This window comes from Bos indicus, chromosome 6 (assembly GCF_029378745.1).
Source record: "Bos indicus isolate NIAB-ARS_2022 breed Sahiwal x Tharparkar chromosome 6, NIAB-ARS_B.indTharparkar_mat_pri_1.0, whole genome shotgun sequence".
Lineage (NCBI taxonomy): Eukaryota > Metazoa > Chordata > Mammalia > Artiodactyla > Bovidae > Bos > Bos indicus.
Window position 1 is genome coordinate 94769981 of NC_091765.1, and position 72089 is coordinate 94842069.

General features: G+C 39.2%; 2 protein-coding genes and 1 long non-coding RNA gene across 3 annotated transcripts; 1 reads left to right on the forward strand and 2 right to left on the reverse strand.

The window, feature by feature from the left end:
- Positions 1-7393: 7393 nt before the first annotated feature.
- On the reverse strand, positions 7394-9458 carry GK2 (glycerol kinase 2). The gene has a single exon (XM_019962167.2). The coding sequence runs from the start codon at positions 9414-9416 to the stop codon at positions 7752-7754; it is 1665 nt and encodes a 554-aa protein (XP_019817726.1). The 5' UTR covers positions 9417-9458; the 3' UTR covers positions 7394-7751.
- Positions 9459-9524: 66 nt separating this feature from the next.
- LOC139183658 (uncharacterized) lies at positions 9525-39680 on the forward strand. The gene is made up of 3 exons (XR_011567250.1): positions 9525-9668; positions 14760-14956; positions 39364-39680. It is a non-coding gene; the product is annotated as an uncharacterized lncRNA (long non-coding RNA).
- Positions 33182-33858, reverse strand: LOC139183657 (dynein light chain 1, cytoplasmic). Its single transcript, XM_070791647.1, has one exon. The coding sequence runs from the start codon at positions 33739-33741 to the stop codon at positions 33472-33474; it is 270 nt and encodes an 89-aa protein (XP_070647748.1). The 5' UTR covers positions 33742-33858; the 3' UTR covers positions 33182-33471.
- Positions 39681-72089: the final 32409 nt, after the last annotated feature.

Here is a 72089-nt window from a genome sequence, read left to right on the forward strand (position 1 = left end):
GAAATTTCTTAGGGATCCTTTTTAAATTTAAAGGTTTTAGTCTCTGTATGCATGCCAAGTTGCTTCAGTTGTGTCTGACTCTTTGCGATCCCATGGACTGTAGCCTGTCAGACTCCTCTGTCCATGGGATTCCCCTGAAAAGAATACTGGAGTGGGTTGCTGTGCCCTCCCTCAAGGCATCTTCCCCATCCAGGGATGGAACCCATGTCTCTTATGTCTGTCTTCTGCTTTGGCAGGCAGGTTCTTTACCACTAGCATCATGTGGGAAACCCTTTTCTCTGTAAGCCTTAGGTTATCTTCTTATAGCCATCTCTAACATCCGGAAAATGCAGAGTAAATGTTTCCATTCTCTAATGACATGACAAAATGAAACCTGAGGAAATGCTGTAGAAACTTTTGTAAAGGTTTATACCCTTTTTGTCCATGTTCTTTTTATTTGTAGGCATTGTATAGTTCATATATATGTATGTATGTATACATACACACACACATTGGGGCTAGTATGAGAAGGTAAAACTGTAGTGAACTTATAGTGGCAAATGGAAGAGGAACAGACATATAAACTGGCAAAGAATGTATTGACAGCAATAGAGCTGAAGTGTAGCTGAAGTGTAGAAGCTGTGAGGGGACGAATGAAAGAAAAATGATGTTCCAAGTACTCATCCAGGCAAACATTTGGTGCATGATTTGTTTTTGATACAGTTGTAATGAAATTCCATTCTTCTCTATGGAACAACAGGCCAGATCTTTAGCGCATTGCTGCCTGGTGCCCAGTGGGCAGCGAGTGCCTGATTGCCAGTACCACTTTTTAGCGCATGTTCATCTGCAGGATATTAAACAGATTGCCGTCCTTTTGATGTTTGTGAATATGAGTAGTAAATACCATATTGATATGACTCAATGGATTTGTTTCAGGAAAAAGAAAAAGACAAAGAGGAGGGCGAAGAAAGGAAGAAGGAAGAGAAGGTGGAAGGAAAAGAAATTCACATTGCTCCCTGAAATGAAGGGATGAATTAGGTAAGTCTGAAAGTGTATCAGTTGTTTGGAGGTGAGTAGCACACTCTGTACCTAAAAAGAAATGGTACCTCTTCCAGTTCACTGCCAATTTAATGAGTAAGAGAATGGCTCCCCAAAGAGTCTGCAAATATTTTTTTTCAGAAATAGCAAACAGCAAATGAAGAATAACAAATGTGTTTTATTACAGTTCAGAATTTTCCAGAATGTGCCTTAAGTGGCCATAAACAAGGTATGTGTGTATGAGTATGTGAGTATGCACCATATTATTTGCTATGTTTATAAGAAATCCATAAGTTATTATTAGCTTTACTTTCCATTTTATAAAAAGTCATAAAAGAGTTGTTTGAGATAGACAAAGTTCAAGTAAAACCTTACCAGTTGGATAAAACTAAAGGAACATTAGAGTATAAAAATTAGATTGTAATTTTATTCCCACCATCTTTTTAATGGCATCTAGTAAGTTATTTTAAATTTTCACTTCTTTTATATTAAAAGATGTTGAGCTAGGTGCTCTCTCAAGCCCTGTCCATCCACAGGCTTTACATCATACAGGTGGTCTCGGAGTTTTCACTGGGAACATTGTTTTTGAAAATAGTAAATTCTAGGCAAGTAATCATATTCTCCTGATGAGTTATCTCCTAAATTCTAAAACTATACCCTTTTTGGATTGGGGAAGTGATTTTCTTATTCTTCATCTCATTATTCTCAACCGTGAAGCTGAGATAATGGCATATGGTGGTGATGGTGGTTTAGTTGCTAAGTCGTGTCCTACCCTTGTGACCCCATGGACTGTAGCCTGCTAGGCTCCTCTGTCCATGGGATTTTCCTGGCAAGAATTCTGGAGTGGGTTTCCATTTCCTTCTCCAGGGGATCTTCCCGACCTAGGAACTGAATCCGGGTCTCCTGTACTGAAGGTAGATTCTTAACCAACTGAGCCACCAGGGAAGCCAATTGTAGTATCTGTGGCCTATTTGAAAGAGACCTGGGAAGAAGTGGTCGGTTCATTTGGTAAAATGTACGTGAGGTCGGACAAACCTTATCTTGCAATGAGAGACAGAGAGAAACAGAAAGAGAAACATGCTAATTAGAGCTTCTTGTTCCAAGGTGTCTATTCATCCCCTGCTCTGGTCACTTTGTTAAAGCCATACAAAAGTAGAAACAGGGACATGCAATTACACAGATTGCCTACTTCAGGTTCAGAGCTATCTTCAGCTGTAATCTTTAGAACATTGCTATCTTGGTTTTTGCCTAGCTCTCTTTTGAAGCTCCTAGTGTAGACGTATCTTCCCTGGTGGCTCAGATGGTTAAGAATCTGCCTGCAATGCAGGAGACCTGAGTTTAATTTCTGGGTCTGGAAGATCCCCTGGAGAAGAGAACAGCAATGCACTGCAGTATTCTGCCCTGGCGAAACCCATGGACCTAGGAACCTGGCAGGCTACCGTCCGTGGGATTACAAAGAGTGGGACATAGCTGAGTGACTAACATTTTCACTTTCAGTATAGATATAAACTGTCTTTTCACTGGTTTTGCAAATACTTTTCAAGCTTGGATTTCCTGTGACACTTAAAAACATCCTACAATAACTGAACATAAGAAAGAGTTGCGGATTGTTTACAGTGAACTGAACTCATAGATGGGCTTCCCAGGTGGCACTAGTGGTAAAAAAAATCTGCCTGCCAGTATAGGAGATGTAAGAGATGTGGGTTCGATCCCTGGGTCATGAAGATCTCCTGGAGGAGGGCGTGGCAACCCACTCCAGTATTCTTGTCTGGAGAATCTCATGGACAGAGGAGCCTGGTAGGCCACAGTCTGTTGCTGCTGCTGTTGCTGCTAAGTTGTTTCAGTCGTGTCTGACTCTGTGCGACCCCATAGACGGCAGCCCACCAGGCTCCCCCGTCCCTGGGATTCTCCAGGCAAGAACACTGGAGTGGGTTGCCATTTTCTTCTCCAATGCATGAAAGTGAAAAGTGAAAGGGAAGTTGCTCAATCGTGTCCAACTCCTAGTGACCCCATGGACTGCAGCCTACCAGGCTTCTCCATCCATGGGATTTGCCAGGCAAGAGTGCTGGAGTGGGGTGCCATTGCCTTCTCTAAGGCTATCATCTATAGGTATGCAAAGAGTCAGACACAACTGAAGCAATTTAGCACATACAAACTCATAGATAGCTTAATGTAAGGTTATTAACAATCTTATTACCCTCTACTTTTTCCCCACCAAAGGTCAAGGCCTTCCTTTCTTTTCTTTTTGTAAAATAAATCAATTTATTGAGAGCTGATGTAATAATGAACTGTCGTATATGCTAAACACATAGCAGACAAGGATCCCATGCAGTTTCTCCAAGGCTCAGATAAATCAGGCTGTAAAGGTTGTTGATGGAAACTATGGAGGGATATTTAAATATTAACTTTACTAAGTTTATTTATTTTGTTTTGATTGAAACCATCAGAATGGACTTTCAGTGGGAGGATAAAGTAGATGGCTGTGTGAGATGTTATTGTATTTCCTCTAGACTTTACTGCAAAATTACTCTCGAGAATCTTATTAGTTCTGAATAAAAAGAAAATGGTATGGAAACACATTTTCCATATCTAACAGTCATAGAGTAGGTTTATAATGTTCCACCTAAATAGGGATTGTTTAATGTAACATTTATACTGATGTATTAAGAACAAGGGCTTACCAGTGAGTGAATCAATAGCTTCCCTTTGAGTTTATGGCTTTCAATATCAAAACAATCATATAAGTACCAGATATTAGTCACAGACAGATAATAATTAGGATTATTACCAGGTGAGGAGAGAAAGATGCTTATCGCTCTAAGTCTGATGTCCATTGCTGTTACTCCTAGAGCTGCTTGGACATGGGTACCACACAGGATGTCTCCAGTTAGATTTAATAGTACAGCTTGTTTCTCTTTGAAAGTGTTAGTTGTTCAGTAATGTCCAACTCTTTGCAAACCCATGGACTGTAGCCCACCAGGCTCCTCTAACCATGGGATTTTCCAGGCAAAAATAACTAGAGAGGGTAGCCACTTCCTTCTCCAGGGGATCTTTCCGGCACGAGGCTCAAACCCGCGTCTCTTGCATTGTGGGCAGATTCTTTACCTTCTGAGCCACAAAAGAAGTTTCTCTTTGGATACCTTTAAAACCTCTTTCCCTTCATGGCCTTCTTTGTTTCTTCTCTCTCTTCCTTACCCAACCTTTTCCCTTTCAGCTGTGACTTTCTTGTTTTAATTCACAAATTGTTGTTGTTGTTCAGTCTCTAATTCATGTCTGACTCTTTTGAAAACTTATGGACTGTAGCCTGCCAGGCTCCTCTGTCCATGGGGTTCTCCAGGCAAGACTACTGGAATGGGTTGCCATTTCTTCCTCCAGGGGTTCTTCCTGTCTCTAGATGTTGGCAGGCAGATTCTTTACCACTGAGCCACAGGGTAGCCCTCACAACCTGTGCCTTTGGAAAACAGTATCAGAATTAGATGTTTTTCATTCTCCTGGTTAGTGTTTGAGCTCCTGCTCTCCCACTCACACATATGCCTGACATTAAATGATGACTTGCTGTTTCATAACATGCATGTGATGAGACGCCATCATCATAATTTAACCATGTAGTTCTGCTTAGTGGCAATATAGAGAAATTATTCATTAGCTAATTTTATGATAGAATATACAGAAGCTCCTTAATAGCCTTGGGACAAAGTACTATAATTTATCAATACCATAATAGGTTAAATTATGAAAATGAGACTTATAAAGCCAAAGGTATTTAAAAAAAAAGCTGATAACCACATGAGTATAACACTCAGAAGTGAGGAAGAATGAGATACTGAGTTTGAAGACTTTTAGTCTGATTTTCTTACGGCATCTTTGTTTGTGACTTTTCATAAGGTCATTTGCAGCAGGTCCCAGACTGAGAATTCTGAACAGATAAATGAAATGGGAAATTAATTTGGTTTAAATGATACTAGACATTATCATGTACTTCTCCAGCCTAATCACACAAATGACTTCAAATAAAGCTGATAGACCTTCTAGAGACAGGAAGTAGCACACTCCATACTAGCAGACTATAGAAGCAGAGGATGCATCAGTATGCTTAATAGAAAACAGCAAAGATCAACTAACTGAGCAAACTTTGGTTATATTCCTTCAGAATTTGAGGTGATTATTTTTCTTTATTAAAACTTTTTTTGAGGTATAATTGATGTTTAATAATCTGCACATATTTAAAGTGTTCAATTTTGACATAGTCACCTTTTATATGTCACCATAATTAATAAATGAACATATTCACTCCTTCCTGTTTTGCTTTGTGACTCTTTTAATCATTTTTCCTACCCGCTTCTGCCCACTCTTCATTCCGATCCTCCTCGTGCCTCCTGCCTTCTATTTTCTATACCACTGATTATTGTACCCTATTTTATTTTCTTATACTTTATATTGAATTTGTTATTCTATTTCCAGTTTCTTAAGATTGAAGCTGAGGTCACTGATTTGAAACTTTGTCTCTCTTCTAGGCCTTTAGTCCTAGAAATTTCTAAGTGCTGCTTTAGTGATATGTCAAATTTTGTTATGATGTATCTTCATTTTCATTATGTCCCAAATATTTTTTATTTTTCTTCTTTATCTTTTCAACTTGGGGATTGTTTAAAACTTTTCAACTTAGTGTCCAAATATTTCGACATTTAGAAAAACATTTTATTGATTTATAATTCCATTGTTCTCACACGGCATACTTTATGTGAAATCCTTTTAAATTTATTGAAGATTGGTTGATGGCCTAAATAAGATATGTCTTGGTAAATATTTCATAGGCACTTGAAATGAATATGTATTCTCTTACTGTGTTATGGTATATGAATGTCAATTAAATTATTTGATAGTAAAATTTGAACAATCTATAGTATTGTTCAAATCATTGGTTTTTCTACTTGTTCTGTCAAATGATGAAGAGATATTGAAATCTCTTACTATAATTGTAGATTTATCTACTTTTTCTTTCAGTTCTATCAGATTTTGCTTTATGTATTTTGAAGCTTTGTTAGGTATATAAATATTTAGGATTGTTATATATCTTTAGTGAATTGATCTTTTATCACTGCAAAATGACTTTGTCTATCACTGGTAATACTTTTTGCTTTGAAATTTACTTTGTTATTAATAATCACTTCAGCTTCCTTTCCATTAATATGAGTATGGTATGTTTTTAAAAATCCTTTTTCTTTTTTGACTATTTTGTTCCTCTTTTTATGAAGTATGTTTTTTGGAGGCGGTATGTATTTGAGTCTTCTTTATATGACAATCTTGCTTTCTAATTGAGGTGTTTAGACCATTTACATTTAATGTTCTTATTGTTATGGTTAGGCTTAAATATATTTTCCTGTTATTATTTTTCATTTTTCTATCTTTTCTTTTTTCCTTTTTCATCTCTTTTTTGCCTTCTTTTGGGTCAAATGAATATTTTTATAGTTCTGGCCTATGCACTAAATTTAATTTTTTGTTTTGTTATTTTAGGATTTAGAGTATTGACAGTGTAACTTCAAGTGATATATTATTTCCCATATAGTATATGAACCTTACAATATTTTACATTTCCATCTATCTACTTTCAACTTGCTTGCTATTTTTGTTTTATATATGCTTAACTCGTAGTGTATTATTAGTTTTGTTTGAACAATCAGTTTTTTTCTGCTAGAAAATAATGCTTACTGTAGTATTCCACAGTTTTCCCCTTTTGTTTCTGACATATATCTAGCTAAGGCAATTAAATTAAAAGGTAATTGTAAGAAATATTGTTGAAACCATAATATACTGTTTTATATCAATATAAAACACATACTAAAATAATAAATACCAGTTATTTAAAAAACTTTCTACTGATAATAGTATGTGTATTCGTTGCTCTAAATATATATGTGTATATGTTTACCCTAAAATATTTATTGTGGTGGTCCACATAAGACTATCCTTCTTATAAACTTCATCAGTGGGTTCTCTATATGAAGAATATAAGCATATATGTTATACATACCAAGTAGAGTACGTAAAAATGGAGATATGAAAATAAAAAGTAAAACATGCCCTTCTCCCTATATGATCTACATAGAAAAGTAGTGTAATTGGTGAGGCATGTAAAATGTCTGAAGAATTTTGACAAATATATTTTAGGAAAATATCTAGGCTATGAGAATGCTACATTTCTATTATAAAAACTAATGTTTCCCTTAAACATTCAGTAAAGGTATTGTAGCCTCCCTAATATGTGCAAAAGAGGACTTCGGGATCCATTATAAACAGCAACAGTTACAACAAGATATCCCTCAGTTTTAACAAGGTAGTTACACCTCTTAATCAAGTGTGTGTAGCACAGAGAGCCAAATCCTAGTCCTAAAGGTTAGAAAATGTATGATGAAAAATTCCATAGACAGAATCTCAGTGTTCTGTATTTTAGAGGGAGTGAAGTAGGATTTTATGACAGTGGAGGGGTTGACTCCTAGTGGTTGGTCTGACCTTAACTGCCGATGTTAAAAAACACATCAAATATTTCTGCAGCATTTTCTGCTGTAATTTACTTATTTCCAGCCAAAAGTCTACTTCTAGGGTTCTTTTAAGTCATGAAGTTAAGTGTTCAATGAGTGAAGTTAGAGTCTGTTATAGCGTCATCACACTAAAAGGCAGAATTGCTGGATTTATTTCATTTTGTGAAAAGCTCACATCTTGAGAGTCCATGCTTGGTATTATGAAAATATACTTGAGATGTATCTTGCTCCAATTAACATTATCATGCTAGTCACTATAAAAAAACCCAAGGGCAGACTAGAGAAGTTGTTAGCTTCACTACTTTCAGAAGGCTGACCTGTAACCCAACCCATTGACTTCATCACAGCTTTCTTCCATGTAGAATAACGAATTTCACTTTCTGTGGCTTTGATCTGTGGTTCAAACCGTTCCATCATGATGGTTGACAAATCCTCAGGTTTCAGGCTCCAGACGTTCACCCCTTCTGCAGCTCCTGCTGCCATGGCAGCTCCCAGTGCCATTGTTTCAGGCATGGAGGCTTTTATTACTGGAATATGCAGAATGTCTGCTTGCAGTTGCATAAGAACTTTGTTGTTCGTCATTTCTCCATCCACCTGCAAATGACTGAGCGGAATTCCACAGTCACGGTTCATGGCATCCAGAATCTCTCGGGTTTGGAAACAAATAGCTTCCAATGCGGCAAAAGCAATATGACTCTTATTGGTGAACTGAGTGAGCCCACAGATGATCCCTCTTGCAGTGGGCTCCCAATAAGGTGCATATAACCCTGAAAAGGCTGGGATGAAGTAGCAGCCATAAGAAGTACCTACTTCTTTAGCAAGTTTTTCACTTTCTTCTGAGGTTTTTATAATTCCAAGATTGTCTCTCAGCCAGTGAATAACAGCACCGCCTATGGCCACAGAACCTTCCAGTGCATAAAAAACGGGCTTGTTTTTGCCTAGCTTGTAAGCCACTGTGGTCAGGAGGCCACATTCAGAAAACACGCATTTATGACCTGTATTACATAGTAAGAAGCAGCCTGTCCCATACGTGTTTTTGGCTTGTCCTTCCTGGAAGCACATTTGTCCTACTAATGCAGCAGACTGGTCCCCCAAGCATCCAGATATTGGCACACCTTCCAGGGTCCCAGTTTTCACTCGTCCATAGATCTCAGAAGAACTCCAGATATTTGGAAGAATGTCCATTGGAATTTCAAAAAAATCACACAGCTCTTTATCCCATTCTAAAGAATGGATGTTGAAGAGCATCGTCCTGCTCGCATTTGTTACATCTGTGCAATGGATACCTCCATCAACTCCTCCCGTCAGACTCCAGATAAGCCATGAATCAACAGTACCAAAAAGAGCTCTGCCTTCTTCAACAGCCTTTTGAGCTTTTCTCACATTGTCAAGAATCCAACGAAGTTTCACTGCGCTGAAGTAAGTGCTAAGTGGAAGACCTGTCTTGGACTTGACGAAGTTATTATTTCCTGGAATTTTTTTACTAAGAGTCTCAACAGTAGACTGGGTTCTTACATCAAGCCACATCACAGCATTATAGAGCGGCTCACCGGTTAATTTGTCCCAGACCACGGTGGTTTCCCTCTGATTGCTGACACCTATAGCCTTTATGTTGGATATATCAATATTCAGTTCTTGAAGTTTCTCACATGTTTTCTCTATACATTCATTAACAGACTGAAGAATTTGCTTAGGGTCTTGTTCTATCCATCCTTCTTTTGGGACCTCTTGGGTTAATTCCACTCGATGGTGACTAAGTACTTCTGATGTTTTTGAATTGAAAACCATAAAATTAGAGTAGTCCGTACCCTGGACCAAAGCCCCCACCAACGGACCCCCAGCTGCTGTCTTCGGAGCTGCCATGAAACCAGTGGGTCGGCTCAGCTGCTCTGGTGCCGTTTCTCGTTTCCCTGGTGATGGAGGTGTTGGTCGGGGAGGGGCACGCAGGACGTCAACAGCGTCAGGCTCATCATAAGGCGCCGGCGCCATTGACTGCCCGCTGCTCAAGGATACCTTTGCAGTGAAACCAGTGCTGCCTTTCTCACTTGATTCCTTTGGCCCAGGCTCAACCACCAGCCTCTCAATTATTTTTTAAGGAGATTTAGACTTTGAAGAGTAAGATATTTACCCACAGAATTATTGTACTTGTGCTCATCACTGTATTGCATGGATCCACATTAATGTTAACCATTTTCTTTCTGCCTGTAAGAGTTCCCTCATTATTGTAGTGTGGGTTTGTTGGAAATGCATTTTTTATTATTTTTGAATATCTGAAGAGGATTTAATCTACTATCTAAAGATATTTTCTATGGGTATAGAATTCTTAGCTACTTTTTTTTCTTAAATTTCAGTGTCTTGAAACTGTTGCGCCACCCTCTTTTGTGTTGTTTCAGGTGTAAAGTTCATTGTTAAACATTTTTAAAATGTCTGAAGCCCATGGGCCACAGCGAGAGATGCTGCAGGCCACAATTAAGACCGATCCAACTAAATATATTTGGGCTTCCTCCTAGCTCGGGTGGTAAACAATCCGCCTGCAATGCAGGAGACTCGGATTCTATCGCTAGGTCAGGAAGATCCCCTGGAATAGAAAATGGCAACCCACTCCAGTATTCTTGCTTGGAGAATCCCCATGGACAGAGGAACCTGGCAGGCTACAGTCCACTGCATTGCAGAGTGGACACAGCTGAGTGACTAAGCACAGTTCTTCTCTTACTGTCTTTAAGAGTTTTTTTTCTCTTTATCAATGGTTTTGGTCAGTTTTATGATGATACTACTTAGTATAGTTTTCTTATTTTCTGTGCTTGCTGCTCATTGAACTATTTGGGTCTATGGATTATGGATTTCATCAAATTTGGAAAACTTTGGGCCATTATTTCTATAAATATGCTTTATTTTCCCTTTCTTCTCTGCTTTAGGGACTCCCATGACATATATTGGTGTTATTCCAGAGTTTACTGATGTTCTACTCATTATTATAATTATATTCTCTTTCTGTGGTTCATTTTAGAGAGTTCCCACCGCTATGTTTTCAAATTTACTAGTCTTTTCTTCTCTTGTTTAATCTGCTGCTAATTCATCAAGTGTATTTTTCACCTCACACGCTGTCGTTTTCATTACTAGAAGTTCAATTGGATTTTTAAAAATATTTACTTAGGTTTTTGAACACATGGAATACAGTTAGAATAAATTTAATTTCAGTTTCTGCTAATCCTAACATCTGTGTCAGTTCTGGTTCAATTTTGACTGATTAATTTTTATCCTCATTATATCTTGTATTTCTCTGCTTCTTTGCATGCTTGATAATTTTTGATTAGGTGCCAAACATTGTGAATTGTTTGGATTGGATTGGTTGGTTTGCTGGTTATGTCTGTATTCCTATAGGCCTCAAGCTTTGTTTTGCGATGCAGTTAAGTTACATGGAAACAGTTTGATTCTTTTGAATCCTGTCTTTTAGATTTGCTATTAATAGGTGGAGTAGGACAGTACTTAATCTGGGACTAATTATTCCCCTTACCTCTGATAAAATCCTTCAGGGTACTTGAGCCAAGGCCCATGAAAAATGATATTTTTTTGGCCGGTAAAAATAGTCCCTATTCCCAGGCATGGGTAAATGCTGGATACTGTTGCCTTTAGTCTTTTAATATGCGTCTTTCCCCGGCCTCATGTAGCTTCTTTATACACATGTGCACTGATCAATACTCAACTGAATACTCAAAGGGGACATGCTGAAGGTCTCCCGAGTGCTCTTCCTGTGTAACTCTTTTCTTTCTGGTACCATGTCCTGCAACTCTAGCTGCCTTTGTCTCTCTGAATGCTCAGCTGTATCTCCTTACTACAGAGTTTACACTGAGCTTCACCTGGGTTTCCCTTCCCAGTGCTGTGGCCTCAAATTTCTCTTAAGTAACTAGGCTGGGGAAGTCATAGTATTCATGCTATTTGTTTCTTGCCTCTCAGAGATCACTATCCTTCATGGCCTGGTAGTCAGCATCTTATAAACTGCTGTTATGTAATTTCTGACTTATACGAACTGTTTCAAGTGTTTTATTCATTTTTAATTGTTTCAAATGATAAATGAAGATAAATCTAATCTCTATTACACCATCATTACAAGAGTGGAAGTCCACTTAATAGAAGCTGAAAGTTTCAGATCAATTGTAAAGTTGGTGAATAAATATTTATATGTTCATTAATTTAAATTTATGAAATGTCCAGTCCCTGGTGGCTCAGCGGGTAGAGAGTCTGCCTGCAATGCAGGAGACCTAAGTTCGATCCCTTGATCGGGAAGATCCCCTGGAGAAGAAAATGACAACCCACTCCCGTATTCTTGCCTGGAAAATCCCACTGACAGAGGACCCTGGGGGCTACAATCCATAGTCACAAACAGTCGGACACAACTGAGCGACGTCACTTTCAATCCATGAATGACAGTTTTTTGCATTGTGCCATAGGCTATACTTTTAAGTTAGCTCAAGGATGCAACTCATTTATTCTTAGTGAATCCAGCAGAACTAATAGAAAATACCATAAAAATCAGCAGCAATATTGTTATTTTACTATTTTAACTGGATCACATTTTTCTTTTAAGTAAACTCTTTTAAGGAAATCAGAAAAACAAAATTAGCAACCAGACTTAATTTGAATGGTAGGGGATTGAAATAATCAGAAGGTGGCACAGATTTTCCTGATAATATCTTTAAGTTTTAAAAATCAACCAGAGCTTTTCTAAGCAAAAATGTAGAGACAACACTTACTAGTATGCTTATTTACCATACAACGTTTTAATTCACATGGAACAGATTAAATTTTTTTCTTCCTAAATATTTGGCAATAGTAGACCTTCTGTATGTAGATTAATACATTCAATAAAAAAAAATTTGACCCAAAGTTTCTTCTCTACTTTTTCTCTCTCCTACCACTTCAGTATATACACACAAATATCCCAGTCATATTAGTTTTTGAGCGTGGTATACTTTAAGCATTTTGTGTTTAAGTAACATACATAAAGTCATCAGTTCTGTCTGTAAAGAACTTTGTTTGCATACTAGTTCCACTGTTAATAAATTACAGCTACTAAATAATCAGATAATAAGTATCTCAAATTAGTTTAGAAAGGAAAGTTGACCAGATTGATTTAACTTTCTTAGAGTAGTTATAAACTATTGGTGGATTTAACCAAAGCTGACTAGCAATGCTTTCTGTTTGCTTAAACTAACTCCGTTCTTTTTCCATTAAAAACATAAAAACTTGATTATTAGTCTGTAATAGCCTCCCTACATTTTAATTTAAACACCTCTGAAATGATCATTGGCACAACCTTATTTCTGAGGACGTTATACTTTACTAGGAAATTATTTCACTTTGCATCATATTCATACAAACGCAACTCCTGTAATGGTAGACATACTATTTAGAATAGTCCCCCCAAACCAGATATGTCTTGAAAAAGTCTTTTGATGTAAGATTGCTACAATTAAAGTTGTTAAATGAACTGACTTCCTATTATTATTTATTTACCTTTAAGGTCACTCTTGAATAGTGCATGCTCAGTCACTTTAGTCATGTCCAAAACTTTGCGGTCCCTGCCAGGCTCCTCTACCCGTGGAATTCTCCAGGCAAGAATACTGGAGTTGGTTGCCTTCTCCTTCTCCACTTCTATAGTGCAGTTACTTCTTAATATAAAATCTTTTAAATGATGTCCATGCTGTAAAATTTAAAATTTATTTGTAATATGACAGCTATCTTATGAGAGGCTGCTACATATGGGCTCTTTTTTAGACAATATTATAGTGACACAGGAAACATTCTTCCTAACCTCATTACAACGTCTAAGTTAAGAATAATCTTGACTACTTGTCTATGTTGGCATATCTTCCTTTGTACAAATCATTTTTAGAGAGCCATTCATTTAATTATTATTTTTCCCCTATCAATCCCACTAAATTATAAGTTCAATGAGGGCAGGTATTTTGGCTGTCTTCAGCATTTAGAACAGTGCCTGACCCTAAGCAAAAACTCAAGAAATACTTATTGAATGACTTAATGAGCACCACTATTTATGGTTCTCACTTTAATTAGCATAAACACAAGTTAATTTTAATTTTGGTTGCTGGATGGTTATTGGTTATTCATTTTGAAATCTAACATAATAGATTGATGAATAGATAAAAGAACAGGTAAATGAAAAGATACATAATAAAATAAGTATCATAACATATTAATTGTAGAATCTGTGTGGTAGACAAAATGTTGGTTCTTTCAACTTTTCTATGTTTGCCAATTTTTATAATAAAGTATTAATTTTCCCTCTTAGCTCAGTCGGTAAAGAATCTGTCTGCAATGCAGAAGACCTGGGTTTGATTCCTGGGTCCGGAAGATCCCCTGGAGAACGAAATGGCAACACACTCCAGTATTCTTGCCTGGAGAATCCCATGGACAGAGGAGCCTGGCAAAATATAGTCCATGGGGTCCCAAGAGTTGGACATGACTTATCAACTAAACCACTGCCATAACAAAATATTCAGTTCAGTTCAGTTCAATCGCTCAGTCGTGTCCGACTCTTTGTGATCCCATGAATCACAGCATGCCAGGCCTCCCTGTCCATCACCAACTCCCGGAGTTCACTGGGAAATGTAATACAAATAAAAAGCTGCAAAACAGTTAATAGAGATCTGTTTCTTACAGGTTCTTTGTTTGGAGGGATAATTGAAGAAAATAAAAGAGTCAATGCCAAGTTTATGTTAATCTGAGAGATTCTGTGGTGGCATAATCTACTTACAGTTGTTTGTCTCAAGGCAACTGTTAATTGTGAATCATTTTTTGTTAAAATATTAGCACTTTTATTGTAGGAATTTTCTTCTGCTTTTTGTAAACCTTATAAATCTTAGGAAGCCAGCTGCAGGTTTAACGCTTTGTTTGGTTTTTAACAAGGAATAACAGTCACTGAAGAGTGCTCATTGAAGAGTACTCTTTACAGTCTCTAGTGAATGAGAATCCATTTTGGAAGTTTTGGTTTTACCGAATTTGCATGTATCTCACCTTGCATTTGAGAGCGTGCACCCTGATGGTAAGGACACTGAATTATATCGATTGTGGCTAGGAAATTTAACATTTTTTAGGTTGTGTCATAACCAATGCATCATCACAGTTGGTAATCTTCAAAACACTGACGCATTTTTCTACATGCTGTTCCCAAATGTGCTGGACCAGCTGTTGAGAGCCACACCATCCAATCGCCTGGAAGACCTCTTCTTGGACCACAGATCACCGAACATACTATACCTCTTTGTTCTAAGAAAGAATGGAAAAATTAAAGAAGGCTACCATGGTTTATTACTCATGTTTTCTCTGTTAAGCACGGGCTATGGGAGTCACTTCATCCACATTAGGAGGTCTTGGCATTCTAGGTAAGCACTCATAACAGACGAGCCAGTGGGTTTAATATTCACAGCTATGAAAGTGATTGTATGAATGCTTGAATTTTGAAATTTTTGATTGTGTGTGTGTGTGTATGTGTGTGAGTTCTTTGTCATTTTCCCAGTGAAAATTGCCCTGACACTGATCTCAATGTTAATGTATTCCTGCTTACATTTGACTTTGGAATATGTTATGGCTAATTATCATTACACAGGATGAAAGATCAGAGCCCTGAGTGAGGTGCTTGGGTTTAGGAACAAAGGGAGGCCAATTCCGCAACCTGGCTGTAGGCCCAACAATTGTAATCAAACATCTTGAAACTGGTGGGGTCTTTGCCTCTATTTTTTTTTTCTTTTTCTTCCTCACTTTTTGAAAGGGGATAGTGGAAGGGGGTTAAGGGTTTGAAGGGGCTGAAATTTCCCCTTGAACATGATGTCAATATGTTGGCATGTCTCCTTTTATTAAGATGCCATCCAACTGATAACAAGTCCTGCTGTGTTTTACCAACATAAAAAATTAGACTGGAGACCGAGGAGCGGCAGGTGGCTTTTGGCACCAAGAAATAATCACACTTGATGTGGAAAGTAAAGTAAAAGGAGCCATCTGTTCACTGCAGGAGGACGTGAAAAATCACATTAACATATTGTCACTAACATCATGAAATACACAGTTAATAATAAATTTAGTTATCATGGCAAGTCGTGTTGGATACTTTCTCTGAAAATGTAGAATATGAAAGATTCTCTGTCTTGCCCACCCCATCTTTTTTTTTTTTTTTAAGAAAAAAAATAGACATTCAATCTTTACTTGGGATGTGTGTATATGTGACAGAGTTGAAGGGAAGAAAGTGTTTCATTTTAAAGCCTGGCTGTCATTGATTGTTGCTGACTAAGTGAGCAAGAGTCTTTCATGCAAATGGAATGAATCACTTACTTGATTCTGTCCGCTTATCATCCACCATGTTCTTCTGAGTGTTACCTGGATGGAGAAAAAGAGATGTAGGCAAGAAATTGGCTGTTTTTGATGTCACTTGCACAAGACCGAGCTTTGCAAACCTTTCTATGAAAGGCACAGAGGTGGCAGAGTGCTGCCTGAGAGGAGAATCAGAGGCCGCGACCTTCTCTTGAATGTCTAATGGGCATCTGAATCGGGCTTTCGTCAGTAAAGTGTTCTGCTGCGTACTGTCAGAGTGGATTTTATGTGTGATGCCTATACATATTTTACAAGAGAACAAATGTATTAAAGCACCACGATGGCAAAGTTTTCTTGCACTTTTTCTGTGCGTGTGTGGTTTACATAGGTCAACAAAATAAAGAAGCTGCAGAGGCTTGAGGTCAAACTAAACTTGAGCAAATTGGCGTCATTGTTGCTGAGCCATTGTTAGAGCCACCGTGTGTTCACACACCTTTTGCTGTGGCCGTGTGCTGTCTAGCCTCATAGCCATTGTTCACCATCACTGCAAATCTGTGACTCATCCACATTATTAGTAGCATTACTAATCTGATGATCTCAGTCTCACTATTTACAAAATTATACTTGTCATATAATAGGATTCTAATGAATAACTTGACCAAGAGTTTTTCTCTAGGTATGGTTGGTTGTTTATATCCAGTCGTTATCACTTTTGCTAGAGAGCGGCAATATATATAGATAATTTTAAGAACATCTATATGTAATTGTGTAAAGAGAATTAGAATAAAAATCAGGATTTTAGTTCCAGCTCTGACTCTAACTAGCTTTAGGATGTTTTGCAAGTTAAATTATCTCCTAGGCCCCTTTTTTCTTAGGGATAAAATTTAGGAACTCTAAAAAGGAACTTGTCCCTTCAAAAATTTAAAGATTTTAGAATATGTTGTCCAGTGAAACTTGATTTTTATTTTAAGTTAATAGAAAATGGTGTACAGTGAGCAGTTTGGTCATAAATGTGTGTGCTAAGTTGCTTCAGTCATGTCCAACTCTGTGCGACCCCATGTAGCCTTCGAGGCTCCTCTGTCCATGGGATTCTCCAGGCAGGAATACTGGAGCGGGTTGCCACTTCCTCCTCCAGGGATCTTCCTAACCTAGGGATGGAACCTGTGTCTCTTACCTTTCCTACACTGGCAGGCAGGTTCTTTACCATTCACTCCAGCTGGGAAGTCCTTGGTCATACATATTTACTCATACAACCCAAATGACCCTGGAAGGTAATGTGTAAATTTGGGTTGCCAGCTTTTATCCATTCAGTTGTGACGGCATTTGGAGAGAGATCTGCTTTGTTGAGGGGGAGGTCATTGTGGACTTGTCTGTTACATAGGTGATAGTCTATCACCAAAGGTAAATGTTACCCTGTATTCCTGACTTAGGTATAGACTCTGCCTCCTCACATAAGTCATCAGCGTGTCTCATGAATGGACACTTTTATCCCTCAGAAATGTTTCTTTAAAATGATACAATTTCTGTTATTTCAGTTAGAGGATCTGGGCACAGAATCCACTTAATTCTCTCCACTGGTCTTGAATCACATGCTGGTTCACCTTCCTGGACATCCTTCCTTCTCTCCTATACCACCTACCAAAAGGTCAACTCATTTTTCGGCTTCATGGAAACCTTTCTGACCCCTTAGCCTTAGTTTAGTCCCCCTGTACCTTATACTTCTCTTTTTCTAACAGCCATTGCTCTTGAATGAATTGTTTGCTGTATGCCATCTCTTCTGAACTATAAGCCTGGAAGATAGCCCCCGTCTCTCTATTATGGTCACCAGTATATACCAGGCATTATTGCTGTTTAGTCACTAAGTCATGTCCGACTCTGCAACCCCCATGAACTGCAGCATGTCAGGCTTCCCTGTCCTTCACCATCTCCCATAGTTTGCTCAAACTCGAGTCAGTGATGCCATCCAACCGTCTCATCCTTTCATCCCTTCTCCTTCTGCCCTCAATTTTCCCCAGCATCAGCATCTTTCCCAGTGAATTGGCTCTTCATACCAGGTGGCCAAAGTATTGGAGCTTCAGCTTCAGCATCAGTCCTTTCAATGAATATTCAGGGTTGATTTTCTTTAGGATTGAGTGGCTTGATCTCCTTGCAGTCCAAGAGACTCTCAAGAGTCTTCTTCAGCACCACAATTTGAAGGCATATATAGAGCATTTAATAAGTATCATTTTATTGATTGATAGTTGGTTACTCAGGTTTTATCAGGTTTAAGGGAATGAGTTTTTGGCATTAACATTATCCTGTATTTATCCCGAAAGTCTCTGACAAACTTTAGAGTGCTGTTCCAGGGGTTATCTGTGCCTATGGAGACACAGATAGAGCTAGACACTGTTTTAGGGTCCTTCTGGAGCAATTAAAATGTCTAAAGGACATCCTGGCCTAGACATCAAAATAGTTCATGGCTCTTCCAAGGCTCTTGGATTCATTTTTATAATAGCCTGAAATCATATATGGAACGAGTCGCCAGTCCAGGTTCGATGCATGATACTGGATGCTTGGGGCTGGTGCACTGGGACGACCCAGAGGGATGGTATGGGGAGGGAGGAGGGAGGAGGGTTCAGGATGGGGAATACATGTATACCTGTGGCGGATTCATTTTGATATTTGGCAAAACCAATACAATATTGTAAAGTTTAAAAATAAAAGAAAATGAAAAAAAAAAAAAAAAAGAAGTTGGACTATGTACTTAATAAATTCTCAGCTGGTCATGGAGCTGATCCAGTAGTCTGACTCTTCCAAAGCATTTAAATCTTACCTGGACAAGAATTCTTCAGTAGACTGGAATCCATCATTTTACCAAATCTTATTTGGCTTGGGAGAAACAAATAAGTTTAATTTTATGACCTGAAAACTACCAGAAAAATATGTTTTATAATGTCAAGTAAAAACTATATAACTCTTCATGTGTTACCTTGCCATAATATTTAGAATGAAATGAATTTGCCAAGTGACTAAGTATGTGAAATGATAAAATGAGTTACTGGTGTTCTTCCAAATTATTGTTAGAACTGATATTTAGATAAAGTCATGCATTTATTACATGGGAAATACACACTTAACTCATCTATTTATCATTTTAATAAATATTTACTGAAACATGTTTATCATTAAATGATATCAATAGTAGGAAACATACTTACTGCTCTATTGCTTTATTAACTGAAAATCTAATAAAAAAAGAGCCACTAAGAAGGAAAGTGAATAACCTTTCCTGTGATAGTCATCTAAAAAGGTAGATAAAACCAGGAAATCATAGTCAATGATACTTAATTATACTCTCTAGAAAGTTGCCAAATGTTTAGACTTAGGCTGGGACTACTTTACCACAATGCATAAAAATTACCTCAGACCCTCAGAGGCAGTGCACACTGACACGCATTTTCAGAATTGACAGTCTCCCTTACCCAGTAGATATTTCATTCCCTGCATGCTGGGCTGCTTTGCAGTTGTTGAAAACCAAGGCAGATGGGCACTCCAGTCAGCCTGAGGGGACAGGAATAGCACACTTCAGAGCACTGGGTGCCATGAGATACCTTTTCATCAGACAGGCTAATAGACCCATGGAGGCCAGGAGTTCAGTGGTATCCTAGAGGGGATTGCAGGTGGTCATCATTGAAGTGCCTGGTAGGCTTCCTGCTGACCCCTGATTTCACAGAGAGTGTTGAAAGTATAGCTCTTGCACTGTGACAGCCAGGCTTTGACATGAAATAGCATATTAGAGAAACTCCGATGGTTTTGCAGTATGGAAAACATTCAGAGGTTGATGCTGATGAAGCATTCTCGTGTTTCTCTCTCTCTCTCTCTTTATTAGGATAAGAACCCTTAATGTGATATCTACCTTCTTAGCAAACTTTTAAGTGTAAATTCTGTATTGTTATCTTCAGGCACAATGTTGTAACTTAGATCTGTAGAACTTATTCATCTTGCGTAACTGAACTTTTATACACATTGATCCAACTCTACATTTCTCTCTCCCCTCAGCCCCTGGAAACCACCATCCTGTTCTTTGCTTCTATGAGTTTGACTGTATTTGATAACTCGTATTGGTGGAATCACGCAGTATTTGTCTTTCTGTGACTGGTTTCTTTTCTGGTTTTGCTGGCTATTTCTGCACATCCTTAGAAATTGCATCTGTCAATAAGTACTCTTTGCTCTTCCTTCTCTGAAATTCTGAGGCATACAGTAACTCTTGATACAGCACTGTCCATTCTTTGATTACAGTGTAAGCTACCTAAGAGGACAAGATTGTTTGAGTCATTCTATAGTCTTAGTAGTGTCTTGCACATAAGAATAATAAATAGTTTATACTTTTGCAGTTCTTTTCCCTTCCTTCATTATTCAAGAACTGTTTACCAGGTATCAACTATTTAATAATTGCTGGGATAGCCTTGGGATAAAATTGGGAACTAGACAGACACAGCCCTTGTCCTTGTGAGGTTCTAGTGGTGAAGGGGGCAAAAACCGAGTAAATGAAGGTAAGCGAACTGCCAATTGTAGTAAGTGTTAATAAATGGCTAAAGCTGAATATAACTAGGGGTGGGAGAGGTGACTGGGTTTTCTGTTTTTCTTGGGATTTTTCTTTCCCATTTTTATCTTAGCTGTCCTGTCTTCCAAGTCAAATATTCCCAATTTCTTCTTTCAGGTGGAGGTATGTCTATAGAATAAGAACTATGAAAGGCTAACTACTGTTTTTATTTTATCTTTCCACTATACCTCTCCTGGGTGTGTATAAGGAAATTGCCTGCAAATAAGAAAGAGACCATGGCTTTTCAGTAACCAGATGCAGTATGCCCTACTAAGTACTACACATTCATATAGTATAATTCCAGATAGAATCACATTCTAATGTACTGTGGATTAGGACTTCAACATATGAATGGGGGGCGGGGCACAAACTCATATGTGTATGTGTGCTCAGTTGTGTCTGAATCTTTGTGACCCTGTGGATTATAGACTGCCAGGCTTCTCAGTACATGGGATTTTCCAGGCAAAAATACTAGATTAGGTTGCCATTTCCTTCTCCAGGGGATCTTCCCAACACAGGGATAGAAACCCCGTCTCCTGAGTCTCCTGCAATGGCAGGAAGATTCTTTTTTCACTAAGCCACATTGGAAGCATCAGTTCAGTTCAGTCGCTTAGTCGTGTCCGATTCTTTGTGACCCCATGAATCGCAGCACGCCAGGCCTCCTTGTCCATCACCAACTCCTGGAGTTCACTCAGACTCACGTCCATCGAGTCAGTGATGCCATCCAGCCATCTCATCCTCTGTCGTCCCCTTCTCCTCCTGCCCCTAATCCCTCCCAGCATCAGAGTCTTTTCCAATGAGTCAACTTGTTGCATGAGGTGGCCAAAGTACTGGAGTCTCAGCTTTAGCATCATTCCTTCCAAAGAAATCCCAGGGCTGATCTCCTTCAGAATGGACTGGTTGGATCTCCTTGCAGTCCAAGGGACTCTCAAGAGTCTTCTCCAACACCACAGTTCAAAAGCATCAATTCTTTGGCACTCAGCCTTCTTCACATTACAACTCTCAATCTATACATGACCACAGGAAAAACCATAGCCTTGACTAGACAGACCTTTGTTGGCAAAGTAATATCTCTGCTTTTGAATATGCTATCTAGGTTGGTCATAACTTTCCTTCCAAGGAGTAAGCGTCTTTTAATTTCATGGCTGCAGTCACCATCTGCAGTGATTTTAGAGCCCCCCCAAATAAAGTCTGACACTGTTTCCACTGTTTCCCCATTTGTCTGCCATCAAGTGATGGGACCAGATGCCATGATCTTCATTTTCTGAATGTTGAGCTTTAAGCCAACTTTTTCAGTCTCCACTTTCACTTTCATGAAGAGGCTTTTTAGTTCCTCTTCACTTTCTGCCATAAGGGTGGTGTCATCTGCATATCTGAGGTTATTGATATTTCTCCTGGCAATCTTGATTCCAGCTTGTGCTTCTTCCAGCCCAGCGTTTCTCATGATGTACACTGCATAGAAGTTAAATAAGCAGGGTGACAATATACAGCCTTGACGTACTCCTTTTCCTATTTGGAACCAGTCTGTTGTTCCATGTCCAGTTCCAACTGTTGCTTCCTGACCTGCATATAGGTTTCTCAAGAGACAGGTCAGGTGGTCTGGTATTCCCATCTCTTTCAAAATTTTCCACAGTTCATTGTGATCCACACAGTCAAAGGCTTTGACATAGTCAATAAAGCAGAAATAGATGTTTTTCTGGAACTCTCTTGCTTTTTCCATGATCCAGCGGATGTTGGCAATTTGATCTCTGGTTCCTCTGCCTTTTCTAAAACCAGCTTGAACATCTGGAAGTTTGTGGTTCACATATTGCTGAAGCCTGGCTTGGAGAATTTTGAGCATGACTTTACTAGCGTGTGAGATGAGTGCAACTGTGCGGTAGTTTGAGCATTCTTTGGCATTGCCTTTCTTTGGGATTGGGATGAAAACTGACCTTTTCCAGTCCTGTGGCCACTGCTGAGTTTTCCAAATTTGCTGGCATATTCAGTGCAGCACTTTGACAGCATCATCTTTCAGGATTTGAAATAGCTCAAGTGGAATTCCATCACCTCCACTAGCTTTGTTCGTAGTGATGCTTTCTAAGGCCCACTTGACTTCACATTCCAGGATGTCTGGCTCTAGGTCAGTGATCACACCAATGTGATTATCTGTCATGAAGATCTTTTTTGTACAGTTCTTCTGTGTATTGTTGCCACCTCTTCTTAATATCTTCTGCTTCTGTTAGGTCCATACCATTTCTGCCCTATATCAAGCCCATCTTTGCATGAAATGTTCCCTTGGTATCTCTAATTTTCTTGAAGAGATCTCTAGTCTTTCCCATCCTGTTGTTTTTCTCTATTTCTTTGCATTGATCGCTGAGGAAGGCTTTTTTTTTTTAATCTCTTCTTGCTATTCTTTGGAACTCTGCATTCAAATGCTTATATTTTTCCTTTTCTCCTTTGCTTTTCTCTTCTCTTCTTTTCACAGCTATTTGTAAGGCCTCCCTAGACAGTCATTTTGTTTTTTTGCATTTCTTTTCCATGGGAATGGTCTTTATTCCTATCTCCTGTACAATGTCACGAACCTCAGTCCATAGTTAATCAGGCACTCTATCAGATCTAGGCCCTTAAATCTATTTCTCACTTCCACTGTATAATCATAAGGTATTTGATTTAGGTCATACATGAATGGTCTAGTGGTTTTCCCTACTTTCTTCAATTTAAGTCTGAATTTGGCAGTAAGGAGTTCATGATCTGAGCCACAGTCAGCTCCTGGTCTTGTTTTTGCTGACTGTATAGAGCTTCTCCATCTTTGGCTGCAAAGAATATAATCAATCTGATTTTGGTGTTGACCATCTGGTGATGTCCATGTGTAGAGTCTTCTCTTGTGTTGTTGGAAGAGGGTGTTTGCTATGACCAGTACATTTTCTTGGCAAAACGCTATTTGCCTTTGCCCTGCTACATTCTGTATTCCAAGGCCAAATTTCCCGTTACCCCAGGTGTTTCTTGACTTCCTACTTTTGCATTCCAGTCCCCTATAATGAAAAGGACATCTTTTTTGGGTGTTAGTTCTAAAAGGTCTTGTAGGTCTTTGTAGAACTGTTCAATTTCAGCTTCTTAAGCATTACTGGTTGGAACATAGACTTGGATTACCGTGATACTGAATGGTTTGCCTTGGAAACGAACAGAGATCATTCTGTTGTTTTTGAGATTGTATCCAAGTACTGCATTATGGACTCTTTTGTTGACCATGATGCCGACTCCATTTCTTCTGAGGGATTCCTGCCCACAGTAGTAGATATAATGGTCATCTGAGTTAAATTCACCCATTCCAGTCCATCTTAGTTCGCTGATTCCTAGAATGTTCACGTTCACTCTTGCCATCTCCTATTTGACCACTTCCAATTTCCCTTGATTCCATTCCAGGAACATTCCAGGTTCCTATGCCATATTGCTCTTACAGCATCAGACCTTGTTTCTATCACCAGTCACATCCACAACTGGGTATTGTTTTTGCTTTGGTTCCATCCCTTCATTCTTTCTAGAGTTATTTCTCCACTGATCTCCAGTAGCATATTGGACACCTACTGACCTGGGGAGTTTCTCTTTCAGTATCCTGTCATTTTGCCTTTTCATACTGTTCATGGGGTTCTCAAGGCAAGAATACTGAAGTGGTTTGCCATTCCCTTCTCCAGTGGACCACATTCTGTCAGACCTCTCCACCATGACCTGCCTGTCTTGGGTGGCCCCACATGGCATGGCTTAGTTTCACTGAGTTAGAAAAGGCTGTGGTCTATGTGATTAGACTGACTAGTTTTCTGTGAGTATGGTTTCAGTGTGTCTGCCCTCTGATGCCTCTTGCAACACCTACCATCATACTTGGGTTTCTCTTACCTTGGACGTGGGTGGGGTATCTCTTCACGGCTGCTCCAGAAAAGCGCAGCCGCTGCTCCGTACCTTGGATGAGGGGTATCTCCTCACAGCCGCCACTCCTGACCTTGAATGTGGAGTAGCTCCTCTCAGCCCTCCTATGCCCTTGCAGCCACTGCTCCTTGGATGTGGGGTTACTCCTCTAGGCTGCCGCCCCTGACCTCGGATGTGGGGTAGCTCCTCTCAGCCACCCCCACAGAGAAGGATAGGTATTAACTGTTCTCTAAAATAATGAAGGAGAAGGCAATGGCACCCCACTCCAGTGTTCTTGCCTGGAGAATCCCAGGGACGGGGGAGCCTGGTGGGCTGCCGTCTATGGGGTCGCACAGAGTCAGACACGACTGAAGCGGCTTAGCAGCAGCAGTAGCAAAATAATGAAATTAGGAATTCTCTAATACCATATACAAAAATAAACTCAATGGATTCATCACCTAAATGTAAGACTGGATACTATAAAGTTCCTCGAGGAAACTATAAGCAGAACACTGTTTGACATAAATCATAGTAATGTTTTTTGATTTTTTTTTTTTTTTTGGCTCTGTCTCCTAAACCAAAGGAGATAAAAGTAAAAGTGAAGAAATACAGCTAATTAGACTTAAAAATTTTTGCATAGAAAAGGAAATCAGCCTTGAAACAAAAAGACAACCTACTGAATTGGAGAAAATATTTGCAAATGATATGACCAACAAAGGTCCATCTAGTCAAAGCTATGGTTTTTCCAGTAATCATGTATGGATATGAGAGTTGGACTATAAAGAAAGCTGAGTGCCGAAGAATTGATGCTTTCGAACTGTGGTGTTGGAGAAGACTCTTGAGAGTCCTTTGGACTGCAAGGGGATCCAACCAGTCCATCCTAAAGGAAATCAGTCCTGAATATTCATTGGAAGGACTGATGTTGAAGCTGAAACTCCAATACTTTGGCCACCTGATGTGAAGAACTGACTCATTTTAAAAGGCCCTGATGCTGGAAAAGATTGAAGGCAGGAGGAGAAGGGGATGACAGAGGATGAGATGGCTGGATGGCATCACCGACTCAATGGACATGGGTTTGAGTAAACTCTGGGAGTTGGTGATGGACAGGGAGGCTTGGCGTGCTGCAGTCCATGGGGTTGCAAAGAGTTGGACATGACTGAGAGATTGAACTGAACTTAACTGATGACCAATAAAGGGTTAATATTCAACATGTATAAACAAAGCATACAACTCAACATCAAAAAAACAAACAACCTGATCAAAAAATGGGCGGAAGAACTGAATTGATATTTTTCCAAAGAGTAAATGCACATAGCCAACAAGCACATGAAAAAATGCTCAGTATCACTGATCATTAGAGAAATGGAGCTCAAAACCAGTGAGACATCACCTCACACCCATCAGAATGTCTATCATCAAGAAGACCACAGATAACAAACATTGGCAAGGGTGTAAAAAATGGGACCCCTTGTACACTGCTGGTGGGAATGTAAATTGGTGCAGCCGCTGTGGAAGACAGTATAGAGGTTTCTCCAAAAGCTAAAAATAGAACTACTCTGTGACACAACAGTTCCACTCATGGGAAGAGCAAAAAACACTAATTCAAAAAGATACATTTACCCCAGTGTTTATAGCAGCATTATTTACAGTAGCCAAGATATGGGAACAACCTAAGTGTCCATCAGCAGAAGAAGGGATAAAAACTTTTGGTATATATATACAATGGAATATTACTCAGCCATAAAAAGAAATGAAGTTTTGTCATTTTTAGCAATATGGATGAACTTAGAGGGCATTAGGGTAAGTAAATCAGACAGAGAAAGACAAATATTGTATGATGTCACTTATATGGGAAATCTAAAAAATACAGCAAACTAGTGAGTAAAACAAAGATGAGGCAGACTCAGAGAGAACAGCATTACCAGTGGGGGAAGGGAAGGAGGGAGGGACAATATAGGGGTAGAAGAGTAAGAGGTGCAAACTATTGAGTATAAAATATGCTAGGAAGATATATTGTATAACACAGGGAATATAGGCAATATTTTATACTAAACGTAAATGAAACATAACTTTAAAAGTTGTGAATGACTGTATTGTACACCTGTAATGTATAATGTTTGCATCAACTATATGGTTGATAAAATTTTTTTAAATATGTAATTTTTTTTCAAAAAAGAAAATGTAGGAAACTCTGTATAAGCCTAGAATAGAAGGACAAAGGGAAGAAGGAATACTGGCAGAGGCAGGAATGGGCTGGTGGAAGCTGGAACCACATACAGCCTGGAAACAATGAAGCCCCCAAAGAAGAATGGGTGCTGCCAGAGACAGTGCTCAAGACAGAGAGAGAGGGAAGAATTCTGGGTTTCCTCCCTTCTTCTCACTCTCCAGTTTTCTGCCAGGGCCCCTTAATGGCCAACCCTGGACAGGAGCCTGGCAATTACAGCTTGCTGGGCTCTGTCCTGCATTACAGACAAAACAGTAGGAAGGGAAGGAGGGAATCTGAGGCCAGAGAAGCCTAAGCTTGGCAATGTGTTAAAACATAGAGCATTATAAAGTGATTCAAAAAGGCCCTTCAAATTAATGAAGGCAGATTTACATATTTATATTTATGGTAGTGGGAGAAGGAAATGGCACCCCACTCCAGTACTCTTGCCTGGAAAATCCCATGGACGGAGGAGCCTGGTAGGCTGCAGTCCATGGGGTCGCAAAGAGTCGGGCACGACTGAGCAACTTCACTTTTACTTTTCACTTTCATGCATTGGAGAAGGAAATGGCAACCCACTCCAGTGTTCTTGCCTGGAGAATCCCAGGGATAGGGGAGCCTGGTGGGCTGCCGTTTATGGGGTCGCACAGAGTCGGACATGACTGAAGTGACGTAGCAGCAGCATTTATGGTTCAGTTCAGTTCAGTTCAGTCGCTCAGTCATGTCCAACTCTTTGCGACCCCATGAATCGCAGCACACCAGGCCTCCCTGTCCATCACCAACTCCCGGAGTTCACCCAGACTCACGTCCATCGAGTCAGTGATGCCATCCAGCCATCTCATCCTCTGTCATCCCCTTCTCCTCCTGCCCGCAATCCCTCCCAGCATCAGAGTCTTTTCCAATGAGTCAACTCTTTGCATCAGGTGGCCAAAGTACTGGAGTTTCAGCCTTAGCATCATTCCTTCCAAAGAAATCCCAGGGCTGATCTCCTTCAGAGTGGACTGGTTGGATCTCCTTGCAGTCCAAGGGACTCTCAAGAGTCTTCTCCAACACCACAGCTCAAAAGCATCAATTCTTCAGCGCTCAGCTTTCTTCACAGTCCAAATCTCACATCCATACATGACCACAGGAAAAACCATAGCCTTGACTAGACAGACTTTTGTTGGCAAAGTAATGTCTCTGCTTTTGAATATGCTATCTATGTTGGTCATAACTTTTCTTCCAAGGAGTAAGTGTCTTAATTTCATGGCTGCAGTCACCATCTGCAGTGATTTTGGAGCCCCCCAAAATAAAGTCTGACACTGTTTCCACTGTTTCCCCATCTATTTTCCATTAAGTGATGGGACCAGATGCCATGATCTTCATTTTCTGAATGTTGAGCTTTAAGCCAACTTTTTCACTCTCCTCTTTCACCTTCATCAAGAGGCTTTTTAGTTCCTCTTCACTTTCTGCCAGAAGGGTAGTGTCATCTGCATATCTTAGGTTATTGATATTTCTCCTGACAATCTTGATTGCTTGTGCTTCTTCCAGCCCAGCATTACTCATGATGTACTCTGCATATAAGTTAAATAAGCATTTATGGTTAGTGACTGTTATATAAATCTACCCATGACTGCCCAGAGAAGACTTGCTTTATTTAGTTCCTGTGATTTCTTCAAAAATATTTCTTTTCTTCTTTGCCTAGAAGATCCATTCCCCCCTCCAAGCCCACAATCTGTGGATTTCTAAATTCTAAACACTGTGTAAAGCCTTGCTTAAATTCTCCTTGAAGTCTCCCAAGTTATTCTCTCCTCTTCTTCATATTGGTTTCTGACACTTAGAACTTTTCCATTATATGAGCAACTATTTATATACTCAGTATGCAGTTTTTAAGATCAGGGCCTATAGTCTTTTTATTTCATATGGTTTTTAATATTGCAGCTTGCATGTCATTAAAGATCAATAAGTTTATCTAGTGAATAGTGGTATTTAAGAAAACTCATAATACTGGCATTATTACCAATTCATATTTATAATCTTGCTATCTTTTCTATAATTTTTCCATTCTCTTTACCATCCTGTACAACAAAGCCAATAAAACACAAGCATTTTTTTTTCTTTTTGACTCCTTTTTTGAGGGAAGGTGTATTTCATTTTATGATTATGTAGATGAGAATTTTTAGGCTTCCCAGGTGGTACAGTGGTAAGGAATCCATCTGCCAGTGTAGGAAACGCAGGAGACACGGGTTCTATCCCTGGGTCAGGAAGATCACCTGGAGGAGGAAATGGCAACCCACTCCAGTATTCTTGGCTGAAAAATCCCATGAACAGAGGGGCCTGGTTGGCTACAGTCCATAGGGTCGCCAAGAGAGGGACACGACTGAGCAACTGAGCACACACACCCAGATGAGAATGCTTAGTCTGGGGTTCAGAGAAGTTGCCATCTTGTCTCATCTGAATATCAAAAGGTGCATGAGATTTTGAATGCATATTCTAAGTTAATAGATCTTTTCTATTATTTTACCCCCTTTTCTGCATGGTCACTTTTGTAGATCTTGAAATAAATCCACTAACATGTAAAGACTATGAGCCTACCACAGGCATTTGAAATATGTCAGGAAACAGACAATTTTGAAAAACAATAAGCATAAAAGGCAAATTGTAAGTTCACTGGAGGTGATATATAATATGAGGGGAAAACATATATATATATATGTGTGTGTGTGTGTGAGTGTGTGTGTGTATAAAACAGTCACTTTGCTGAAATTAAAACATTGTAAATCATTTACATGTCAATAAAATTTAAAAAAACCTCACCTTGGTTGAGGTCATAGGATGTGGTTGAACTTTGGATGTATTTTGAAGGTAGAGCTGGTAGGATATGTTAATGGATTAGATGTGAACTATGAGGGAAAGGAGAGGAATCAAGGATGACTTAGAATTTGGGGCTGAGAAACTGGAAGAGTGGAGTTGTCAAGAGAGGAAGAGTGGGCTTCAGGAAAGCAGTCATGGGAGCTTCATTCTAGACATGTTGACTTTCAGGTATTAGACATGAAAATAGGCAGCTGGGTTTATGAGTACGATGCTCAGAAGGGAGACGTAGGATGAAAATGTGCTTTGGCCTGTTAAGAGATGCACAGATGGTATATCAAGTCTTGAAGTTAGATGAGATCTTCTAGAGAATGAATGGAGATGGGGGAGAGAAATGATCCAAAGACTGAACCTTGGGATTCTAATATGGATAGGTTTGGGACGAAAGAAAGAACTAGAATGTGAATTTTAAAAGTTAGGGGAAAAACCAAGACAGTGTGGTATTCTGAAAGCCCAGTGAAAAGCAGATCATCTACTTTGTCTAATACTGTAGAGAGGCCAATAAAGACAAATAAATAAAATGCAGCTTGGTAAATATTTCAGTAAACTCAAGAGTGAAATTCTCTTTTTTAACTAAATAACTGGTGCGACTGTGGGACCTGTCAATCAGTGTGAAACTGCTAATAGACCTTTCTATTGAGAATGAGAAAAATCAGATCTGCAGTTCTGATTTTAGAGTCTATTAGCAGTATCTAAGGACTGATGCTGAAACTGAAGCTCCAATACTTTGGCCACCTGATGCAAAGAACTGACTCATTGGGAATGACCCTGAGGCTAGGAAAGGTTGCAGGCAGGAGGAGAAGGGGACAACAGAGTACAAGATGGTTGGATGGCAGCACTTATTCAATGAACAAGAGTTTGAGCATACTCTGGGAGATGGTGAAGGACAGGGAAGCCTGGCGTGCTGCAGTCCATGGGGTCGCAAAGAGTCGTACATGACTTAGCAACTGAACAGCAAGAAGTGATAGGCTATAGGAGTTTTAAAACAAAATAGAAAATTGTTCAACCTTAAGAAAGCTAATTAAAAGTAATCAGAGTAATCTTGATAGACAAAATTTGTTTTCAATTTTAAAAATTGGCAAGAGAAATATGTTTGGGATCCAGTGCTGTTTTTGCATAGTGACTTAATACATATCAAGTGATGCTGAACATTTGCAGAACATCTGGTAAGAGCAGGTAGCAGCTTCCTTTTCAATATGTTTTAAATGCCAATTTGATAAAGCTGGAAAATAATTTTAGTGTTCATTTAAACTTGACTTTGCAAAGAAGCAGTTTTATTTTATTTGCTGTAACTGCTTGAGTTAGTTTCTTCACTTCAAAATTTCCTTAATTAAGTTTGATAGAAAATGTTAAATTACATTTCATCATTGTGAAGCAAAACCTCAGCTATCTCACTTTCTTACTGAAACTTTCTATTGTCAACAGCTCACCTGTCCTTTATTCTTAATGGCTCCATTATTTGACCCCATGAAGATTGTAATTACTGTGATTTCTGTATGTTCTCAAAGTCAAACAGACCCCCTTTTGTTTCTCTCTGTCCTCTCCTGCCTGAATCTTATGACTGATAATCTGAACTATACTTTCACTGGCTGTATCAATCTGGCTTCAGTTAAGAAAACAGAGCCACATTAGATATTTAAAATACATTGACAGTTGCTCAGTCGTGTCCTACTCTTTGTGACCTCATGGATTATAGCCCACCAGGCTCCGCTGTCCATGGGATTCTCCTGGCAAGAATACTGGAGTGGGTTGCCATTCCCCTCTCCAGGAGATCTTCCTGATCCAGGGATCAACTCCAGATCTCCTGCATTGCAGGCAGATTCTTTACAATACAATCTGAGCCACCAGAGAAGCCCTAAAACACATTGAATTTAATATAAATAATTAATGACCTGTGATGGACAAGCAGAAAACCTAACAGAGGATGGTGAGAAAAGTTCAGAGATTGGCAAAAATAGGAAATTGCTACCATCCCCAGGGTGAAAGAGAAAGCTCAAAAAGGTATCATTCTCATAGTCCAGAGGTGGAGGCTTACTGAAGGGCGCTAGGATTATGGTGAGAACTGCTTGGGGGCCACTGGTATCAGTGAGAGAGCATGTGTGCAAAGAGCTGGAGGAGATATAACTGTTTTCAGAAAGACATATCAAAGCAGAGTAATGGGGATTAAACAGACCTGATGTGTCTATCATTGAATCTGGCTATAACAAGGGAAACCACAAAAATTATTACTATTGTGATCATCATGATTATTATTTACAAGTACACAAAATTTGTGAATGAGCAGATTATGGCAAGACAAGGCTTTAAACTATAAGCCTGTATAGTAGAAAAGGCCCACTGAATCAAAGGCAGAGCTGTGAATAAGAAATCTTTGATTCTTAAATAGGTATCCACAAATAAAGCTTTATTGGAATACCACCATGATTTTAAATTGGCAGGTTGTCTACGGTTGATTCCACATACAAAAGCAGAGTTGAGTAAGTGTAAAAAAGAGACCAGATAACCCACCTAGGCCCTGTCTTTGCTATTTGGCTAATCACAGAAAAAGTTTGCCCACCTCTGCTTTATCAGTTCAGTTCAGTTGCTCAGTTGTGTCCGACTCTTTATGACCCCATGGACTGTAGCACACCAGGCTTCCCTGTCCAGCACCAACTCCCAGAGCTTACTCAAGCTCATGTCCATAGAGTTGGTGATGCCATCCAACCATCTCATCCTCTGTTGTCCCCTTCTCCTCTCACCTTCAATTTTCCCAGCATCAGGGTCTTTTCCAATGAGTCAGTTCTTCATATCAGGTGGCCAAAGTATTAGAGTTTTCACCTTCAGCATCAGTCCTTCCAATGAACATTCAGGACTGATTTCCTTTAGGATGAACTGGTTGGATATCCTTGCAGCCCAAGGGACTCTCAAGAGTCTTCTCCAACACCACAGTTCAAACGCATCAATTCTTCAGCACTCAGCTTTCTTCACAGTCCAACTCTCACATCCTACATGACTATTGGAAAAACCATAGCTTTGACTAGATGGACCTTTGTCGGCAAAGTAATGTCACTGCTTTTTAATATGCCATCTAGTTTGGTCATAGCTTTTCTTCCAAGGAACAGGCATCTTTTAATTCCATGGCGCAGTCACCATCTGCAGTGATTTTGGAGCCCCTCAAAATAAAGTCTCTTAACATTTCCATTGTTTCCCTATCTATTTGCCATGAACTGATGGGAAACGATGCCCTGAACTTAGTTTTCTGAATGTTGAGTTTTTTTTTTTTTTTTTTTTTAAGTTTAAATTCCTGCAGACTTTATTAGAATCACATGGAGGACTGCTGCTCAAAAGCTTTTTCCCTTTAAGACCACCTTTAATCTCTAGAGTATACTTTGGCCAAGGCAGGGGAGGGTAAATGTCTACAGCCCAACAAATTTCTCATTAGCCCAACTTTCTCACCAGCTTATTTCCATTTTACAGCCACAGAAAACTTAAAGGAGTTATACGACACATTCATCTTCTCTTGAGGCCTAAGGCCTAGAACAGTCTATAGCAGTTACCACAGAAGGAGCACTTAAGGAATGTATTTATCAGATTAGGAGTACGAGTTTCTCTGCCATGCATTTCTCAACATGCACTTCTGAGTAGTATTCTTCCATGTACAACAGGAGCAGGCTGGACAAGAATGAAACTCCAGAGTGTTGAATAGGCTAGTCTATTACATTCCACAAAAACTTCAAGGAATCACTCCCACCAACCTACCCAAGATCAAGTAATAGGCCATCTTCAATAGATTATTTGAACAAACGGTAATTAACGCACACTTCAACAGATTTATTTCTTTAAAGGAATGGATTTTGAAGAGAAAAAACATGGGGCAGAGAGGTATGGAATAGAAAATAAATACAAATGTAAGCTGTTTTACTAATTGCTTTATAACCACAAACTAGTACAGAGAATGCCCTGTACAAAACACAACAAAGGTTCAAAGATGGAGATGTTCCCTTAGGCAAGGCTGAAGACTTCAGTCTCTGGTATTTGGAATTTAGGCTGCAGTCCTTGTTTTTGGATGGATCACTGGGTGTGTGGCACAGTCCATGCTTTTAACCAGATTTGAACAGGAGAATGGCCACTTGGCCCAGGTAGAAGTAGATGAAGTGTTTGGTTTCATGTGTCACATAACTACCGAAGTTCCTCCCCACGATGCAGTGCCAGGTGGGGTTGTACTTCTTGTCAAACTCCTTCTTGATATGGGCCGCAATGTCCTTCTCTATATTATACTTTTCCAATGCCTGAGTAGCACACTCCACCGAGTCCTGTTGCATCTCCTCCGACATATCGGCATTCTTGATTACGGCCTTTCGGTCACACATGGTTACCAAGGAGCAGGGGCTGGCCGACTGCAACGGTCTCCTGGGGGAGGGGCTGGCGAAGCTCACACCCGCGTAGAGAGGCAGTCGCTACCGAAGCCGTGGCGCATCTGAATGTTGAGTTTTAAGCCAACTTTTTCACTGTCCTCTTTCACCTTCATCAAAAGGCTCTTTAGTTTTTCTTCACTTTCTGCCATAAGGGTGGTGTCATCTGCATATCTGAAGTTATTGATATTTCTCCCCACAATCTTGATTGCAGATTGTGCTTCATCCAGCATTTCTCATGATATACTCTGTATATAAGTTAGATAAATAGGGTGACAATATACAGCGTTGGCATACTCCTTTCCCAATTTGGAACCAGTCTGATGGGGCTTCCCCAGTGGCTCAGTGGTAAAGAATTCGCCTTCAATGCAGGAGATGCCTCTGCTTTATACCCACTCAGAAATCATACTGGTAGAAATCATACAGGCATGCTGATTAGTGTTCACTTTTAAGGCCATGAGTTTTTTCCTTAATGTATGTATTTTATTGAACTATAGTTGACTTACATGTTTTCAGTGCATACCAAGGTGATTCAGTTTTACATATACACATATTAGTTTTGAAATTATTTTCCATTATAGGTTATTACCTAGACAGTGTATTAAAAAGCAGAGACATTATTTTGCCAACAAAGGTCCGTCTAGTCAAGACTATGGTTTTTCTAGTAGTCATGTATGGATGTGCAAGTTGGACTATAAAGAAAGCTGAGCACCAAAGAATTGGTGCTTTTGAATTGTGGTGTTGGAGAAGACTCTTGAGAGTCCCTTGGGCTGCCAGGAGATCCAACCAGTCCATCCTAAAGGAGATCAGTCCTAAGTGTTCACTGGAAGGACTGATGCTGAAACTGAAACTCCAATACTTTGGCCACCTGATGTGAAGAACAGACTCATTGGAAAAGACCCTGATGCTGGGAAAGATTGAGGGTGGCAGGAGAAGGGGACAACACAGGATGAGATGGTTGAATGGCATCACCGACTCTATGGACATGAGCTTGAGTAAGCTCTGAAAGTTGGTGATGGACAGGGAGTACTGGCGTGCTGCAGTCCATGGGGTCTCAAAGAGTCGGAGACAACTGAGCTACTGAACTGAACTGAACTGATAGGTTATTACAAGATATTGATTATAGTTCTCTGTGCTGTACAGTAAGCCTTTGTTGTTTGTTGCATATGTATTTTTTAAAAATAGAAATATGGCATTCTAATGCCCAGGTGATGCTTTTTTCCTCCAAAGCTCCAAGTATGTTTCTAATGAGAAGTCATGTTTAAAAACAACTGGACTATATGATGGTCTTTTACTTTTATCTAGTTTGTTTCACCTTTTCTATTTCATATTCAGTGCTCCCATTTTATTTAGTTTATGTGTTCTAATTTCTCCATCTCTTCTTTTTTATGTTCTTTCTCAAACCTTTATCAAATGTAGTAGAAAAGCTTTTGTATACACATATATAAATAATATGTATAATATATATATTTTAGAAAAGTTATGAATTTTTGCCTAACTAAAAAATTTGTGATATTTTGATTCTGGTTGTTTGACAATATGAATATAATACCATTAGTTTTTCTTATGGAGAAGGCAATGGCACCCCACTCCAGTACTCTTGCCTAGAAAATCCCACGAATGGAGGAGCCTGGTGGGCTGCAGTCCATGGGGTCACTGGGAGTTGGACACGACTGAGCGACTTCACTTTCACTTTTCACTTTGATGCATTGTAGAAGGAAATGGCAACCCACTCCAGTGTTCTTGCCTGGAGAATCCCAGGGATGGGGGAGCCTGGTGGGCTGCAGTCTATGGGGTTGCACAGAGTCGGACACGACTGAAGCGACTTAGCAGCAGTAGCAGTAGCAGCAGTTTTTCTTACATTTGAACTTGGTCAATTCTCAGCATTTTAGCAGATTTTTATCTAGTTTCTACTCAGCATTCATGCCGTTTCTCCCAGCCATGGACTGTGTACTGTCACTTTATTGATAAAATAAGTGTCTTTTCTTAGTTCCTGCTTGAGAGCTACAAGCATATGTATTTCCAAAGTCTGCCTTTCTTTATACCTGCTAGTCTCAGAAGTGAGCTCTCCTAGGTACCCATTTCACCCCTCCTCTTGATCTCATCCCATCCCACCTACTCCTTTACCATCAATCCAACTGATATTGTCAATCTCTGTCACCCTTCTAAGACATTACAGAGTAGTGAACAGGCACTTTTAAATTTGGCCAGCTAGACTCTGATTCACCTTTACTCTTACTGATTATGTGACCATTAGCAGTTTCTTTTCATCTTTATCACTCTTAGCATGTTCTCTGCAAAAATAACTATTCATAGAATTTTTGTAACATTAACTAAAATCCTACATGTAAACACTTGGTGCAGTGCCTAGCATTTAATGTATTTAATATAGTCTAGATATCTTCAAAGTAACACTAAATTTTTACCACCACCACTTCAACCTCTAAAAAATTCAATCCTCTCTCAACCTAAAATGAAAAAAAGCAGTCCCTCCAATCCTGTGCTCCCTTTTGTAACTACTGTTCTAAATTTCCCCTTTTCCTTGAAATCCAACCCCCAAGTAGTCTTACTGTTTCACTATTTTAATCTTTTCGTTTTACTCTTTGTTTTCTCCTTTAACTGGTCTTCTGAAAATGCTCTTGGAAAGATCAACAATGACGTCTTAATTCACAAATCCACTCATACTCCCCAGTCTGTATTATTTTATCTCTCTGGAGTGTTCAGTCTTGTTAATTGCTTACTCCTTTTGGGAGTTTCCTATCTATGGTTTCCAGCACATTGCAGTTTTCTGATTTCTCTTTCTTGAGTATTTCCTCATCTATCCATGCTTGAGGTTTCATCTGTCCTCACTGCTCATGTCATATCATGTATTTACTGGTTGATTTTCTCCAGTCTCAGCATTTCTAATTGATATTCATATGCATACAAAACTGTAACTACAACCCAGATCTTGCCCAAGATCAAGCATGATATAACTGCCTGCCTGTTGTACTTTCATTCAGTATGATCTACTTTTAAGTTCAATATATCCAAAGATTTATATTCTTTCTAAACCTGATGCTCTTTCTTCTCTTTTTTGGCACAGTCATGGCTAGAATCACTCAGTCAGAAAGTTCTGAGTCATTCTTAACTCTTCCTTTTCATATATTATAAAATATATATATATATAATACTGTAATAATTTTGAGGTAAGTGTTATTATTGAGGTAAGTACTATTATTATCCCCAATTTATAGATGAAGAAACTGAGACACAGAGAGGTTATATAATTTGTTCAGTCAGGATCACACAGTAGGTAGGGGGAGCTTATAATGGAGCCTGGGCAATCTGGTTTCAGAGCCCAGGTTCTTAGTCATCTAATTAAAGTGGCTCTCCAAAGGTATTTAACTAATATTTACTGGATAAATGAATTAAACATACATTTCTGTGATGTAAGTAGTCACTTAACATGTTATTGATTAGTTTATGCTTTGGGGTATCTGAAAATATAGATGTCATTAGTAGATTCTGTATGGGGCTTCCCTGGTAGCTCAGATGGTAAAGAATCTGCCTGCAATGCGGGAGACCCAGGTTCGATCCCTGGCTTAGAAAGATCCCCTGGAGAAAGGAATGGCAACCTAGTCCAGTCTTCTTGCCTGGAGAATTCCATGGACAGGGTGGCCTGGTGGGCTACAGTTCATGGGGCTGCAAAGAGTCAGACACGTCTGAGTGACTAACACACACACAATAATTTCTAGTAAACTTTTTAAATTTCAGAATAAATTTTAGGAAAATGAATGAGTAATTTTAAAATTTGCCTATTAGAAGGTATTTATTCTTGATTTTTCCTCTTATATTTGGGAGAAAGCTCATGATTATGAGTTTCTGCATCTGCTTTCTTACTTCTCACTTACCTGCACTTCTTGGCCCAAGCTGATGATTTCTTTATGAAGATGCTAAGGGAAGCATTATCATTCTTATTGCAAAAATGAATTAACAGAGGCTCAGAGAAGTTCTAGGGACTATTCAAGTTCAGATATCCTACGTGATTCTTCTTTCCACTGAGTACCTTAAAGACACTGATATTAAAACCCATAGGGAAATGTACATTAGACATATCTTAATGTGGAATTCCCTACATTAAACAAATCTGATAAAAGGAATTCTACAAAACAAGTAAATATTTAGAGTTCTGCCGCCCTTTTGAGCAACATTCTAAATTAGTTCCATTTTTCTGCAAATTCTTTGGAAAATTCCTCAGCCCCTTCATGCATCCATTTATAGACGTACTGTCATTCAACTCCCTTGGATGGTCATTTTTTATAACGTTCTCCTTAAAGCACCCCGACAAGAAAAAAATATAAGCTCTTTCACATAGGGGGAGGTGCAGCTGGGAGAATGTAGCCCACCGGTATTTCCGGGATACGTCCTCGCGTGATACAGTAAATACAGTCAGTGCATGGAGAGACACAATGTAAACTGTTACTGTGAAACGCTCGCTTTTGGCACAACTTCCTCACAGGCGTTTTACAATTTACAAAGCAGTATGGAGTAACGTTGACAACTTCTGTGTTTACAAATTCACTGGTTTCTCTTTACTCAAGGCAGGGTTTTTGGTCTTGGCAACTTTTCAGATGTTCGTCATTTCTTCCCAATGTTTTTGCATCTATTAGTCTTTATTAACATAGATATCATTTATCTCAAGCTGAATAGGCCTCTTTAAGGGCGTATGACTTAAGAGAGGAAATATGTGTTATCCAGCTGGATCTGGTGTATGGTTCTAGCAAAATGCATTTAATACATCAAAGGAAGGATTTTATTTTAGGGATGACTGAAAAGCAGGAAAGTGTGAATTGTGATTTTATTTTATTTTTTTTTCAGCATTAACAGTTAATATATATTATAAGCTTTTATATCTGTCTAATATTTTTACAATCACCAGATACACCATCATTAAATACAAGTTACAGAAATGTGTAGATGCCATTAGTTAGAGGGGTACTTATTGCTTACGTCAGCAAGCAGCAAATAAGGGCACAGGATTTGAACTGAAGGGAACTACTTTCTATCACCAGTGGCATTAAGATATAACACTGCATTTCACAAAGCACTGCTTTTTATCTAATTGATAGACAGACTCAAGAGCAGCATATGTCAGACCAATAACCACTACTTTAATATGTATTATAGAATTTTAAAGGACTTACAAGTGGTACCTAACTACTCTATAAATATGCATATTGTGAACAAATGAATAGTTGCTAATTTGTACATTATTGGCTTATAACATGACCACACTAGAACTACTTTTATTTTCTAGAGGGCTCCTGGTATGAGAAATGGAGTTAACATTGCTTATGTAGTTACACCTACAAAATTCAGACCCTTAAAGATGCCTGTTACTCCCAGTTTCCAGCCATTTTTCCCACTGAAGAAAACCTATCACTTGACTTGTACCTTCTTTCACCTTCTTTATTCTAATCAAAATCATTAGCAATAGACAACTATAGAAGAATCTTTTAAAAAATGTTTTGACTTGGCTGAGTGCTTTGGACTATTGTACATACCAATGTTCTGCTGCCTGTTTTCTTGTTTCCCTAGATAATATGATTTGAAACTGACACTGCACCTGATGGATTGTTAACATGATCTAGGCTTCAGAAAATGACCAGTGTGAGGGAGGCACATGGATGGGGGTAAAGCCTCGGGATGGTGAAAAGACTGGTGCTGTGGCTGGATTCATGTGTACCCCCTCCTTCTCAGCCATGTGTCACAAGACTTGAGAAAAGAAGAAATGACTTCAAAAAAGAAAAAGACTGAAAATCTCTACTTACATCCAAATTTTAAAAAATAAAACCTGTAGATTAACAATCTGTTGCTGAAATGCATCTTTTATTTATTTGCTATAGCTACCCTGGCACCCCAAAATACGCTACAGTCCCCCTCTGTTTTTAGAATCCAGGAATTTTAGTCCTCCAGTCTGAGTCTGGGGAGCATAAAGTAGTTGTATTGTGCTGTGTGAGCCTCTCAGCAGGAGTATTCAGTGTCTCCTGACAGCACGAGGGAGCCAGTGGCTCCACGCCTGCCTGGGAGAGGACAGAATGTCCTGCGGAGACATTTCATGATTCTCAGAACCAGGCTGCTGCATTCAGCAGCAATTTTGAAATTGTCTGCTTTTTGCCATTTCTGCAGTTTCAAGTTGGAACCATATCTGCAACTAGAGGCAGCAGATAAACTAATAATCAGGTTAACTGAATTGTGATTTTAAATGATAATTTTCATCTTTTTCAATATGAGGTACTGAGAGAGCTTTTGAAAACAGTTTATTTGTCACTTTTAAGAAATTAGGACATAATGAAAAGAGATCTAAAGCCGTTATCACATCAGTGTTAAGAAATACCTCTTTTAACATTTTTTTTAAGATTCCTGAGATAAATATCTCTAGGATGGTTAAAATGTTGCCACACCTGTAAACTGAATGAAGGATTAAGTATTTAGTAATTATTATTCTTATAATAAAAATACTAGCAAGAATAACAACTATCTTATGCTGTGGGCTTATTCTGTGTCAGACAGTAGTCTAAAAGCTTCATGTAGATGAACTCATTTAACCCTCAAAACACCTTTATGATGTTTTCATTATCCCCATTTTACACTATGAAAACCAGAACACAGAAAGTTTAAGTAATTTGCCCAAAGAGAGACAGCTAATAAGTGGCAGAGTTTGGAGTTCAACCCAGAAGTTGGTGCTAATTAGGTGTGAACTATTCATTGTGCTGTAGTTATGTGTTATCTGCCCTTAAGGGTTTATATCTTCCAGCAGAGAAAAGGCTGAAGGCAGTGTGTATATGGCAATGTAAGTTGTACAGCAGTCTCTGTTGGTTTCCAAATAAATGAAGGGAAGTATCCAATTCATAGATCAGTTAGTGGAATATCATTATTTTCCCTATATTTATATATAGATTCCTATAGGTTATTTTGAAGAAATAGACAGCTATGCAGGTCAGGAAGCAACAGTTAGAACTGGACATGGAACAACAGACTGGTTCCAAATATGAAAAGGAGTACGTCAAGGCTATATATTGTCACCCTGCTTATTTAACTTCTATGCAGAGTACATCATGAGAAACGCTGGACTGGAAGAAACACAAGCTGGAATCAAGATTGCCGGGACAAATATCAATAACCTCAGATATGCAGATGACACCACCCTTATGGCAGAAAGTGAAGAGGAACTAAAAAGCCTCTTCATGAAAGTGAAAGTGGAGAGTGAAAAAGTTGGCTTAAAGCTCAACATTCAGAAAATGAAGATCATGGCATCTGGTCCCATCACTTCGTGGGAAATAGATGGGGAAACAGTGGAAACAGTGTCAGACTTTATTTTTCTGGGCTCCAAAATCACTGCAGATGGTGACTGCAGCCATGAAATTAAAAGACGCTTACTCCTTGGAAGGAAAGTTGTGACCAACCTAGATAGCATATTCAAAAGCAGAGAAATTACTTTGCCAACAAAGGTCTGTCTAGTCAAGGCTATGGTTTTTCCAGTGGTCATGTATGGATGTGAGAGTTGGACTGTGAAGAAGGCTGAGCGCCGAAGAATTGATGCTTTTGAACTGTGGTGTTGGAGAAGACTCTTGAGAGTCCCTTGGACTGCAAGGAGATCCAACCAGTCCATTCTGAAGGAGATCAGCCCTGGGATTTCTTTGGAAGGAATGATGCTAAAGCTGAAACTCCAGTACTTTGGCCACCTGATGCGAAGAGTTGACTCATTGGAAAGGACTCTGATGCTGGGAGGGATTGGGGGCAGGAGGCAAAGGGGACGACAGAGGATGAGATGGCTGGATGGCATCACTGACTCGATGGATGTGAGTCTGGGTGAACTCCGGGAGTTGGTGATGGACAGGGAGGCCTGGCGTGCTGCGATTCATGGGGTCGCAAAGAATCGGACACTACTGAGCGACTGAACTGAACTGAACTAAGTAAACAAGGTTTGTTTCTTATGGTTTTCAGTGACATTGCTATGTTCCCAAGAAAAGAAAGAAAGAAAGTGAAGTCGCTCAGTTGTGTCTGACTCTGTGACCCCATGGATTGTAGCCTACCAGGCTCCTCTGTCCATGGGATTTTCCAGGCAAGAATACTGGAGAAGGTTGCCATTTCCTTCTCCAGGAGATCTTCCCAACCCAGGGACTGAACCCAGATCTCCCACATTGCAGGCAGACGCTTTACCGTCTGAGCCACGAGGGAAGTCTTACGTTCCCAAGGTGAATGACGGATGTCAACATTTTGTGTGTGTGTGTGAAACTTACGTTCCTTATCAGCCTTCCTTAGTAAAAGATATAGTTCTAATTTTTCATTACAATGAATTCTGGGTTTTTTGAGTCCATGAGTGCTGAAGAGTTCGATATGGAATATAAATGCTTACCAAAAAGAATGTTTGTAGATTTAAACTTACAGTGATCACAGAACTACTGTAGCAAAAGGGTATATATTATATCCATGTTGTTCTATAGAAATTTCGGCAGTGAAGGAAATGTTCTGTACCACATTGACCAATGCTGTAGGTTGTTAGCTAGATGTGGCACTTGAGATGGGGCTAAGTGATTGAGAAACTGATTTGTTAACTTAATTTTAATTAATTTAAATTTAAATAATCATGGCTAGCAACTCCGTTGGGCTGCACTACTCTATACTCTCAACAACAGTCTTACTCAACCTTTATTTTCTCTACACATTGTAGTCACAGGCCAGTTGCATACATGAGAAACCAGTACCTTTCCTCTGACTTGATCTACTCATGACCTGATAGTTTCCTGCCTCTTTGAGGTTGTGACGCGGTCCACAGAACAACTGGATAGAATGCTAAGTGAACACATACCTGTTGCAGCCATGTCAAACACTTTTCCCACTACCATCCAAGACCAGAAGGCATTAGCTGTCTCTGGTGTTAGAGTTTCAACCTAAACTCTTTCCCTGTGAGTGGTCTGTATATTGTCCTTGAAAGGGAGCTCTTTGCTGTATTGCATGTAGAAAATAGTGGAGATTCTAGTTACTACTGTACACCTTTTAGGTTTAAGCATAGTGTTGCTGAACATGCCTCTCACAAACTGTCATGGCAAGAACTAGAATTATAAGCCATCTTGCTTCATTTTATGCATCTATTAATAACTACTTATTTTTGAAAGTATAAAATTCAGGGAAAATACTAACCTGGCTGGATGCCTGGACAGTATGGTATAATCTGGGACTGTCCCAGCAAAATGGAAATATATGGCTAAAGGATAAGACATTGTCTTGCTTCAAACAAAAATTCAGTTGTAGATAAAAAGAAATAAAACATAAGGAATTTATAATTGGGACAAAAATTCTAGAAAATTTAAAAAATCTTAAAAGAGGTAAAATGCACTTAAATTATTGCTTTTTGGGCAAAATCTGCTGCCAAATTATCATCTGTTCACTCAAAATAGAGTGAAAAATTTAAATTTATGTGAAATTCACAGTTGAAAATAATTTGTTTCTTATAAGACAACAGTTTCTATTAAAAGTGCAGCCAAGTCTTTCATCTGTGATTAAAAGAAAATTTCTAGAGTTTCTGGAAATCAGAGCAAAAAAGAAAAGATATTAAATATTTCTACTTGTGAATTCATAGTTTATTCCTGAAAAGTATTCAATTTTTTTTAAATTTTATTTTATTTTTAAACTTTACATAATTGTATTAGTTTTGCCAAATATCAAAATGAATCCACCACAGGTATACATGTGTTCCCCATCCTGAACCCTCCTCCCTCCTCCCTCCCCATACCATCCCTCTGGGTCATCCCAGTGCACTAGCCCCAAGCATCCAGTATCGTGCATCGAACCTGGACTGGCATCTCGTTTCATACATGATATTTTACATGTTTCAATGCCATTCTCCCAAATCTTCCCACCCTCTCCCTCTCCCAGAGTCTATAAGACTGTTTTATACATCAGTGTCTCTTTTGCTGTCTCGTACACAGGGTTATTGTTACCATCTTTCTAAATTCCATATATATGGGTTAGTATACTGTATTGGTGTTTTTCCTTCTGGCTTACTTCACTCTGTATAATAGGCTCCAGTTTCATCCACCTCATTAGAACTGATTCAAATGTTTTCTTTTTAATGGCTGAGTAATACTCCATTGTGTATATGTACCATAGCTTTCTTAAACTAAATATTTGAAATAATAAAGAAGTAAATCTTTTAAGACATAAGTTTTTAATGAGATCAGGGTATCCTTAGCTTATTTGGTAATAAGTAATGAAACAAGCAACTGATCCTACAATAAAATAATAGTTACTATGTAAAAATATCAATTAAATTGATATTTTTGAGTTTTATTGATTTTTTATCACATATCTCAGTCCACCTTGCGTAGTTATAAAATGCATCTTCAATAGATATTTCTACATAAACTCATCTGCCTAAAATGAAAGTTCTGACACCATCAAATTAGTGGAAAATTTAATGGAATTAAAGCAAAAATTAAGAAGGAAAATGAGTGAGCATTCTACATACTTAGTCATTTTCATCTTGTGAATTTAATAATGATGAAGATTTGTAGTGAATTGAAAAAAGTCTAAGATGCTATCACTATTTTTATCTAAGTCGCATATTCCTGAAAAAATGGGCAAGTTTACAGAGTATCTAGGTAGAGCAAATGCATTAATTTCAGGGGCCTGCACGTGTCTAACACACACTGTACCCATCCTGCATTATTGGTGATGATGGCAGAGATCCAAGAGGTAAACAATTGTATTGGAAGCTTCTTGAACACTCAGATGGCCAAGGAATCAAGAGGTGTGTGGATACTAATTTCCAAATTTGAATTTACCTTAGTTTAAAATTTCTTAATAGTAAAGAAAACATTGTAGGAAATCTTTACAAAAATACAAGAAAAAACGACAACTTCAGAACTGTTTTTCCTTCTGAAAAGAAAAAAGTGTGTAAAACAGATAACAGATTAAAGAGTAATTTTAAATACATTTTATTAGAATAGCAAGAATGTGCTCGTATTTAAAATTTATTTTTCTATTTTAATTTATATACAATGCAATTTGGAATGACCATTTAATTGGGAAAAATATTTTTGGTAAGTATGTATTCAAGAATTTTATGCTCTTAAGATGACTTAATATGTAAACTTAAGATACCATATGATTTAACATAAAACTTAATTTTATCTTACTTATGGATAAGTTCATCAAAGCTGCTTCATCATCTCAGTACTGTGTTCATGCTATGTTGCTTTCAAAGTCATACTACTCTCACCCTTCAAATATTATATATTGCTTCAGTTCAGTTCAATTCAGTTCAGTCACTCAATCGTGTCCAACTCTTTGCGACCCCATGAACTGCAGCATGCCAGGCCTCCCTGCACCAACTCTCAGAGTTCATTCAAACTCAGGTACATCGAGTTGGTGATGCCATCCAGCCATCGCATCCTCTGTCGTTCCTTTCTCCTCCTGCCCCCAATCCCTCCAGCATCAGGGTCTTTCCAGTGAGTCAACTTTTTGCATGAGGTGGCCAAAGTACTGGAGTTTCAGCTTTAGCATCAGTCCTTCCAATGAATACCCAGGACTGATCTCCTTTAGGATGGACTGGATGGACCTCCTTGCAGTCCAAGGGCCTCTCAAGAGTCTTCTCCAGCACCACAGTTCAAAAGCATCAATTCTTCGGTGCTCAGCTTTCTTCACAGTCCAACTCTCACATCCATACATGACCACTGGAAAAACGATAGCCTTGACTAGACAGACTTTTGTTGGCAAAGTAATATCTCTGCTTTTTAATATGCTATCTAGGTTGGTCATAACTTTTCTTCCAAGGAGTAAGCGTCTTTTAATTTCATGGCTGCAATCACCATCTACAGTGATTTTGGAGAAATCACTGCAGAAAAATAAAAAATCACTCCAGAAAAATAAAGTCTGACACTGTTTCCACTGTTTCCCCATCTATTTTCCATGAAGTGATGGGACCAGATGCCATGATCTTAGTCTTCTCAATGTTGAGCTTTAAGCCAACTTTTTCACTCTCCTCTTTCACTTTCATCAAGAGGCTTTTTAGTTCCTCTTCACTTTCTGCCATAGGGTGGTGTCATCTGCATATCTGAGGTTATTGATATTTGTCCCGGCAATCTTGATTCCAGCTTGTGCTTCTTCCAGCCCAGTGTTTCTCATGATGTACTCTGCATAGAAGTTAAATAAGCAGGGTGACAATATACAGCCTTGACATGCTCCTTTTCCTATTTGGAACCAGTCTGTTGTTCCATGTCCAGTTCTAACTGTTGCTTCCTGACCTGCATATAGGTTTCTCAAGAGACAGGTCAGGTGGTCTGGTATTCCCACCTCTTTCAGAATTTTCCACAGTTTATTGTGATCCACACAATCAAAGGCTTTGGCATAGTCAATAAAGCAGAAATAGATGTTTTTCTGGAACTCTCTTGCTTTTTCCACGATCCAGCGGATGTTGGCAATTTGATCTCTGGTTCCTCTGCCTTTTCTAAAACCAGCTTGAACATCTGGAAGTTCATGGTTCACATATTGCTGAAGCCTGGCTTGGAGAATTTTGAGCATTACTTTACTAGCTTGTGAGATGAGTGCAATTGTGCGGTAATGTGAGCATTCTTTGGCATTGTCTTCCTTTGGGATTGGAATGAAAACTGACCTTTTCCAGTTCTGTGGCCACTGCTGAGATTTCCAAATTTGTTGGCATATTGAGTGCAGCACTTTGACAGCATCATCTTTCAGGATTTGAAATAGCTCAACTGGAATTCCATCATCTCCACTAGATTTGGCTAATTACTTCACCTTTGTTCCAGCCCTGCTTCATCACATTCATATTTTAAACTTTGGAACCAGAGTCAAGGTTTCTTCTGCTCTTAGACTCCTTGGAATGCTAACATCTTATTTGTTTTTATTTGGTATTTGAAACTGATAGCATTTTTAATTTCAAAACCTACTATTTCAAATATGTTTTATTTTTAAATCATTTTTTCCATTATTTGGAATATCCTAAATCACTTTAAAAAATAGCTACAGGTTCATCATACCTTTCCTGAAATGAAAACAGTTGCAAATTATTTTGACATGTACTTAGTGCTTTTTGTGTCTCTGAAGGTAGCATCTCATCCTTTTTTAAAATGGATTGATTAATTAATTTGTATCTTGTGTCTCTTATTTTGTTTCTTAAAATTTTTATTGGAGAATAGTTGACTTACAGTGACTTACAGTGTTGTGTTTCAGGTGTACAGCAAAGTGAATCAGACACTCAGACGCACTCACACATATCAGTTCCTTCCCAGACTCTCCCTCCACACAGATTATTACAGAAATTTGAGTAGAGTTCCATGTGCTACACTGTAAGTCCTTATTAGTTATCTATTTTATACATAGTATTGTACATATGGGGCTTCCCTGGTAGCTCAGTAGTAAAGAATCTGCCTGCAATGCAGGAGACATAAGAGATGTGAGTTTGGTCTCTGGGTTGGGAAGATCCCCTAATGGCAGCCCATTCCAGTATTCTTGCTTGGACGCTTGCATGGACTGAGGAGCCTGGCAGATTACACTCTATGAAGTTGCAAAGACTCAGACATGACTGAGCAACTGAGAACACACACACACACACACACACTCACACACACACACACACACACACAAATACACACACACGCCGCAAGGTGTGCATATGCTAATCCCAACCACCCAGTCAGTCACTTTCCCCCATGTTTTCCCTCTGGTTGCCATAAGTTTGATTTCAAGATCTGCAAATCTGTTTCTGTTTCTTACTTAAGGTCATTTGTATCATTTTTAATAGATTCCATATCTAAGTGATATCAAATGATATTTATCCTTCTCTGTCTGACTTCACTCAGTATGATAATCTCTAGGTCCAGCCATCTTGCTGCAAATAGCATTGTTTCATTCTTTTCCTATGGCTAATAGTCTTGTGTGTGTGTGTGTGTGTGTGTGTGTATACAACCTGTGTATATACATTATCCATTCCTCTGCTGACAGGCATTTGAGTTGTTTCCATGTCTTTTTATGGCTTAGTAATAGTCCATTTTGTGTGTGTGTGTTTGTGTATACACCACATCTTCTTTATCCATTCTCTGTTACTTCTGTTGATGGATGTTTAGGTTACTTCCACGTCTTGGCAGTTATAAATAGTTGCAGTATTGCAACTATTGGGACATAGAACATTGGGAGTGCCGGTATCTTTTAAAATTATGGTTTTCTCCAGATACATGCCCAGAAGTGGGATTGCTGGGTCATATGGTATTGTTTTTCTCTGATTTCTTTACAAACCTCTAATTCTCCACCAAAATTATCAACCATTTCATGATTTAGAAAATGTTCGCTCTCTTCAAAAGTTTTGTAAAATAAAAGCTAGCTATTTTTATAAAGAAGATTGTCATGGGACCTCTTGGGAAAAATATATCTACTGTGATAATATCTGAAAAGTTTTATATCCTAGCACTATAAGAGTACCTGTTGACAGAAAACATTGTTTGTGAAACAAAAGGTACTACTGAAATGCAAGATTCTGATTGGTCATTGCCTTTGTAATACCACCCTCATTCTTAACCACATTCGTAATATAATTTCTATAATTTTTTTTTCCTGCTACATTTCTCATTCAGTTTTTTGGATGAACTTATTTTGTAATCAAATGGCAATTTTGGTAACATTATCTGGTGTTTGGCCAACAGGGAAATTTTGTGTGTATCTAGTCTTATCCACGGAGAAGGCAATGGCACCCCGCTCCAGTACTCTTGCCTGGAAAATCCCATGGACAGAGGAACCTGGTAGGCTGCAGTCCATGGGGTCGCGAAGAGTCTGATACGACTAGCGACTTCACTTTCACTTTTCACTTTCATGCATTGGAGGAGGAAATGGCAACCCACTCCAGTGTTCTTGCCTGGAGAATCCCAGGGACAGGGGAGCCTCATGGGCTGCCGTCCATGGGGTCGAACAGAGTCGGACACGACTGAAGCGACTTAGCAGCAGCAGTCTTATCCAAGTGTTCAGATACCTGTCTCTGAAACTTTAATAATTCTATGATGATATTTGCAATATATTCATATTTTAAAGAAAATTATTCTCCATATCCTGAGTGGTAAGACACTAAGATGAAAAAATGTCAAAAGATTTATTTGATTACCCTTGTACCTAAATGGGTTGCTAGGTTGGTAACTAGGATAATTTGCTCTTTGTAAGTTAGCTCGAGAAACAGCATACTTTCAATGCATGCTCTCTTGCTCTCAAAATATCCTGTCAAAAGACCTCGCTGAAATTAATGGCTTAGAACTGATGCTAAGCTTTCAGGGATGCTGCAGTGATTTATTGAGTGGTGCCAGTCTCTGTCTTCGTTGGGTGGAGAGCACTTGTCTTCACGTAACAGGGCTAATATTACTTCAAGCTGTTGTCAGTTGACTTGGTAAAATTGCTTAGCTACACTCCCCATGCAGTTAGCTAGCGATGATTACCCTTAAGTATTCACAGAGCAGAAGCCCTGGGGAAACACTAATTAGCCACCCGCAAGGAAGATGTTCCAGCCTCTCAAACAGTCTCCTGAAGTCTCGGGGCTGTAATGAGGACCAAGCCCCAGTGACAAGGCCTGCTTGGCGCTGTGCTACCGCATCAAGGTTCAGCAATTTTCAAGGAGAAAGTGATTGGAGTCAGGCCCAGGACTGCACGGAGTCTACTAATCACCACATAGAGACTTCGGGTGCTCTGAAGCCATGGGAAGGAATCGGCTCCTATGAGCTAGAGGAGACATGGGCATATGTTATTGAGGAGTCAGGGAGGAGGAAATCTGCTTAAATATTTATAGATTCAGGGTACATTGAGATCCCTTCAGTCCTTGTGTAATTAGTACCTTGATCTCTTTCTTTTAATTGAAACAAAAAGTATAGTTTCACCCCACCTGGCTAGTGACTTTGCTAATACCTGTTTCTGTTTGTAGCTTCCCTCTTCTTTCTCCTCCATCTAGAGAGCAGTGATCAGTTCGACAATAAAGAAAGGCTGGCACGAGGTGTGTGCGGTGCGTGGGTGTAATGTGTGGGTCTGTCAGTATGTGGCTTCACAGCAGGAATGGGACTGGATCTACATTAGAGATGAGTACCCTTTCTCAAGTCTCCAGAATGGAGAACTTTGGGGATTCAGAAGCTAATGGAAGCAGAACAGATAATCCTCCCTTATTTCCTAATAATCATAAAAGGTAGGAGAAAGAGAAATGTATGCATTCTTAAAACGTTTGCTAGGCGAGAACTGAGACTTGATCCATCTCTCAATTCTTGGCATCAGAAGAAAGTGGTCGGAGCTTCCTCTGGCTAAAAATTGAAAACTGAAACAGTGAAGATGAGGTGCATGAAGAAAGACCATGAATACCCACTAATGTCTAAAATAAACTTGGACCCTTTATTTATAGTAAGCAAAGGGAAATTTTCACTTCCACATGGGAAAGCAAGGATTTCTAACTTCTTGGTATGTAGTGGAATTTGTCTCCTGATGGCAGTTCTAACTTGTTCTTCTGTTGGCACCACAGCAAATATGACTCAATTGTTAATTTCATGTCAAAGTCCCCAAGAAAGCCAGGAAGTTTTGCATATGAGAAATAAATATGAGGATTTTTTCTGTACCACAAATTGTTGAGCTTATATATTATCTACATTTGGAAAGTTCAGAATAAATGTATTGGGAGCAATATGCTAGAAGTGGCTATATTATCCATGTGGTATTGGTATACTTACAGGATTTTGATTATAGTGCTACAATGTAAGGGGAAGAGAAACCAAAAGTAGAGTAACATAGGCCCACAGTGAAAGCACTGAGTTTTTTTGTCAATGAGAAGTAAAGAAGAGAAAATAATTTCTAGATAGGATATTTACTACTACTGAATAGTAAGTATTAATATTTTGATAAGTAAAATCCTTATTAATAAAGTTCAGCAGGTATCCTTTGTTGCAGCTTTGCAGAAAATCAGATTCTTGAGTGTGTTTGAAAATTTATGCAAAGAATCCCATAGTGTCAAATTTTCTCAGGACATCTTGCTCTCAACTACATTTTTTGATTGTGCTATCCTGAGTTTTTTAATTTTATACAATGGAAATATCTTTCAGGAGTGAAATATTTTGTTCTAATTTTATGAAATATATTTTACACTAATTAAGTCAAACCAGTTTTACTCAGAGCCTTAAAATCTGATTTTATCACCCTTCTGCAAAATGTAAGTTTGAAAGATGTTCTTCAGGGTACTTTTAAAGAAAAATGGCACTGCATGGAGTTAAAAAGGCAAGGATGACTTTATTGAAGACCATGATGATTGTAATAAGAGTCAAAAATATCTCAATAGAAAAGAGAGATTGAATTCAACTCCTTTGAAACAAAAAGCAGAAAAGTTTATAAGTGTGGGGGTAAGCTAATGGAAAAGTCCTGGAGAATATTAAGGGCGGCGGTTGGTCAAAGTGTTTAGGTCATCTATGCTTGCTAGTTAGTACTTATGCATTTCTGCCCTCCCACAAAGATGACAGATAGGAGCCTTATCTTTCCTTATGATTACATTTCAAAGGGATGAGAACTTCCCAGGTGGTGCTCCTGGTGAGGAACCCACCTGCCAATGCAGGAGTTGTAAGAGCCCTGGGTTCAATCTCTGGGTTGGGAAGATCCCCCTGGAGGAGAGCATGGCAACCCATTCCTGGAGGATCCCATGGACAGAGGACCCTGGTGGGCTACAGTCCATGGGGACTGTACTACTCTTAAAGAGTCAGACATGACTTCGAGACTAAAAAAGAACAACAAAATACTGTTATTATTTCTCATTCTAATATCTTCCTGGTTTTTCATCACACATCATGCTAGTTCCCTTATAACTAAATGTAAACTAAAAGGAAGTTATAAGATTGTTCTCAGGGCTTCTTTTTTTTTTCTAAGGAGTGGCAAGTCAGCCAGTTACTATGTTTTTTACTCTTTTACCAAAACTTGTAAAAAGAGTAGCAGTGAATAGCACTAATAGCTACTTTATTATATTCTAAATGGCTTCTTTTCTGCCTTATATTTACATTTAATAACAACAGCAGCTTAGGGTATGCATCAAAGTTCTATTTTCCTTAACATTCTTATTGTTCCTAAAAGTGCTGAAAGATCTTATATTTTATATGGATCCTGTTAAAGACCTACATATGTTTATCAGTGAGGCTTTCTTCACATAATCCTTGAACTTGACTATATTTATTAGGTCTTAATTAAGACCTATTGTTACTAATGTGTGTGTGTGGGTGGTGTGTAAGGGGGTTAATTAACCACACAGGTCAGGCTGTTATTTTCATTTCATTTTAATTTAATTTAATGTGATCGATCAATTAGTTGGTTGCTTTCTGGTGCAGATAAGAGGGTCTGAGAACAAAACTTTCAACAGTATCATATCAGAACTCTCAACTAAGGCTCTCCTCATTTATTTCTACTGTTGATATTGCCTAATTACTTTGGTCTACTGATATATGCTGCTGCTGCTGCTGCTGCTAAATCGCTTCAGTCGTGTCCGACTCTGTGCGACCCCATAGACGGCAGCCCAACAGGCTCCCCCGTCCCTGGGATTCTCAAGGCAAGAACACTGGAGTGGGTTGCCATTTCCTTCTCCAATGCATGACAGTGAAAAGTGAAAGTGAAGTCACTCAGTCATGTCCAACTCTTAGCGACCCCATGGACTGCAGCCCACCAGGCTCCTCCATCCATGGGATTTTCCAGGCAAGAGTGCTGGAGTAGGGTGCCATTGTGTGATTATCTACAGAAATGGGTGAAAGTATTTAGAAAGCAGAAAGAAAAGAGAGTTTTGAGGAGGCTCTATGCTGAATATCAAATAGCTGGATCATATAAACTTTTAAAATGAAAACAAAGGATTAAGTTGGTGCATGCTTTTTTTCATATATTCTAGTACAATAGACAATAGCCTCAGACTATTGTGGCAGACATCTATTATGGCAGACAGTTATAGGCAAAACTGTTTGAATTTTTCTCAAAGCAAGAGCTAGCCACCCACACAAAATGCTTCTCTCCCACAAAGTACAGGATGTTGTATGGGATGCTGTTAATTTCCTATGTTCTGACTGTGAATGGGCAAGTTGAGTGAGTGAATCAGTGCTGATGCTCAAAGACTTTCCAGCCTAAGAAGTTCTTAGGCTATTTAACACGTTCCATGTAATCCACTTAATTGCACACATAAGCTTGTCAGGAGAACTTCCAGTGAAAAGAATCAATAATGTATTCCGAGCACAGTTGGAAGACACTGATAATGGAGGTTTCAGCTTTCCAGAGTATGTTGGCTAATTCACTTGTGAGTCTTGGTGGCCTGGTCAATCATTAGGCCAATAGCTTCTGGAGCTTGCTGGTCAGGATTTGAGACTCTGATTAAGTGACAGTGGGAGTAAATTAGAAGTCCAGCTGCCATATATTACAGCCTAAATTATAATGAGGGAATCTTCTAGTCTAGTCCGTTAATTATGAAACCCATAGCCTTAACTCCAGAAATACTCATTAATGTCCAAAAGTATTACATAAAAAAGCATAAGGTGACTTTTTACATTATATAAAACATATACGTAACTGTTGAGCAAACTCCTAAATGAAAAGTAGGCTATGCATTGCTTTTCTGCACTTATTGAGACTGCTTTTTATACTTTTTCATTCTTGCCATTTAAAAATGAGAGTTGTCCATGATGTTGGACGACTGTCTTTATCGCTCTCTGTTGTTACTTGCTCTTTCTCTCTCTATTCTTCTGTTCTACCACATCTAATTCCAGTTGTTTTGTGATGCCACATTTACTTTATTTTTTGTGCATTTTCCCATTATAATTCTATTATAATAAGGTGAAGTCCCATCTGAGGGACTAATCTTGAAAGTTTTATGTGTCGTTTTCAGTCTTCTAAAGTCTTACCATTATCTGGTTAAAATCCCAATGGACTCTTGGCTTACTTCACTCCCCACATTTTTTTTTAATTTTATTTTTAAACTTTACAATATTGTATTAGTTTTGCCAAATATCGAAATGAATCCGCCACAGGTATAAATGTGTTCCCCATCCTGAACCCTCCTCCCTCCTCCCTCCCCATACCATCCCTCTGGGTCGTCCCAGTGCACCAGCCCCAAGCATCCAGTATCGTGCATCTGTTTTGGTATAAATAAAAACGTTTTTACCTCTATGTTAGCTTACATTGAAATTTTCTCACTGTCTAGAAATATTTAGAAAAATATCACAGAAGATTATTAGAATGGCATTAGGAATATGGAAGGCCAATGTAATATAAATTATATTTGTATGTGGTCCTAATAATAATATGTATTCAAATTCCTAATGTGAGACAATGAATTAGATGCTTACTGATTGTTCCAGATTGATTTGTGTAAGGCAACAAAACTCTCACAAAAGTTGCCTTTTTGTTATTGAAGATTTTATTTCTGTTTACATATATGTAAATTTCAGTTGGTTTGGGCTTACATTAAAGAAAAGGAACTCATCGAATCCACAAGTATTTGTGAGGTATCACAGGTACAGAGCGCACAAGGTCGCTGCTTGTGTCACATGCTAGCAGGGTGAGATACAGGAAATGATACACACAAGCGTACATGGATTAATAGATACACACTGCAGAAATAAGTTAATAGAATTTCAGATCATAAAACATGTTAATATCAAGAAACAAGTAATGAGGGGTATGGGATCAACTTTTGATAGAAAAGTCAGAGAAACCCTCTATAAAGAACTGACATTATGACCTGAGATTTCAGTGATGAGAAGGAGCCAACCATAAAAAGATCCAGTTCTCACATAAAGGCTCTGAGGAGGGAGAAGGATGACCATCAAGATGATGGGAAAGAGTAATGGGATTACAAGATCAGAAACACAGACCAGTTCCCAACTTAAATAAGCTTGTAGATGTCTGTGAAAGGTTTCTCTTGTTGATAACAGTGCTAGGACATAGTAGGGATTCAATAAGTACTCATTAAATGAATAAATGGATAAGAAACAAATCTCTTAAGTGACAGTAGTATATATTTCTGAAGTTTCTGATGGACTTAATATTGTTAACAACTGACCATTCTTGTCAAAAAAGAAAAATAACGCAAATCGACATTATGATGCATATGTGTGTGTGTGCTGAGTTGCTTCAGTCATGTCTGACTCTTTGCGACCCCATGGATTGTAGCACACCAAGCTCCTCTGTCCATGGGGATTCTCCAGGCAAGAATACTGGAGTGGGTTGCCATGTCCTCCTCCAGGGGATCTTCCCGACCCAGGAATCAAACCAGTGTCTCTTATGGCTCTCGTACGGACAGGCAAATTCTTTACCAGTAGCACCACCTGAGAAGCCTGATGTTATGACACCATACTTAATTATCCGAGTTCCAATCCACTAAGCAAGAATTACATTACAGAAAATTTGTCACTTGCCTGAAAATGAAATTTTAAAATGATGGAATACATGTAAAAAAAAGAATCATAGAACCAGCAAATAGGAAACCTACAGAAACATCAGAAATCGTCTAAACTCTCTTGCTGCTTGAGATTTGGTTCAAGGACTAGCAGCATCAGAAACACCCTGGAGCTTAGAAGAAATGTAGAACCTCAACCCCCAGCGCTACTTCACAAATGGGAATTTACACTGAACCAAGATCCTAAAGTGATTGATTTTCAGACACATTGAAGTATGAGTGGTACCGCTCTAGAAGGGTAATTTCCTAATCCTAGATTTCTCACTCCTTACATGCAATCACTTGAAGTAAGAATTTTTTATTTTTAGGTAACTGGGTCCCAACCCCTGAATAGTAAAATTCTGGGTTAGTAACGTAGGTATTAAACAAAGATGTCTAGTTTATTCTAATTTCTTCATTTGTAGGGTTGCTAGATTTAGGACATAATGCAACATACTTACATTAAAAATTATTTGTTGTTTATCTGAAATTCAAATTTAATTCAGGATCCTGCATTTCATTTGGCAGTTTTGTTCATTTAACGTATTAGCAGAGTTCCAATTTAAATATCTTTTATAAAAATCCCATTACTAAACATATGTGAGCAAGGATTCAAGCTGAGGTCTCTGGAGTGCAAGAGTTCTTTGTCAACTATAGATGCATAAACTCTAAGGCATTGATACCTGTGTCAATTAAATGATAATTTTATTCACGTTGTTAATGTGTTGATAGTCTTATGCAGCCCAGCATTGTAAATCAGCTATCATAGATGTCACATAAAAAAGTGTGTCTCTAAATTCATGAAAACCAAATAAAATTTCTTACAATATGGTTATTTCCTCCTGAATAACCCAGTAGTTTCACTTAAAGAGAAAAGTCAGTTACTGGAGGTTTGTTGGTTTTAATCCTTCTTTAATAATGCCTGTAACTTGGGGTTTTCTGTTGACTTATTGACAAATTTGAACATAAATTAGCCATAACCATATCACCAGAAGATAATCACTCTAATGATGAAACATATTATTTGCCAAATAGCTTTCCCTGTAAATATTTCTTGTTTGTTTTTCATAGTTGTAATAATATTGTACCATGTTATATTTTGCTATTGGACTTCACATTATATCATAAGAACTTTTCTTATTATTACAAATAATGCTTCATTTAAATATCTAATTGAGTATATATGCCCAAATTTTATTTTTCACCTCAATTTTTCTGAGTTTGGGAAGTATTGTACAAATTCCAGCCCTTCCTTAATTATACTGTAGAGGACTCACAGCAAAGCAGAAGAAAATATGGCCTCTCTATTCATCTAGGCTCTTATCACCTCTTCAAACTTGGGAGAACCGAAGAGAGTGCCCCCCTGGGAAAGGGCAGGGCCTCGGTTCCTGAGCAGTGATCCCAGCTTCCTGTTATTTGAAAAATAACAGAATTTAAACTGGCCCCTACATATAAGAACTCTGAAGGTTCAGTGAAATTGAACCACAGCTGTCACTTCTGTGTGAGTAAGACTAAATTTAATTTGTTGGGTGGAAAGAGTTAAATGAACTTTAACTGAAAAGCTCTCTTTCTCTTCCTCTCAGGGTAGAAAATAGCCAAGGGCAACAGCGGATGACTAATGTGTAGAATATTGCAATTAGTATAGCAAGGTACTTACAGGGATCAAATTAAAAAATTCATTAACGTACGCACTTAATTAAGAAACACTTTTCAGTTTACATGATAAATTATGACACCTATTAAATCTTCCAGTACAAGCTGTAATGGCTTCTTTGCTCCCGGGTAGAGAACTATCGCCTTTGAGGTCCTCTGAAACTCCCCAAGGACCAGAAGCATCAGTTACAAGTGTATTAAAAACAATGCTTTCTTCCTGCAAGGTGCTTGAGCATCTTTACTGGAAACTAATTTAAACTTAAAAAAGCACCAGGGAGCAGGAGGCTATCATGCTGCAAGCCAAGGATAACAAACATGGAATGACCTTGAAAAGGAAATAGGCTTTGCTCCCCAACATTCCCAAAAAGGAAGTGGCAAGAATGAGGTCTGTTTTTTGTTTGCTTTTGAATCTTTTGTTTTGTCTCTGTCCTTCTCCTCCTTGCTTTAAGAATAAATGTTACCAATGGAGGAAGAGCATAATACAAGTAAATTACCTAAGTCAGTGGTAAATATGCTTTTTCTGTTTTCATTCAGTGGGAAGAACTAGAAGAGAAGGAAGGAAGAGAGTAAGGGAGGTTGAGAGGGATGAAAATAAACTCAAGAATATATATGTAAGGCAATCAGATATATCACCCTGAATCTAATGGTATCTAGGCCTTTTTTTATTGTAGAAAGTATGGATCTATAGTGATAATAAAACTACTTTTCTATTATTTTCTTCAGAATCTCTCCTTTGTCTTTTAAAATATTCTTTATAATTCTGTAATTAGCAGAGCAAGTAAGGATAGCTAGAGAATCAAATTGCCTTTTCAGAGTCAAACATACTCATGCTATCTGACACAGTTCTCTTTTCTCCAGACTACAAAGTCTTTACAAAGAAGATTAATGCTTTAATGGACCCAGATACCACTTGATGGGCTTCCCAAGTGGGTCAGTGGTAAAGAATCTGCCTGCCAGTGCAGGAGACGTGGGTTCAATCCATGGGTTGGGAATATCTCCTGGAGAAGGAAATGGCAACCCACTCCAGTATTCTTGCCTGGAGAATCCCATGGACAGAAGAGCCTTGCAGGCTACAATCCATGTAATTGCAAAAGAGTCAGACATGACTTAGTGACTAAACACACACACACCACTTGATTGTTTGGACACATTTGTTTTCCTGCTGTATTTAACCTCATTGTGTCCCACTGGTAGTGCTAGATAGAGAACTCCAACCATCGACTCACCTCTCTGGTTTCTGTGAGGCACCTGAACCATTCCCATTTGTAGAAAGGGGGATTCCAGGGAGGAAGTTGTGGAGCAGAAATCATAAGAATCTGGGGCATAAGAGGCACCATTGACAGAGCATTGCCTCTCCTGGCTCAATTCTCCCTGAACCTATCCCCATTGGAAGTTATGCTTTGGGGTCATAGGTTCAATTACTTAAAGCATCCCCAACTTCTGATTTATAACCTGTAGACTGTACTGTCTTTATGTATTCTCTTTCAGCACTGTTTCAGTTCAGTTCCGTTAAGTCCAGTCGCTCAGTCGTGTCCGACTCTTTGTGACTCCATGAACTTTAGCACACCAGGCCTCCCTGTCTATCACCAACTCCCAGAGTCCACCCAAACCCATGTCCATTGAGTCAGTGATGCCATCTAACCATCTCATCCTCTGTTGTCCTCTTCTCCTCCCACCCTCAATCTTTCCGAGCAACCAGGTCTTTTCAAATGAGTCAGCTCTTCGCATCAGGTGGCCAAAGTATTGGAGTTTCAGCTTCAACATCAGTCCTTCCAATGAACACCCAGGACTGATCTCCTTTAGGATTGACTGGTTAGATCTCCTTGCAGTCCAAGGGACTCTCAAGAGTCTTCTCCAACACCACAGTTCAAAAGCATCAATTCTTTTGCACTCAGCTTTCTTTATAATCCAACTCTCACATCCATACATGACCCCTGGAAAAACCATAGCCTTACTAGACGGACCTTTTATCACCCTTTAATTTTTTGTTCTTATGTCTATTATAGAAGCAATATGCAAACAACCTTAAGGAAAATTTTGAAAAAAAAAAAGTAAAATAAGCTCTAGCACAATTTAGAAAACATATTTGTTTAATTGGAGGATAATTACTTTGCAATATTGTAAATGTGATGACTTCTGCCCTACATCAACATGAATCGGCCATAGGCATACTTATGGCTCCTCCCTCCTAAACCCCTCTCCCTCTTCCCTCCCCATCCCATCCCTCCAGGTTGACACAGAGCACCAGCTTTGGATTCCCTGAATCATACATCAAACTCCCCCTGGCTGTTTTACATGTGGTAATGTATATGCTTCAATGCTATTCAGTTAAAACATCCCATCCTCTCTTTCTCCCACTGTGTACAAAAGTCTGTTCTTTCTGTCTATGTTCTCTTTGCTGCCCTGTACATAGGATCATCAGTAGTGTCTTTCTTTTAGCACAGTTATTTTCCTTTATACATCTAAACAGAAGTTACTTCAGCCTGCATTATCACAATCTGAAATTACCAAGTGCTATAGCAAGAATTTTAATGGATGAGTAAAGTAGGAGACAAAAGATATATGGAAGGAAGTAGAACTTGAAATGGTTCTCGTGATTCTGATCCTTCTCTCCTGTTTGAGACCTGGTGTATAACAGATGAATGGCTGTTAAACTTTTGGGAACTGAAACCCAGAGTAAAAACAAACAAATAAAATGTCACATTGATCTACACATATACATAGGTAAGTGCATATTGCCACGTTCTGAGTAAGAGACAAGTGTGTGTCTACCAGCCACTGAGACAAGGATCCGCCTCTGTGGCATGGCCTTTGGTTTATAATTGTGGCAGACGCCAGATCTATCTGACTCCAAAACTGCGGAAATAGAGTGAGCCATTCTTCTTCTTCTTCTTGTTCAATCGCTAAGTCGTGTCTGACACTTTGTGACCCCATGGACTGCAGCACGCCGGGCTTCCCTGTCCTTCAGTGTCTCCTGGAGTTTTTTCAAATTCATGTCCATTGAGTCGGTGATGATATCTGTCTTATCCTCTGTTGCCCCCTTCTATTCCTTCACTCAATCTTTTCCAGCATCAGAGTCTTTTCCACTGACGTGGCTGTTCGAATCAGGTAGCCTAAGTATTGGAGCTTCAGCATCAGTTCCTCCTAATGAATACTCAGGGTTGATTTCCTTTAGGATATACTGGTTTGATCTCCTCGAGTCCAAGGGACTCTCAAGAGTCTTCTCCAGCCCCACAATTCCAAAGCATTAATTCTTTGGTGCTCATCTTTCTCTATGGTCCAACTCTCACATCCCTACATGACTACCAGAAAAATGATAGCTTTGACTATATGGACCTTTATCAACAAAGTGATGTCTCTGCTTTTTAATATGCTGTCCCTGGTGGCTCAGACATTAAAAAATCCTCCTGCAATGCAGGAAACCTGTGTTTGATCTCTGGGTTGGGAAGATCCCCTGGAGGAGGGCATGGCAACCCACTCCAGTATTCTTGCCTGGAGAGTTCCCATGGACAGAGGAGCCTGGTGGGCTGCAGTCCATGGGGTTGCAAAGAGTCAGACACTACTGAGCGACTAAGCACAGCACACAGGTTTGTCATAGCTTTCCTTCCCAGGAGCAAATGTCTTTTAATTTTGTGGCTGCAGTCACCGTCTTCAGTGATTTTGGAACCAAAGAAAATAAAACCTCACTGCTTCCACTTTTCCCCTTCTATTTGCAATGAATTCATGGGACTGGATGCCATGATCTGAGTTTTTTGAATGTTGAGTTTTAAGCCGGCTCTTTCACTCTCCTCTTTCACCCTCATCAAGAGGTTCTTTAGTTCCTCTTCACTCTCTGCCTTTAGAATGGTATCATCTGCATATCTGAGGTTACTGGTATTTTTCTTGATCATCTTGATTCCAACTTGTGAGTCAACTAGCTCAGCATTTTGCATGACGTACTCAACATATAAGTTAAATAAACAGGGTGACAGTACATAGCCTTGTCATACTTCTTTCCCAATTTTGAACCAGTCAGTTGTTTCATGTAAGGTTCAAACTGTTGCTTCTTAACCCACATACAGGTTTCTCAGGAGACAGGTAAGGTGGTCTGGTATTCCCATCTCTTTAAGAATTTTCCACATTATTTTGTGATACACATAGTCAAAGACTTTCAAATAGTCAATGAAGCAGATATTTTGGAATTCCCTTGCTTTCTCTGTGATCCAACAAATGTTGGCAATTTGATCTCTGGTTCCTCTGCCTTTTGCAAGCCCACCTTGTACATCTGGAAGTTCTCAGTTCACATACTGCTGAAACCTAGCTTAAAGAATTTTGAGCATAACCTTATTAGCATGTGAAATGAGTGCATTCCAATCCCCTATGATAAAAAGGACATCTTTTTTTGGTGTTAGTTCTAGAAGGTCTTGTAGGTCTTCATAGAACTAATCAATTTCAGCTTCTTTGGTATCAGTGCTTGGGGCATAGACTTGGATTACTGTGATGTTGAATTACTTGCCTTGGAGATAAACTGAGATCATTCTGTCATTTCTGAGATTGCACCCAAGGACTGCATTTCAGAATCTTTTGTTAACTATGAGACCTACTCCATTTATAAGGGATTCTTGCCCACAGTAGTAGAGATAATGTTCATCTGAATTAAATTCGTCCATTCCTATCCATTTTAGTTCAATGATTCCTAAGATGTAGATGTTCACTCTTGACATTTCCTGTGTGACCACATCCAATTTACCTTGGTTCATAAACCTAACATTCCTGGTTTCTATGCAATATTGTTCTTTACAGCATCAGACTCTACTTTCACCACCGGACACATCCACATCTGAGCATCATTTCTGCTTTGACCCAGCCACTTCATTCTTTCTGAAACTATTAACAATTCCCTCTGTTTCTCCCCAGAGCTCTTCTTAGGATGGCCCTAGCCAGAATGCAAGGCCAGTGTTCAAGTTGAAGTCGTGAGTCTGGTACAGTCTGTTTCCTGAGCCACTTAGTTCTGCTCACCCTCTAACAGTATCTGAATCTTGTCTACAATCAAGATGACCTCCTTGTTTCCACCATTGAAGTCCAGTCCTTCAAGTCCACATCCTGAAGTGTAATCCAGTCCTTCAAGAAGAATATCATTTCCTGACCGCTCAAAATATTCAGAGTTAACAAATGAAGTTGTCAGACCGTTGCGTCTGACCCTGAATATGTAATTGGTATTATTACCTTCCTCTTCAAGTGCCATCAAAGGTTTTCTTACCCCAGGCCCGCACTTCAGTGGGTCAGAGTAACTGGCTTGGAGGAATAAACCCCAATTTGTATTCTCAAAGGAATTTTTGTTAATCCTTATCTGGCTTTGGTTGCTACAGTTACTTTTACTGTAATCACTGGGAATGAAACAGCAAAATGTTTTAAAAGCACTTATATTTTGGTCATACTCCTCCTTGTTTCCATTGTGTAGCAGCAGGCCTAGCTTGTTATGATAACCCATGTAGATTATCCCCACCAGTACAATAATTCCATTCCTTGCCTGTCAGTCCACTACCAGCTAATGGAGCCCAGAGTGACCCAAATAATTAGAAGCTTCCTTGAAGCTCTGCTACTTTGGCCAGCTGATGCAAAGAACTGACTCACTGGAAAAGACCATGATGCTGGGAAAGATTGGAAGCAGGAGGAGAAGGGGATGGCAGAGGATGAGATGGTTGGATGGCATCACTGATTCGACAGACATGAGTTTGAGCAAGCTCAGGGAGTTGGTGATGGACAGGGAATCCTGGTGTGCTGCAGTCCATGGGGTTGCAAAGAGTCGGACACAACTGAGCAACTGAACTGAACTGATGTTAAATGGAACGCTTCTTTGTGATTCCAGCAGAAAGAATATTTCCAGGAACCCAAATCTCTAAGCAGATAGTATCTGAGCTTTGGGTGCAAGAAACAAATTCTGCAGGTGAGACAATGGGAGTAATAATGACATGGGACCAATCCAACTTGTTTCTTGGTTCTTACATATTTTAGTGTTTAGTGTGCAGGCAATACCACTCTGATGGCAGAAAGTGAAGAGGAACTAAAGAGCCTCTTGATGAGGCTGAAAGAGGAGAGCAAAGAAGCTGGCTTGAAACTCAGTATTAAAAAAACTGAGATCATGGCATCTAGTATCATCAGTTCATGGCAAATAGAAGTAGTGACAGATTTTATTCTCTTGGGCTCCAAAATTTAAAAAATGCTTGTTCCTTAGAAGGAAAGCTATGACAAACCTAGATAGTGTATTTAAAAGCAGAGCCATTACTTTGCTGACAAATGTCTATATGGTGAAAGCTATGGTTTTTCCAGTAGTCATGTAGGGATTTGAGAGTTGGAACATAAAGGAGGCTGAGCATCAAAGAAATGATGCTTTCAGACTGTGGTGTTGGAGAAGACTCTTGAGAATCCCTTGGATTTCAAGGAGATCAAACCAGTCAATCCTATGAGAATCCCTTGGACTTCAGGGAGATCAAACCAGTCAATCCTAAAGGAAATCAACTCTGAATATTCATTGGAAGGATTGATACTGATGCTGAAGCTCCAATACTTTGGCTATGTGATGCGAAGAGCCCATTCATTGGAAGACACCCTGATGCTGGGAAAGGTTGAAGGCAAAAGGAGAAGGGGGCAACAGAGGATGAGATGGTTGGATGGCATCACTGACTCAATGGACATTAATTTGAACAAACTTCAGAGATAGTGAAGGACAGGGAAGTCTGGTGTAGTGCAGTTCATGGAGTTGCAAGCTGCATGGTTCTGCAGTTCACGACTTAGCGACTGAACAACAATATAATCAAAAGCAGTAGCCCCCACACACATTTCTTATAATTATTATTTCCCTCAAACTGATTGTCTTAGTTTGGATTTTCCCAGAAGCAGACCCTGAGACCAGCACTGAGTGCTCTGATCCTACTCAGAAAGTACATGTTATACCAGTAAAGAAATGGATAAAATAAAAGATGCATTATTTAGCCAACTAACACAGTAGGCATTTGGAGCTTAATCCCACAGGCAGCCTTTGGAAAACTTCAAAACCTGTGCCTCAAAATTAGTCCACCCATGGACAAGGGAGCTGAGGTAGTTACATGCCAGCTCCCAAGAGTCTTTAGTTGAAGGTTTCTGGTAGGAGTGTTAATTCCTTGACACTTTCAATCTGCTATGTGGTTTTGAGGTTTTCTCTTCTAGGAGAAAAGCATTTAGAATCACAAGTGTAGCTATTGTCTCTTAAAAGACAGCAGAGAACCCTCAGACAGAAAATCTAAGGGTGAGATGCTGATGGTGTTTGGTAGACTCTGTAGATATCTGTGCTTTATAGATATATTTAGATGTCTGATGGACTTTATAGGTAAGAAGGAAAAGATGAGAGAGAATGGGGAGAAATAGCCTCCTTTGGAAGATAGCTTAATGTTACCTATAATGCAATTTTAGAAATAAAGAAACTAATACTTTCATTTTTATTTTTAAATAAAATATTTTAAAATTAAATTATTAAAAAAAATTCACACCCTGATCCCTCCATTTATTTTACAGCATCAGAATAATGTTATTTTCAATAGCAGTATATGTGACTATATGAGAAAGATACACGGGTGAGATTTGCTCATGTATTACTAAATTTTACTGACTTTCTTTTGCTGCAGAGTGAAAATTCCAAATAAAATTATTCAATTTCAAAGTCAGATATTTTTATGGAGTCTGTTTGCTCCAATGGTATCTGGTGTTTTAAAATATAAAAGAGATACAGATTTTAAAGGATCTTGAAACTTTTTAAATAAATCATTAAGTGGAAATGTCAGTAAGAGGCTATTTTTTGTCAGATGACAATGTACTCAGTCATAGATCATCCTTATTAGTGATTTTCTTTGCAGATTGTTTTTTGGTGAAATAAGATCCCTTATGAATGCTCCCAAACAGCCTGTAATGGCTGCTAATCACCCAAGTGTCAGAGCTTATAGCTTCAATATATCTTCCTCAAACTACATCAGAAGACAGTAACAATTTCAAGAAATAGTGCTTAAAACTGCCATCAAATAAATTCTCAGTCCCATTTCACCTAAATGCACATTTCTATTTATGACAGAGGAGGGCAGTTGTCCTTAGTCATGAAGAAATTCTCATTGAAATCTGACTTTCAACTTTTTCTAAAATTAAAAAAAAAAAAAGGAGTCTCTTTTATTGGGAAAGCATGGTTCAAGTAGGTGGTGTGATCTCTGGGCAGAACGCTGAAAGGTCTTCTCTCAGCTTTTGTGTGTGTGTGTTGTGTTACTTTGCTAAAGCTGAAACTCCAGTATTTTGGCCACTTGATGCGAAGAGTTGACTCATTGGAAAAGACTCTGATGCTGGGAGGGATTGGGGGCAGGACGAGAAGGGGACAACAGAGGATGAGATGGCTGGGTGGCATCACTGACTCGATGGACGTGAGTCTGGGTAAACTCCGGAAGTTGGTGATGGACAGGGAGGCCTGGCGTGCTGCAATTTATGGAGTCGCAAAGAGTCGGACATGACTGAGCAACTGAACTGAACTGAACTGAACTGTTACTTTGCATAACAAAGTTGTGTTGTGTTACTTTGTGCATGCTAAGTTTCTTCAGTCATGTCTGACTCTTTGCAACCCCGTGGCCTGTAGCCTGCCAGACTCCTCTGTCCATGGGATTCTCCAGGCAAAAATACTGGAGTATGTTGCCATGCCCTCCTTCAGGGAATCTTCCAGACAAAGGGAATCTAACCCATGTCTCATGTCTTCTGCATTGGCAGGCAGACACTTTGAGAAGCCCAGGTATCACCTTGGGCTGAGTGTTTTTCTGCTTCTATACCACCGTTTCTTCCCTGACCAATAGAATTAGTGTTTTCTGCTCCAGTTTGTCAGTTCCTGCTTCTATTTCGATTGTCGCCGTAGTCACTGGCTTGATCTCACGCTAGCTGTGGTTTTCCACTTACATTTGTGATTGAAGACAGTTGCTTTCATCACAGAAATAAATAAAGATTCTTGGACTGAACTTCCACTGGGTTTATTACCAGTGCCTTAATCCTGGTGCTTGCTTTGGCCTGAGCTGAGATACTTGAATCTGTGGTTTCCTTCATTGTTCTGCAACATGATATAAAGAGCATTTTAGTTGTCTGTGGGATTTGATTTCTTTGATCCTCTCTCTTGCCTATCTATGGACTGACTTGCCTGCATTTTGTTTTTCTTTAGCTATTATTTTTGTTGTTATTGTTGACGTGTAATTGATTTATAATGCTGTATTCATTTCAGGTGTACAGCAAAGTGATTTCGTTATACATACTGTGGTTTTTCCAGTGGTCATGTATGGATGTGAGAGTTGGACTGTGAATAAAGCTGAGTGCCGAAGAATTGATGCTTTTGAACTGTGGTGTTGGAGAAGACTCTTGAGAGTTCCCTGGACTGCAAGGAGGTCCAACCAGTCCATCCTAAAGGAGATCAGTCCTGGGTATTCATTGGAAGGACTGATGCTGAAGCTGAAACTCCAATACTTTGCCCACCCGATGCGAAGAGTTGACTCATTGGAAAAGACCCTGATGCTGGGAAGGATTGGGGGCAGGAGGAGAAGGGGACGACAGAGGATGAGATGGCTGAATGGCATCACTGACTCGATGGAAATGAGTTTGAGTGAAGTCCGGGAGTTGGTGATGGACAGGGAGGCCTGGCGTGCTGCGATTCATGGGGTCGCAAAGAGTCAGGCATGACTGAGCGGCTGAACTGAAGTGAACATATTAATATATATATATTCTTTTTCAAATTCTCTCCCATAATAGCTTATTACAATATGTTGAATATAGTTCCTGGTACTATAGATCTTTGTTGTTTATCTATTTTATACCTAGTATTGTGTACCTGTTAATCCCGAACTCGTAGTAACAGGTGGCTTTATTTTGGCTCTTGTTCACTTGAGCTGTGTGAAAGAAACAATCCTGAGTGTGTGTGCATGCTCAGTTATTGTTGACTCTTTGCAACCCCATGGACTGTAGCCTGCCAGGCTTCTCAGTCCATGGAATTTTCTCGTCAAGAATACTGGAGTGGGTTGCCATTTCCTACTCCAGGGGATCTTCCTGACCCAGGAATCAAACCCACATCTCCGAGTCTCCTGTGTCTCCTGTGGGCAGATTCTTTACTGCTTAGCCACCTGGGAACCAATTTAAATATCCTTTCTAGTTCTTATCCTGAGCTACGTTGGATTTAGTTGTTGAATTATTTCTGATTTCCAATGACTATGTTAAAATGAAATGCATTTTCAAACTATCATGGGAATGCTTAGATGTCAAGGCTCTGGTAATGATGGGTCTTAAACACGAACAATGCAAATCAATAGTACTTCTCTCCAAGACTGAGAGAACTTAATGATATAGCAAGAGAAACAGACAAAATGAACCACTTTGGTCTTTTTTCCCCCAAATACACACTACATAAAATCAAGTGTCATACCATTTTTTCTCAAAACTTTCACTATAACAAAACTGAATTGCAAAATCAAATAATGATCAACCCCAGGGTAAAACGGTTTCCAGTGTTCGTTTATCTTGAATGGAAATTGACACACATATCACTTTGAAAAATTATGATTTATGTCACTGGTTCATTTTTTTCCTTCTGCTACCATTACCCAAGACTGCCTTCTGTTTGAGGGCAAACCCAGTACCAAACACCTGTGTGGCAGCTACGGTCTCTGCTTCCCTTTCAGATGATGTTAGCCTGATCCATCTGCAGGATGAGTCTGTGTGCCAATTCTGATTATTCAGGTGGGACTAGACTCTTCAGAAATTTTCAAGAATCTAAGAAACATTAAAGAAGTAGCTTTTCTTCTCCCACCAGCTTTCTTTGATCTAAGAGTCTTGTCATTTCATTTCCTGTCTTCTCTCTGATAGTAGTGGTCTTGCATATCACTGAGGCTTTCCTTGATCCAGGGCCAACCAGTCCTTGTGTGGTAATTAATTGGCAGATTGATTGGCAAAAACCCAGCCCAAATTTTTGTAGGTGATTTTTGGCACAGGTAATTGTCTACTTGTGAATAATTTTTAAAATTGTGATTAGCAGAAGGTAAGTGATATTTTGATTCTGAACCAGCTTATGGATTACTACATAAAATTAAAATACCAGGAAGTGTAACTTTTAAATATTTTTGATTAACTTTATTCTGAAACAAGGAGAACTGTTTTTGAGTATTTAAGATGCTTATGGTATACTGTGACAAAGCTGTAATTTTTACTTCAGATATGGAAGTTTTATTATTTCTCTTCTTTGCTAACAATGAAGTGATAGCATGGAAACATTTTTGTGGGCTTATTAATTTATTTAAAAACTATTTATTCAAACTATACAATATACAAACAATGATATGAGAAGTAATTGGGGCTTATTCTTTGATGCATAGAATATTATCTATAAAATCACAGATGACAAAGGCTTACAAAATTAATTTAATCAAGAAGCAACTATTAAACTCATTGAATTGTACAGTTAATTTGCATGCATTTTACTGTATATAAATTTCATTTTACTATATATAAATTATACTTCAATAAACCTGACTTTAAATAAGAGAAGAATTTGAGCATCTATAAAATGACCAAAATCATGCTGATCACTGGAGCTAAAGAAATGACAGAGATTTAGTCCCAGTTTTCAAAAGCTCACCATCAAATAAAGAATATGATTCATAGGAAAGACAACCACTTGGCAGTACAAAATGCAGCAACAGAAGTGTGTTGAAGGAAGAGGATATGGTATATAATGAGCTGCTGCTGCTGCTAAGTTGCTTCAGTCATGTCCGACTCTGTGCTACCCCATGGACTGCAGCCCACCAGGCTCCTCCATCCATGGGATTTTCCAGGCAAGAGTACTGGAGTGGGGTGCCAGTGCCTTCTCCGATATAATAAACATTCAACTAGTTTTTGGAAGATAGAAGAGAGAGATGTGTAAGGAGAAAAAATTTTAAAGTAAACTTCTTGAAGTATGTTAGTCATCTCACTCATTCATGTCTTACTTTTGACAGGCCATTTCCAGAACATCTTCCCTGAATCCTTTAAATGGGCCAGTGGCCCTTCTCACAGAATTCTGGACATGGTGCTGCCATGGAATTTTTTTTTACCATGCTTTATTAGATCATTAGTTTCTTCAGAAGAAATTTCCATGCCTGGCCTAAGGAAATTGATCCACATGTATTTACTTACTTGAACTAAACTGAATAGAAATGATAGCAAAGGTGGATAGTCAAGGAGCTTTTTGGGTTTGGGGGGAATGGAACTTATAGCAGAGAGGGTTGTTTATCCTGAAATAAACTGTGTTCAGGCAATCATAAATAACTGCATAGTGTCAAGGGCAGGGGCCAGGAGTAGAAGAAGGAAAATAATTTGAAGAGACAAAACTGGAGAATATACAAGGGCTGGGGGGGGGGTGGTCTTTCTTTTAAGAAAGTTATTAGTATTTTTTTTTTTTAACCTGTAAGTGCTCAGAGTCATTGAAGAATTTTAGACAGTGTTGTAACATGATCAGGTTCCTCTTTGAGATAATTCACTCTCCTAAGAATGACATTTAGAGGATAATTATGGAAGCAGGAATTTGGTCAGGAGGTAATGAAGTAATTAAAGCAGGAGGTAATGTGGGCTGTGACTAGGACAGAGATGATAAGAACACTGGACAAAGCCTGGATACAAGAGACAGAATTGTCCAGCCTTTGATGACTAGTCGGTTATGGTTCTTAAAGAAGAGAAATTGTCACGGGATAACAATGCCTTTCATTTTGCACATGCTCTGTTTGAAGCAGAGATTCTAGTAAGCAATTAGATACATGAGTTTTGGATTCAGAATGAAACTGTTGGTGCAAACAATAGGGGTGTGAGATCCTAACTAGAGAAGACACAGAGTAAGAGGAGAAGAGAGCAGAAAACAAGCTCTTAATTAAGCATTGTCTCAATTTATTGTGTCTACAAAAGGGAATCTAGTGGAAGAAATTCAAGGTGTTTGGAGATGAAGAAAGAGAACCAAACAGAATGACAGTGAAAAATCAACTTAAAGTAGCCCAAATATCTTCTCACAGTTTTTATGGCTCAGGAATATGAGCTTGGCTTTTCTGGATTTTTCTTCGTAGTGGCTAACAAGGTTTCTGTCATGGTGTCGACCAGGACTGAGTTTCATATGAAAGTTCAACCGGGGAAGAATTCACTTCCAAACTCACATGGTTGTTGGCAGGATTTAGTTCTTCATGGGTTATTGGAATGAGGACCTCACCTCACTTCTTTACTGACTGTTAGCCAGAAGCTGCTGTCAGTTCCTTGCCACATGGGCCTCTTTAACATTGCAGCTTGTTTCTTCAAACCATGGGGGCCATAGCAGTGCAAGGTTGTTGTTGAATCATGCAAAGACACCGGGATTCTTGGCCCCCAGAGGAGAAGAATTCAATCCGGGGCCAGAGATGAGGCTTGATCACTCAGAGTTTTTGTGTAATAAAGTTTTATTAAAGTATAAGGAGATAGAGAAAGCTTCTGACATAGGTATCAGAAGTGGGCAGAAGAGTACCCCTCTGCTAGTCTTCAGCTGGATGTTATATAGTCACTAGCAGTCTGTTAATGAAAGAAAGGAATGTCTTAAAATTCAGAATGGCACCAGGCCCCTCACCCATAAGATGCATTTTGGGATAATCTTGGCACCAAATGGTTTATCCTGGGCCATAAAATGATTAACTTGAATCTTGAAGAAGGGCAGACCATACAAATAGTTTCATTTACATAGATTAGGGAAACAATATCTGAGTATAACATACTGGTTTGTCAAATAGGTTCTGAGGGAACTGGAACGACTTGAAGACAGAGTTTGGGGGTAAATGCATAGTACATTAGCATAGCTTAAGACAAACATTTCCTGAGAAAAAGGCATTGGTTAACTTCAGGTGAAACCAGGTGTCATTATGGCAACACAGTATTTTAAGGGAAACCTCCTTTTAAATTTGTATAGAGAAGGAAAAAAATATCACTAGTTTGTTTCCTCCTGCCACTTAAGAGAGAGAAAAATGTCTGACACTTGCAGGCTGTTTCCTCGGTTTGGAGACCCCTGGCCTTCCTGCCTGTTACCCTCTCAGCAGCAATATAGAGAGTTTGCTAGCAAGAGAGAAAACACAGTCTTTTGAAACCTAGTGAGGGAAGTGACATCCTTTTACCTTCACAGTATCCTATTGGGTAGCACAATGTCACCCTGGGCAGGAGGGGATCCCACAGGGCACCAATACCAGAAGGTGGGGATCATTGCGGGTGGAAAGAAAGAAAGATTAGCGCTAAGTCGTGTCCAACTTTTGCGACCCTGTGGACTGTAGCCTTCCAGGTTCCTCTGTCCATGGGATTCTTCAGGCAAGAATATTGGAATGGGTTGCCATTTCCTTCTCCAGGGGATCTTCCCAACCCAGGAAATGAACCCAGGTCTCCAGCACTGCTGGCAGATTCTTTACCAACAGAGCTATGCAGGAAGCCCATTGGGGGTGGGCATCGTACAAATCTGGTTACCAAAATTGGTGACCTTTCGCAAGACAGTGTTTAGAAGAGTTTGAGTGGAATATTTCTGCAGAAACCAGATCCCAGTGTTTAGCAACAAATATCCAATAAGCAAGTGGATACAGGTGTGTAGACACCTGTCTTAAGAAGCTTGGCTGATGAAGGAGAGTCAGGAGATTGGAACAAGGAAAGGCTTTCTAAGAGTAGGATAGAATTGGATGGGCCTGTAAGATGATGTGCTTCCTTCGGGGCTCAGAGGTAAAGAATCTGCCTGCAATGCAGGAGCTGCACAAGATGTGGGTTTGATCCCCGGGTTGGGAAGACCCCTGGAGGAGGGCAAAGCAACCCACTCCAGTATTCTTGCCTGGAGAATCCCACAGACAGAGGAACCTGGAGGGACTATAGTCCACAGGGTCTCAATAAACAGGCAGAGGGAAAGCAAATAATTGTGGTCAATGTAAGTATGTTTGTAAGGGGAGAACTTTGACCTGAGTCATGCCTGAGTCATTTCCTGCTAAGGTAGGAAGAGGGGTGAGAAATAATCTGTTTTGTTCTAAGGCTCGGAGATGTGCATAATGTCAAGGAGGGTAACAGTTAAGAACAGCAACTGGGCTGGTTGCGGGAAGGTAGGAATAACTGAAGATGGTACCTAGTTACATCTGAGTGTATTTCCTATGTATAAGCTGTGCGTAATGTG

Excerpts from the sequence above, each read along its gene's own strand:
- GK2 (XM_019962167.2), bottom strand. The coding sequence starts at position 9,416 with ATGGCAGCTCCGAAGACAGCAGCTGGGGGTCCGTTGGTGGGGGCTTTG.
- LOC139183657 (XM_070791647.1), bottom strand. The coding sequence starts at position 33,741 with ATGTGTGACCGAAAGGCCGTAATCAAGAATGCCGATATGTCGGAGGAG.